Source organism: Nipponia nippon, unplaced genomic scaffold (assembly GCF_047370975.1).
Source record: "Nipponia nippon isolate SJK-2023a ecotype South Korea unplaced genomic scaffold, ASM4737097v1 scaffold_1, whole genome shotgun sequence".
In the NCBI taxonomy this organism is placed as follows: Eukaryota; Metazoa; Chordata; class Aves; order Pelecaniformes; family Threskiornithidae; genus Nipponia; species Nipponia nippon.
The window spans coordinates 48,278,871-48,350,959 of NW_028262290.1; the positions used below are offsets into that span (position 1 = coordinate 48,278,871).

The window sequence follows — 72,089 nt, forward strand, 5'->3', positions numbered from 1 at the left end:
AACAAGTTCTAAGTTTTGCGCTGTGCATAACATCTCCAGTGACTTGGTTTACATTAACAGTAAAACTATTTGCTTAATTTACAATACTCAGATGATGTGACACTAGTTTTCTAAAATGAAAGCTCTTGCCTATCCAATAAGGCAGCTAGATTATTGATCAAATACGCGTCCCAGTATTACATTGCAAGTGTAACCACTTGCCTATTTTTGAATTGAAAATCTATTAACACTAATTACTTCTTGCCTGTAATCTCTAATTTACAAGTGACTTTTGCATGGCAGATACCCATAAACTTCTTCATATATTCACATTTCTTTAACAGTGAAAAAAGAAATACAAGGAACGAGACAGAGCCTAGAGTTGTATGTGCCTAATTTCAAGGCACTTTAGAATATTTCTCATTCCTTAACTTTTGTTTCACCACTCATATGAATGTGAAATACAATTATTTTCAAAATTCCTCAGTCCCTCTGTGACTTCCAGGGACTCTGGTTGCATGTTCCAAAAAACCATTTATTTTTTCATCACTACCCATTTTTCAGGTCATGAGAAAGGCAGATATTACAGCATTGATTCTCTCTGTCCCTATGTACACATGTTCTGCTAATATCTTATGCAGCTTTGTATGTTATGTTGTATGTTATGTTGTATGTTATGCAATATAGGAATATTTGTTAAGCATATGTAAATAATCTTTTTGAATTCCCTAAGCAAAAAGTTGTCCTAATCTTGAAAACATTTAATGATGTGCATAACAACTACTGGTAATCTCAATGACAGTTCAGCATGTGAAGAAATGCTTTCAAAGCTAGAGGACAAGAGTGTGCTTGAATTTAAATGACATTAATATTCATGGCATATAATATACAAAAAGTATAAATTATAAAATGGACTATGTATGAGCTTGCATGTGTGCAGGCCTGCAGCCTATGTGAAACATCAATAACAAACTTATTTCCATACCATAGGGCTGGTTCCTTGCAAGAAAACAGTTTCAACTTACTGTGATTCTTCTAACTGTTCACCTGACACTGGAACAAACTTTCAAAGCAAGAAGGCAGTATGTACAAGCATGTAATTATAGAATGTAGCTTCTTATTAGCCAATAAAAAGCATAATTTTTCACATTAGGTCTTTTACATAAAGTCTTCACTCCTGCCCCTCAACAATAAACCCACAGAATACTAAAGAAATATCAGTTCTCCAAAACTTTAATGAACTTCTTTTATACTTTATCAGAAAAAAATCCAACCTCTTATAAGATTTTTTGTACTCTATCAAGTCTTTAAGGACATAAATTTTAGCTAAAAATGTCTTGCAATGATAGATTTGCTATGCAAACCCAGTTGCTGTGCACATTTCATTCAAAAAAGAAATATATTAGAAATGGGGCTTTGCTGACTACAGGAAAAATTTTCTAAAACTCCTTTGCAATTTCAGTTTATTTACATTGGAATTTAAACCCCCAAATAAATAGGAAGAAAGCAGCAATTGATCTTTGATCGCAGACCCACTTAAATCAAGTACAGTCCCAGCAACATGGGTTGTTAGATTAAAACGTGAATTATTACACCACATTTTCATCTTGTTTAAAAAAAAAAAGTTTTAGGAATTTAGGGGTATGACTCTCATTCAAAGGCATCAACCTATCATAGATTTTAAGGTCAGAAGGGACCATTATTTCACAAAGGTAAAGCTTTGTAATCCACATCAAGCCCGTAACTACTATTTGAAATATGTTAGTATCGAATAATCCGTAAATTAAGAGCACAGAAGGTGCTAGCTATTGGGACTAGGGCACCCTGTCCTAACCAACCACCAAGATCCTTCTTGATTCCTTATATTGCCCATTCCTGTCCAAGTAGGGCTCAGCCTCAATAGGAAAGGTGGCTCCACCCCAGTTAACCTGATATTTGGGGCAGTTGCAGAGGAAATAAAAAAAAAAATGTGTCCTTCCTTCTGCTAAGGCTGGGCAAGGCATTGATTTAGGATTCCTTACTACTATTTTAAAGTACATGCCTGCTTGCCTTGGTCTTCTGCTGTGGGCACTGTGTGTGGTCAGCCCTGCTCAGGTCTTGCATGGAGCAGTTAATGTGCCTGCTGCCAAGTTCAGCTTGGCGTGATGGGCTTGGGCACCTCTGGGAAAGAACAAGCTCAATGTTCATCTACCAAATTCGGACTGGCAAAAATTGATACTTTTGAAATCTTTTGTCTTTAGATACGTTATAGGTCAACATTAATGGTTCAAACACTCCATGGCAAATTGGTTTAATATCTTTGATACAAGAGTGAAAAACATTGTCTTGTAAAAATTAAAGTTGTATATCACCTTTGAAAGCTAGAGTGTGACTTCAGAAGGTGTATACTTCTTGAAATTTATTACATATAGTCACCAACTTTAGCTATGGCTTGTTAAGAATGTTTTGAACTGGTGACTGAGTGTCCAGTAATAATAATAATGCATCATTTTGTTTTCAGAAAATACTGAATATAAGAAACAGTATTCTTTTTTATTTTTTTTATTTTATTCGGTATAAATAGAAAACTCTCCTAAGGGCATACAAAAGTAATAACTTAGTACTCATATAAATCATTTTCAAGACACTAATATTTTCAGAATATTAAAGGTAAGTCACTTAATTTACAGACATAAACAAAAGGTATTTGGAGAAAGCTGATACTGAATTACTTATTAATGTAATAAAATATAAATTAGAAGTTTGCATTATGTGTTGAAATAATATTGAGAAACTTATGTACTTTTTCTCATCACCCCCTTAATCATGAAATATTATATATATTATATTTGTGTAGAGTTATTTTTTGGAGAAAGTAAAGTTTATATATTTTGTCCATTAGGAGAAATTTTTTTGAAACTTTTGTTGCAATGGAAAGCTATTCAGTGCTGAAGAGTTGAGTGGAAGGAAGCTGATGAAGAGATGGTGGTTGAAAGGCAAGTGGTTGTGGTATAACTGATGTGAATATGCAATCAGTATATTTTCTATTCAGTGTCACATTTTAACTATTCCCTTTCTATACATATGCTAACATGGATATGCAATTTTTCCTTTCACTGAAAGGTAATTTATAATTTAATACAAGAAGAAACCATATATATTTTCTGCCAAGAAAGACTTGGAGGGTACTGGTGGATGAAAAGCTGGACATGAGCCGGCAATGTGCTCTCGCAGCCCAGAAGGCCAACCACATCCTGGGCTGCATCAAAAGAAGCGTGGCCAGCAGGTTGAGGGAGGCGATTCTGCCCCTTTACTCTGCTCTGGTGAGACCCCACCCTTAGTACTGCATCCACCTCTGGGGTCCTCAGCACAGGAAATACATGGACCTGTTGGAGCAGGTCCAGAGCAGGGCCACAAAAATGCTCAGAGGGATGGAGCACCTCTGCTATGAGGAAAGGCTGAAAGAGCTGGGGTTGTTCAGCCTGGAGAGGAGAAGGCTGCGGGGAGACCTTTTTGCAGCCTTTCAATACTTAAAGGGGACCTACAAGAAAGATGAGGACAGACATTTTAGTAGGGCCTGTTGCGATAGAACAAGGGGTAATGGTTTTAAACTACAAGAGGGTAGATTCAATCTAGATATAAGGAAGAAATGTTTTACAATGAAGGTGGTGAAACACTGGAACAGGTTGCCGAGAGAGGTGGTAGATGCCCCATCCCTGGAAACTTTCAAGGTTAGGTTGGACGGGGCTCGGAGCAACCTCATCTAGTAGATGTCCCTGCTCATTGCATTGTTGGACTAGATGACCTTTAAAGGTCCCTTCCAACCCAAACTATTCTATGATTCTACATTTAAGCCAAAGTGTCAAAAGATGCATGAATACTATAATGATTCCTAAAGGAACATATATACATACTAAACATAGAAGATTTCATCCAAAAATCTGTACTGGGAAGTCTAGCTTTTGCACTGAAGCATATTACTGCCAAGTAATACTGCATAGCAGCAGTATTTTAAAATAATGGTGCTGGTGGAAAAAAGAAATAAATAATGAAACAAAAAATGAGTTGTTTTCAAATGGGGCTTTTGTTATAATTCTGATCTTTAAGCATTTGCATTCACCTTCTTCCTGCAACTAACACCATGGAAATAGTCTATTATTTTGAAGTGACATTTGAGACTTTTTATGTATAACTGGAGTCTACCAGTTGTGATTTTATCTTGTTTGTGATAATACTATGATAGTTAATATTGCTCATGTTAGTAAGGCATTGAAATGAACCTACACTGAGCAGTTCCACATTTCACAGGAGTTCGATTTACTTCAAGTCTTAATGAATGCTTCTTATTAGAAATATATGGAGTTTATTTTCAGACAGATATGTCTGAATATTAGTTTTTGACACAGAAAACAAGAAAGAAAAGATGATGACCCAAAGATGTGAAAGATGACCCAAAGAAGTGAAAGTTAGGAGAGTTTTGTAAATGAAGTACACATTGAGCCAGGTTTTTTAGTTCTGTCCACTCTTCATTACTACAGAAGACAAAATCATAACTACTTTGCTCTTATTTTTCTTATTACCATTACTTGATTACTTTGTTGATCCTGACCTGTAAACATTTCTCTTATGTACCTGCATGATTGCCCTGACAGGGAGCCAAGTATATCACAGGTGTTTGGGAATTTCCCACAAATATTCTAGCTGCACCTTGAAGGAAGGACTTAACTGGTCATGGTAGGTAATCATTCAATTGAAATCATTAATCACTGGAAATGTGGCAGCCCTCAAAGATCTGCTTCTGTCACATTACTCTCCATTTGCAGGAAGTCTCTTCTAAACATTACTTCTAAGTGCTGTAAAGAACAGCACTGAAAGTTTCATCTTTTTTCTGGAGGACTACTTTACCACCAGATCGCATCAAAGTCAGCCTTGAAAACAGGAAACTTGGTGGCTCTGCCTTCTTACTGCTCTTGTAGAAGGCTAGCTCTTAGAACTGTTAGTGGTGTAGACTGTGTTTACATGCAAGCAGGATCTCTTGAAAGCAGTTGGTGCTGTTCTTGCACCACAGTTGTGTTTGCCTCCATCGCTGCAAGCTGTGCTGGCCCTCCACTGCCTCCCCAGGCAGGGCCAGCCCGTGTGGCTCTGAAGTGGGAGAGCAACCCCCATCCCCTCTTGTATACCCGTGCAAAGACTGGGCATGTTTCATGCACACAGAAATTACTCACTCGGGTAAAAAAAAAACAAACCTCAACGACAACACTTAAGTTAACTTTACATAGATTGTCTTTCACCCATACCAAGTATTTTGCTGTTTTAGCTGTAATCATTGCCCACATTCAAACATAATTGCTCATGATGCTTTGAGGTTCCAGTGCAAAATCTCATAGCTGGGTGAGGTTCAGTTCCTCACCAAGCTGGCATGACTGAGCTTGCCTTGCTGAGCTCATCAAAAACGATATCACTTGCTGCAGCTTTCTTAAATTGGTTCAAAACATGTCTTCACCAATTGAATGTATTTGTACACAATATATCCTGGAGTTTTAAAATTGTCTATTTTAGAATTCATTTGAATAAATGATACTGTACACTTATAAAATTTTCTCAAGGTGTTCTGCAGTTAAAGAGTGGAATATTCAGATGTGGTATAGCACATTCAAAAAGAAGGTAAAGCTCATGGCAACCACCAATATATATTTGCCCAGTTCTATAAGTGTGAGATGAGAGTTTCGCTTGCATCCATATGCCTGAGGTACACGGGCAGTTTGGTGCTGTCATGTGACTAAACATGTTCACATGAAGATCAAGAGAAAAACATGAGAAAACCCATCCAGTATTGTGTCTTCTTTTTTTGTGTGTGTGTGTATTTTTGTTTTGTTTTTTACCTAGCGAAATTCATAAGAAGATCTGCACGTACCAGCTCAGGGTACAGACCCTTGAACTTGCCTTCTGTAGACAAGCCAACAAGTCTAACCTGAACTTTGTTTTCCTCAGGGTCTACTTACCTGCTTACAGACTGGAAACTACTTAAATTTAAATCAGTCAGACTGCTGAATAATGCACAACCACTGTGTTGGCCTAATTCCGTGGTGCCCCGTTAGCCAACAGAGGACTTCGATTCACTTGTAATTTCCAATGAGGCAAAAAGGCAGTCGCTGCCACGAGGCCAGTAGTTTTATACCAGCTGAAAACAGCACAGCTGATGAAGAAAACTGGGCCTTCCCATTCCAGTTATAACAAAGCTCCAGGAGCCTATATTAAACACACACAGGAGAGAAGTGCTGAGAGCTTTTGAGCTGTGCCACCAACACTAAGCCACCTTTTTTTTTCTTGTTTGGAAGAGGAAAGGGGTATGAGTTTTAGTATGGAGTTGTCCACCCCTTCTCCTTGCTGGACGAGCACTGGGATTCTCCTGAAGCCTCTTTCCAGCCTGTGAATACCACTCCTGAAATGGGGAGAGGTGCTGGCTACTGGGTGAGGTGAGGCACTCCTGTCTGCCCTGGGGCTGAGACTCCATTACCCAAACACACCCTGCTCAGGGAGCAACAGCCTATTAGTAAGGAAAGGAGGTGAGAAAAAACATTAAAAAGGCCGAAGCTACTCCTCCTCTACCTTCCATTTTACTTTTTTTTTGGGGGGGTACCCTTTGCAACTTTCCTTCTTGTTTTCATATCTGTTTTTGTGAATCATGCCCCTAGCTTATGCTGTGACATTTTTCAAAGTAGTATTTATTTCTTCTCCAGCACTGGAAAGAAAACAATTTTTTCAAAGTAGCTTTATTTTTCTTTGGTTCATTTTTCCCACTTCCTAATTATTTGCATATTTCCATATTCTTTGCTGTATTCTTTTTTTATTACATTATTTTCTTTTACTTCTTGCCCAATCTTGTTACCTTATTTCATCTATGCATTCATTCCTTTCTCTCTCCTTTCTGACTTTCTTTCCCATCTGTCCATTCAGGTCTTCCGTCATGTTCCTCTTTTATTCTTGTTATCCCTTCTCTAATTCCTCTGTAGTAATTTTTTTCATAATTTTCAGGCGGTGTCCTGTATGGCTTGCTCAGCCTTTCAAGCCCTGGGGATGGGAAGGGAGAGGACTGGGAGGAGACAAGATGAGGAAGGAAGCTGACTTGAACACACTGTTGTCCTACAGGAAAAAAAATGCTATCTTTGCAAAGTCCGTAAACACAGTTTGACTGACTCACTGTACGCCATACTGAGTAGCAACCTCCTTTTCTAGGATAATGAGAGCCTCAGAGGGATGGTGATTCCCTCAAGAATGAAAACATGAAAGAGGACTTCCCCAAAGCCATTGGGTGGAGCACAAAGGATGTGGAAAGACTGGAGGGCTGGAGAGTAAAGATGATAGATAAAAGCAAGGAATTCAAGCACCATGAATATCAACAATTGAATAAGTTGACATTATAAACGTTTTGGCCTCCATTGACCATCAGCTGGTGAGGCTGGTGGAATCCACTGTTTTGTTTCTGTGAGTCTGAATAAGTCCAATGCTATGAATTCTATAATGAATGCCAGTTTCAAGGTATTTAATGACATTTTAAATTATTCATGAATTAATTTAACTGAGAGGTTAGAAAGAATTTCTACTCTTTTTAAAGGTATTGACAATGAGATTTTAATTTCAGCGTCAGTACAGGTGCCTCAGCAGGTTTTACTGAGGCTACTTTCATACAGAATACGTAAACCAGCATACAATAGCCAATCAAAACATGTATATTAGAAACACAGTTCATGTAAACTTAACTGGAAACAGGACTTTTTTATTGTCTGAGATATAAACTTCTTTACTGCAGATACAGGCTTAGTTTTACAGGTGGATATGTGATGAAATGTATTTTCTATATACTGTATAAAATACCTTAGTAATGGTGGTAAGTCACTTCAGGGATCTCTACTTGTGTGTTTGAACTCCACCATCTGTGCCAATAATGTCCGACTTCTGTATTTGTCATTTTTCTTTCTTTTTCCCTTTTCTAATACCAGTCGTTTGGGTGGTTTAATAAATCCAACTGGATATTATTGATTATTCAGCCATATTTTCTTTCCTTTCTTCCTCCATGAATTCTGATTAGCATATTTTCATTGCAGCTCCCTAAATGGAAAATTATGAAAAATGTGTCTTGCTGTAAGCCATTTTCTCATTTTATCATGAGACAGAAACATGTATGACAGGATTGTACTCTTCTGCAACCGTCTTCATCTTTGTGTTTTTATTTAGTCTTCTAAAAGGTGAGCACAAAGTTATAAAACAAGATCAAAGGCTAATTTGCATTTACCTTGTAAAGATTTAAATTTCCACAAAAAGCTCAAAGAAGCAGAGTCAGGCCCATAAGTGGGACTGTCATGACCATATTTCTAGTTCTGAGTTGCACCAAAAATTATGTTTTATGATATAGCTTGAAATCTGAAGGACCAACTCTTTGTTCTAATGTGTAGTTTAATTCTTCACACAAGAACTCAAGAACAAGTTTAAAGGTGGTGGAAAACCCAGGAAGGTTTGCCCTGTCATGGACAGCTCATGCCGTCTATACAGTTGTGCATAATGCAGGTCTCTGCTGGATCTGTGTATGTTAATCTGAGATATATATGCTGGTAATATTATAGATAGTATATGATATTCTGATATAATGTGAACTCAGGTCTGCTTAATCTTCACATAATTAGCTAAAGCTCTGTTTTATTCTGTGGTAGTCAACAATGCAATAATGTACCAAAGATTAAAGCTTCTTAATGCCATTTGCTTATAGCAACACAATGAAGAAGGAAATTAAAACTGTTTTATTTTATTTTTTTAAATAAGCTGTTCATTCTTTTGAATATCAGACAAAAGTAGAGATCAAATGAAAGACAGAAAAGAAAAGATACATAAACCAAACTGATTACAAGAAAGGGTATAAATTAATTAGACTGGAAAGTATTTTGGTTTTGCAGCCATCTTCCTTTATAATCTCAAAAACCATCTAAACTAATAAATGTTAAACGTGTGCCGAAACTAACGTACGTGTATCAACTTGTCTATGCTTACAAATGGAATAATTTAAACAGAACATGGCAAGGGAATTAGAAAAATAAAGAAAACAACCACACCTATACTTGTAAAGCATGTAAAACTGAATAACATGCAAAAGCATGAGTGAGTGAAAGAATATTGTATGTGCGTGTGTGTGTATAGGCTACTTAAGGTGGTGATATTAAATGAATGCATCACTAACGCAGGGTGGATGAGGTGGACCTGGTCAGCTTCCTCTTCCCATGACAGAATAAGATCTGATCAACGCAATAATTAAACAAGCATTTCATCTGTTAATTGCTCTGTTATTGTCAGAGTTTTAACATTTCTTGTGAATGCAAGCCATAATGCTGAGAGTTTACAGGAAAAATCCTTATGGTATTAAACTGCTAAAATTTCAAGATTTTAATGCAGGGTGCGGTCAGGATGAAGACATGCTAAATGAATACTTCTGGGATTATAATTTTATCCAAAATGTACTCTACACATTGTAGAAATCACGAAGGGTCTTCTTTTGTGATTTCTGTAGCCATCAAACCAGAACATTGTAACAAAATGCTATGGAACTTGAAATTGATCTCAGCAGGAACAGTGTGTCTTCACAAATGTAAAAACATCAACTAGGGACTGAGATACCTAATTCCAAATTCAAAGTTTTGCCCTAGTAATGCAAGGCAATTTTTAATTTTTTTTTCAAGCTGGGCACATATTTGCAGATTTTTTTTGAGCATTTTAAAGTAAATGGAAAAAAATGACCAAATATGAGCAATCTGGAAGTAATATGCAAAGTGAAATATGTGAAATTATTTAAAATATCATTCTACTCTCTATCAATAAGTAAATACTTATTTTGTAATTTCAAAACAGCTTTTGGTAGTATATTCTAGCACATATAGTGAGACTTGGAAGTGCTCCAACATCAAGCAGAGAACCCTGATCACATCCTGACAGAAATCAAAATCATCCCACCTTCCCACTGTCTCTTATCCTCTGTGTCCTGATTTCTACTGGATGGGAACTTGGGCATGCGGACAGTCCTTTGTATGCCAATATGCTGCTACATACCTCTCTTTTTGGCAAGCACAGTGCCAAGACTGCAGGAAGCACTTCAGGCACCCAAGCTCACCAGTTAAATGCCCATAAGTCTTATCGATGCCTGTAGAATTGCATGAGGAGTTTTATCCAACAACATAGAGAATGTGCTGTTATATATTATTAAAATTATGCTGAGCATAAAAATGTTTCTTCCTTCTTCAATTGACATTAAAAGTTTCAGTTGGGGTTAGTTTCTTTTGTGTCATATGGTATACAGAAAGTAACAGTCAATCTCCGTTCAATATTCCGAGAACTTAAACAGAACAAACTGTTACAGTATCTGATATTTTGACCTTTTTTACACCAAAGGTCAACTCCTCTACCAGTAGACCCAGTAATTTGTGCTTGATTAAAATTTAAGCATCCTTTTGGTCTTACAAAGTAATTCTGAGAAGTCTCTGGTCATGGTTTAAGATCTTCAGGAGCATGAGTCTCCAACTCCCCCACCCCTTTTTTTAACATGCTGAGCTTTTAAAATCTCTCATAGTGTAGAGTATCTACCAATTTTCAAATAATAATTTCAGCTTTTTATCTTTTGCCTTTGAATTCTTTACCATAAGAATCAGTATTTTGTTCTAGTACTCTTCTCACCAGTATTGGATACAGGTGTAAATCTTCCGTTTTTTTCCCCAATCCCTGTATATCTCAGGGTCATATTAACTCTATTTTGTTGACTCCTTGCATTGGAAACTTGTGTTCACTTGCTGCTTCTGTTATAATTCCTCCACTACAATATGAAACAGACCAAGGTACTCAACACCTTCTTTGCCATCATCTTTATTGCTAAGACCTGCCTTCAGCAATCCCACATCCATGAGACCAAAGGGAAGGCTTACCCTCAGTGGAGGAGGATCAGGTCAGGGAACATTTAAACACACTGAACATACACAGCCCCATGGGACCGAGTGCTGGGGGAGCTAGCTGATGACATTGCAAAGCCACTCTTGATTATCTTTGAAAAGTGGTGGCCATTGTAGAAGGTTCCTGACACTTGGCAGAAAGTAAATGTCACTCCTATCTTCAAGAAGGCCAAGAAGGAGGATCCAGGGAACTACAGGCTGGTCAGAGTCGCCTCAATCCCAGGGAAGGTGATTGACCGTGTAATCCTGGAAGCTATTTCCAAACATATTAAGGATAAGGTGACTGGGAATAATCAGCACGGATTTATGAGAGACATCCTGTCTGACCAACCTGATGAAGTGACTAGCTCGCTGGACAAGGAAAAAAAACAGTGGCTATTGTTTGCTTTGACTTTAGCAAGGCTTTTGACACTGTTTCCCGTAACATCCTAAGATAAAATATTGACGTATGGGCTAGATGAGTGGACAGTGAGGTAGACCAAAAACTGGCTCAACTGCTGGGCTCAAAGGGTTGCAATCAGATGCACAAAGTCCAGCTGGAGGCCAGGCACTGCTGGAGTACCTCAGGGGACAAGAATGAGTCTGATACTGCTAAGCATCTTCATTACTGACGTGGATGGTAGGACAGAGTGTGTACCCTCAGAAAGTTTGCAGACGACACAAAACTGGGAGGAGTAGCTGATACACAAGAGGGTCATGCCGCCATCCAGAGGGACCTTGACAGGCTGGAGAAATGGGTCAAGGGGCAAAGAGTTGGGCAAAGAGTCCAGCAAAGGGACGCAAAGATGATCAATGGCTAGGAGCATCTGACATGCAATCAGAGGGTGAGAGAGCTGTGACTTTTGAGCCTGGAGAAGTCTCAGGTGGGATCCTGTCAATGTGTATAAATACCTGATGGCAGGAAGAAAGAAAGTGGAGCCAGGCTGTTCTCAGAGATATGACAAGGGGCAACGAGAAACTGAAACACAGGAAATTTCACTTAAACAAAAGAAAAAACTTTTTTACTATAAGAGTAGTCAAGCACTGGCACGGGTTGCCCGGAGTCTGTGGAGTTTCCATTCTTGGAGATATTCAAAATCCAGCTGGACACGGTCCTGAGCAACCTGCTCTAGCTGACCCTGCTCAGAATAGAGGGCTTGGATAAAATGGTCTCCAGAGGTGCCTTCCAACCTCAGTCATTCTGTGATTTTGTGTTTCTGTAAATCATCACTTGACAGGATATATTATTACATTGTTAGGTACAGTTTAGGCATGTTCTTTCAACAAATAGGCATTTTTATTTTAATGTAATTTATTTTCTTATAATGAAGATATGATACAAGTTGAAGAAAACTTTAAAAGTCTCCAGGGGTAATTACCCTAGCCTTTATTAATTGTCAATTCCCTTCAGATATCACAACTAATTTTATAATGGTATTCCAACCCTGGAAGAAATTGTTACAGAAATGCACAGATGAGTGCAAAAAGATCATATTAGGGCCAGGACAAACAATAGGACAGCAATAAAGACAGAAGTAGAAGTTTGAAAGAGTTTTAAAGCTGGGTACAAGATGCTTCCATGTAAAGCAACAGGGAAAGGAAGAGTAATGTTACTAAAAAACAAAACCAGAAGTCAGAATATCATTTTATGCACTATTTCCCCCCCCCCCCCCCCAAATAAGCAAAGACAGAATTGCCTGGTTTTATAATATAGGACAATAAGCTGAGTCCCCTAGGCAAGGCCAGTAGTGACTGAGAGCAAAGAGGAGCATCTCCCAGAGGTGAATCCCTTCACCAGCAAACTTTTTTGCAAGGGGCCCATCTCACCCTACAGAGTAGTGAGAGAACTTGGGAGACTGTGTTCACGACTTAATGTGACTTTAGTATCTAAAGTACAGAAGAAAGACTCTTGGCCAGTCTTTCAAACCAACATGCACCAGAGTTAAAAGCTTCTAGTAACTTCAGGTGACTGGGAACAAAATGAATGATTCATAGTTCTATGAATGCTGTTTTGAGATAATGATTTGTCTGAATTATGGTAGGATAAAGACTGGGTATTAACATGTTTCAGGGCACTCAAAACTAATCTCAGAACTGGCTTGAGGCACCCCAACAATGTAGTCAAAACTAGGTGGTAGCAAAGGGCATTTCACATGCGGGTGTGTTAGGATAGAGGAAACTGGGAGTTTGGTCAGACACTGGATATCTGGCATGATAGGAAGGCGCAGAGGGCTTCAAGAGACACCTGTGTGTGATGAGGTAGGGTTGAGATACATGGGTTACTTGGGGAGCTGTGTTGGAGGGAACAGGAAAGGCCTGTGTGAATTCTGGGGGCTGGAAGAGCTCAGCGACTTTCCAGGCTATGAAGCTGGGGAGAGGCCTGGGACAGGACATGGAGGTTTCAGGAGGCTGTAGGAAGTGTCAGAGAGGTCCAGAAACTTCTTTTTCTCTTCCCAATTTTGTCCTTGAAAAATCCCTCATTTACCAGCTGATTGGATTTAAAAAATCTGGAACACCTGCCTCACAGACAGAAGCCAACTCAGCCTCTCTTATGGAGTTATATGGGAGGGTTATATGCGTTATCCTCCGATATGGGGTGCTGCGGTGTGTACAGGAGGGGGCTGCTCCTGCCATGGGAAAGAGGAAAGGGTGAGGCTGGGTGGGGGGGTCAGGGGCAGAACTGGGATGCTGACCTTTGAGCAACGCCTGAGAGATGAGCGGAGCAAGATGCAACTGCTCTTGCAAGAAGGAAACAAAACCAGCTGCCGACCATGGATTTGGATTAGTTCTTTGGAGGCAACTGTGTGGCCAACAAGGTCAGTGTGGGTACATAGGGCTGTGCAGTCATCCGTTTCCTCTGCCTCTTACAAAGGCTGTTTCACACTGTCCCAGAAGTTTGCCACCCTACGTACATGCTTATTTTGCTCTTTCCTAAAGCCAGCTGTGCAATAAGCATTTGTAAAACTTAGGAATAGATGCAATTTAAAAAGAAAATCAATCGAATAAGAAATATCCTACATCTGTTCCTGTGTGTAGCAAAACTTGGTACGAGATCCATATACCCTAAACATCAATGAAGTACCCAATTTTATGTATGTCAGGTTATTACATGGTCTTCAATGTAAGCTACACAACATACTACCTCTTTACATACACCTCTAAGAACGTATGCAGGTTTCAAGACTGTTTGATTGACTATGAATACCTATGCCAGTATTGGCTTAGATTCTGAATTATTTCTGCATTTCCTTAAATAATGTTTCAGAGATACACATAAGAATAAAGAATTACACATTTCAATACAATTCAACTAAGCAGCTTTAATTTCCTCTGTGTTCCTGTAGGATGATTCTTTAATGGTTTTGATCAAGGTCATAGCTGGCCTTGGAGAATGGATGGTATATAGAAGGACTCCATCTTATATTTTCAGACTGCACCCCTTTTTGGACTAGTGTTGATCACATATATATGACTAGTATCAATTCTGGCAAACCCTACTTTATAGTGCTGAAGCCAGCTAAAGAGTCAGGTAAACATGTAGAGAAATAATCTTAAAGACTTGTTCTAGTTCTAGAAGTACAGATTTTACTGGTTATACACAACATTGAACCATTCAAGTCAAGATTAAGAACCCCAAAAGGATATATTATCTGCTTGGTTTTCTTAAATCAACAATGTAAACAGTTTCTTTTGTTTGAAATGAAGCAATCTCTCTAAATATTTTAATTGCTTTTATTCTTTACTGGCCACAGAAAACTGAGAAGAATCCAAATGCAAACAATCTAAGTAGGAAGTTTTCATTTAGAAACATCAGCTGACCAGGTATACAATTTCTGCATATGTTGTGGATAGTGTACTAGCCCTAGCGAGATCACAGAGAATAGACTTTATCTTAAAATGTTCATTTCAGAACACAGAATGAAACTTTACATAGTACAGATTAAAGAAAGTTGGTTTTGGTTTTTTTTTTTTTTTTTAATTTCATGGAATTAAATCTAGAAGGTACAAAAATAAAAACTTTCTGAAACACTTTCCTCTAAAACTTGTCACACTGATACATAAGAGTTTGGTTGATCACGAATGTATACTTTTGAAAGGAGATAAACAGAGTGCTCATCTCAGTCATCATCTAATCAATAATCTAAGAAAGCCCTAATCATTTCATCCTATATTTACTGAAACAGTGGCTCTTTGGCAAACCTTTTCCATATTTTTTGGTAGCAATTCTAGATGTGTACAGAATAGTAATAGTAAGACAGCCAAAGTATTGGCAGTATTTCAAGCTGCCACCTGCATTGGTACCATTGTGTCATTTAATTGTACTCACAGAAGCTCTAGTTGCCATTTGATTAAAACAAATTGGCCACTGGCCTTTCACCTACATTCCTATTTACACTAACTGAATAGGCCTAATGACAGTAACAGTAACACATTTACGGAAGTTCATACGAGCTAAAAGAAAAAATGGTTAGAAAGCAAGGAACACTTTGTAATATGTCAAAACTGTATTTGTGAAATGAAAGTTGTATGTACAACTTTATTTTGGATTTCAGTAGCACAACATTGGAATTTGGGTTTCAAAATTTTCTGTTCCCTCCTTTTTCTTCTCCTTGAGCTCAACAGTTATCTGTTTCCTCACTCACAAGAAATACTACTGCCCTTTCACAATTCCCAGTCCCCTGCACAGAGACCTTTCCAAATGTTTTACTTCTCAGAAATCCTTCATAGCTGCATATTCTACTACTCTTTACGGTAAAGAAAGAAGTAAGACCTTGCGGTTTATGTTGTTCCCAACAGGAGGGTATATTCAAGAACACTTTGGAGACATGTCCTAGGAAACTGCTTAAAATGCAAATATTTATGTGAAAGGACAATGAATAAGTATGTTAGAGTTGTACAGATTTCCAAGGACCAGTCAAGAGAAGCCACAGGAACCTTGGGACTTACTCCTTTTCTTCTAACAAAAGATGAAATGCTGTAAAACAATTCACTGCCAACCTCTCCATTTGCTACCTTCACTCATAGATGAGAAAGCAAGACTCATCAATGAATGAAATAGAAACAAAATAGAATGAAAATGTCTATGCACAGATGCCAAAGGAAAAGACTTTTTTGGTTACTGATGCAAATAACTATTTTTAGATTCTCAAGGCTAGTTTAATGCATGTCATTCATTAGCTGAAGCATTACACTTCTGTAACACATTTTTCATTTTCTTTACACTATTTGCATACCTCTCTCTAACACACCTATAGATACCCTTTCCTAGGATATTTGTATCCAGCAAAGCAAGGAAATAGACGAGATGTAGCAGTACAAGATGTAGTAATAGAATTACAAAACAATATAACTACAAAACTAGTACCAGATGTAGTAATATTTTCAAAACCTGTTTAGTCATTCTACTTTCTTCCCTGTGTCTGTAATACTATTTTATTTTTTCTGACATGCCACAGTATATAAATGCCGACAAATGACTATTTTCTCTACAGTATTAAATAGTTTTTCTTCTGGATTATAAGAAAACCAAGGCTTGAAGACACACTTGCATTTGTTAAATTCACACTTCCATTTGTTAAATTAACTCTGTGATTTTGTTTAAATAATCAGATGACCTAAATAATCAATTTACACAGAAAAAGAAAGGAGAGAAAGACATTCTTGGGCAATTCTGTGTTTGCACATAGAATCCCAAATGGCTGTGACTCATTTTCATTCTGGCTTTCGTTCTCATTGGCAATTGCTGAGTTTTCCATTATATTACTGACATATATAAAAATACTGAAATTTCTCTTAAAGACTTCCCTTTCCAGGAAGGTTCAGCTTCCAGAAAGTTTTCCTCTGATGCTGTAGGGAAGAGAAGGGGGGAACATGCCTACAGTTCAATGATATGCACATAGATTATAGCTCAGTCTTCAACAGAAACCAGTTTGAACGATAGACTAATGTATTAGGAACTGAGCCAAATCTTTTACCAGAAAAATAACAACATGCAACTTTGAACTAGAGTCTCTCATTTGCCTGAACAAATTGTGTTTGATTCATTAATTGGAGCTAAACAATAGTTGTTCTGGCAAGCTTTCAATGTCAGACTGCCACTTTCGCCTTTTGCTGTGTTCTAGCAAGGTTCTTTCATTACTTTTACAATAGTTGTCTCACATATTCTTATCAGAACTCCGTATCATTAAAATAGATGTTTAGATTTAGGTCTTTGATATTAAATCCTCTTACCCTTTGTTCTACCCTGTCCACATCACAATATTGCTATTCTATTATCTTCCTTTTATCGCTACTGCGTCAGTTACTACATTGCCACATAGAGAATAATCAAACCAAAAGCATTATAAAAGAAGTTTGTTAGTGAATCAATATTTTCTGTTAAAAATTATGCCCTATCCATGGGATAAACTGAATTCAATAAAAGACACTGCAACAAATATTGCTCGCATATTAAAAGCAAGTATGAGTCTGTAAAACACTTCATAAACTTCACGAGCATCATATTTAAACAATGAGGGGTTATTGCCTGTTTTACTTCATTTGAAAAGCACCTACAGAGTTTCACTCTTTTAATAGTTACAGACCTTATACATCTGATGCCTTTTGTAAGATTATTATGCCTAAAAATCTCTCCAGCTCTGATGATTATCCAGATGAATTTTAAAGAATAATCATCTCTCCTCTAAAACTTCCACTTTGATAGCTTAAACAGACTTTTAAACTTTCTAAAATATCTTCTCCTATTATTACATTAGACTTTCTCTATCTCTGTTCAAATTTATATTATTTTATAAGTGTGGATGATAAAAACTTGGAGTGACATTTTAAAGAATATCTTGCAAATACTATGCACTGTAACACTAAAATTCCTGAGTCTTTACTGAAAATTATTTTTATGATCTTAAAATGACTCCCTGTCATTCTAGACAGGATACTCCTGTGATCTGCCAGTAAATCCAGTTCCCTCTCTTGGAGTGCCAAATCCAGTTTATAAGCTTTCAATTTAGAGTAAAAATTCTGGCTTCAGTCCCTATGTGCATTACTTTCTACTATGCTATTTTATCCTACTTCTGTAATTCCAGTTCACAATGTGTGACCCACCTGTTCCTATCAACACTGGCAGGATTTTTCATGTGTTGCATCATCCATACTGTGGATTATTAATGCAAACATTAATCTACATTTTTTAAAGCAGTATCATGAATAATGATACTAAGCAGAACTTGTTCCAAGACTGGTTCTTGGAAAATATAATTTCTAGCCTCCATCCACCTGGACAACTCTCTTATCAATGTATATCACTGTAGTCTTCCCTTCAGCTATCATGTTAATCATTCCATAGTCCTTGTTTTAATTCCCACTTTCATTTCATTTCCTTTGATATTCATTTTAATTCCTTTGAATCAATGCTTTACTTAAATCTAGATTATTAAATTGACTGCACTGATCCCATCTAAAGGATATCAAAGAAAGATATACTATAACATGACACAAACTACTTTTGCCAAAATCATATTGAATTTATCTTATTTAAACTCCACATTCTTGGTTACTCTTCCTTTTAAAATCTGCAATAGCAAATTGTATTAAGGATAAATGAAGAATTGTTTTGGATATCCCACTTCTCCTTTTCAGATACATCTATCACACTGACTATTCTCTAATGGGAATAAATAAAGTACCACTCCCAAAATTGCAGGTTGTTTTAAAGTCACTGTTACTGGACAATATCCAGGCTGTTCAGATTTGACACAATACATGCTTATTTTTGTATCCACTAGGGACATGATCATTTCCATTTCCTATCCTTGCTGGATAATCTTTCCTTAATCGTATACATAATTTCTTCTATTAAAACTGGGTCAAAGTATTAAGGTCTGTGACATCTGATGTCCTTTAATCCCCACCTGATCCTCAGGATATGGCCCCACTTGTCCCCTTCATATTATCTCTATAGTACTGTGGTTATAAACCTTCTTATAATTTCCTTTAGTTTCTTTGAAGGATCTAGCTCAGATAGATATTTTGCCATTCTCACTGTATTTTTGTACTTTCCGACCTACAAATCGATAACCTTCTCATTTCAGTAAACTCCCCAATTACCTACAATGTCCTGTGCTAGGTGTTTAGTGGTCCAGGCAGGCCCATAGTTCTTCCCTGTCTACACACTTCTGCTTGAAACTCAAGCCCAGACTATTGAAATTTTCTCTTCACGGGATTCCATGTCTCTTTCATATGGCAGTCCATGGCTGCCTCTTAGTTGCTTTACAGCCTCAAAATTTGATCTCCTGAAATCTGAAGCTTTAATTATTACCAGCCTCTTTGTCTATCCTGCACTTGAACCTACTGTGGCAGTTTTGAATCTATCTGTGCTCACTCATTCCAAGATTACTTTTTCAAAGAACTTTTCTCACTGCTCAGTTCCTGCGCTTAAATTAAGATTCATGGCTTTTAAAGTAAACGTAACATGGCAGTTACATTCTTTTACTTAGTAAAGACATCTGTCTGGTATTGTCTCCAAGAATACTTGAGCTGCTATCATGGTATGATTGATTACTACTGTAACCTGTTAGCATTTTCTTGTCAAAACTGTGTCTAGGAAATATAAAATTTCCCATAACTCAGACTACTATGTATCTTTCTCATAGTTTCAGAGAGTTTTCTAACCCATACCCAACTCTGCTTAAATACTTCCTGTTTAAAAATATTCAACAAGCTATTTTCATTCTGTTACAATCTTATTATTTTTTCCATTTAGATATACGACTTTCTTAAATAATTTTTTTAATATGTAACTAGGAAAATAGAGAAGAAAGCATGATACAGAACTAAATCCAGACGTTAAATGTGCTGTATGTACTTTTTAAAAAGCAAGAAATCACATTTGTGTCATATTAACTTAACACTTTCACCTCTGCTAGATCTCCAGGAAAATTCAACAGACAGACTTTACGAGAGGAGAATAAAATCAAACTGCTTTACCATGTCCTGTTGAAGGTCCGTTAAATTAATCCTATTTCTCACAGCAGACAGTAATTGATGTTTAGGGGAAAAGTATAAGCAGCAAAGCATGTGTGGCATGATCTTTTCCCTGTGTACTCTCCAACTCTGCCAATCAGTATTTGGGGACTTCCAAAGTCAAGGGTTCAGACCTGTGTTTCTAGCAACCACTGATGAGCACACCCTGTGTTATCTTTTTCTTATCCTCTTTCTGACGTATTTATGCCTCTGTCCTCAGTAATATGACAGCACTGAGTGGCACCATTTGACTATTTACTGTACAAATAAAAGTGCTTGCTTGTTATTGTTTTATCTCTATTGCCTGATCATTTCCTTTGATACATTCTGAATTCTCAGCTTGCAAGAAACTGTGACTAAACATTTTCTGCTTTTCTCTATATGTCACTTGTTACATTGCAAATCTCTGTCATAGTCCTTTTCCTCACACATCTGACCTTCTACCCACTGTCTTCCATTGCTGATATTATTTAATTTCATTATATGAAAACTACTCATTTTTATTTCCATTCTTGATAGCTTCTCTGACTCCTGTAGGTGTTTTCTGAGATGACTGGACCAGCATGCAGTATTGAAAGTGTAAATCTGTGGATTTACAGAGTGGCATGATTGTGTTTTCTCTTTTGCATCCTCTCTTCCTTTCCTAATAATTTTTAAGATTCCACTTGCTTTTCAAATGCCCCTGAGTAATGACTTAAGATTTTCTGAGAAACAACAGTAACCTTTACTGTGAGGGGTTTCCGCACTGAAAGCTGTTTATGCTTTTTCCTGTAATTCAGGACTGAGTGTGTACACTGTGAGAAAACAAATACTTATACTTTGTTAATTGTGAAGATTAGTTGGTTATAAATACCATTAGTTCTTATCATAATTACCACTTGACTGCCTAGATCGTATTGCCTATGGTAGATCTTTCTCCGTCATTTCTCACATCAAAAGAAAAGAGGAAACAGCAGCATTTAGAGGACCTTGTTAAACAACCAAAAAATCTGCACTGAATTTCTTATTTACAAGATATAGTTTGACTCCTACTGCTGAATTTTCTGCATTAGGTTAGTTTATGACACTTCATCACCAACCACCTCCTCTTAAATTCTTTTGTTTTGAACCAAGTTTTTGATCTAATTTTGAAGAAGCTACTTTTAACATGAGCTCCTTGCTTCCTTCTGTTCTTGGTTTTGGCCTGAACATGGCAAGAAAAACTTTAATATTTCCTTCATTGTCACTTAGAGTTACAATATTCTGGTTCCTCACTTCCAAATAAACTGACTGAATAAACTGACATGGCAGCCACTATCTTCCTGGAATTTCACCTGAAGAGACTTTTTTTTTATCCAGGTGTTGAATATACCCATGTAATATTAAATAAATTATTTCAATTTAATTTAAACATTCATTATCTCTATTTAAACTGATTTTATTAAAACAAAAACTATTTAATACAATGTATCAATTGCTAAAAAGATCTTTTTATATAAAGATCTGGAGGTATATATATTTAAATGGCAAAGAGAGAAATTATCTAGCATTTGTCTGAAACAGCACAATGAAATATCTGATTATTTCCCAGTTTCAAAAAAGCACACAAAAATCAAGATCTGCTGTGATGACAACAGGTACATTCAGATCATGAAAAGTGCACCTTTTGCTAGGCAAATAGTGGTTATTCATATAAGAATAATAATGATAATTACTAAGCACAAACAAGAAAAGCTAGCTTAGGTAGAGAAGGTGCATTTTATTATTCTGTAAAATGAAAAGATGTAAAACTGATCTAACTTAAAATTTAGGCAAATGTTTAAATGAAAGCAATTTCAAAATCAGAGATTTCATCCTAAATTTCAGAGTATGCTTGCATTTTGTTATGAGAAAAAGAGAAGTGCAAAAGCATGAGGCTATAGGCTCTAGAGTCTTAGTCAATCCAACCCTCCTGTGGGAATGAGTAATGTGTAAAGCTTCAGACCACTGATAATAATTATCCTCTAAATTAAAGATGCGCTTTATCCTATCTTCTTTGATGATTAAGAAAGCCAAATTTTCAAAGCTAATTAGTTTCTCAGTTAGGGTCATTGTTGTTTATTGTTCAGGCACCCTTAAGGTAATCAGTATGCCTGACCTAAATTAAGAACATTTAGCACATTTTATTAACAATGCACAGTAACAGAAACCCCTGACCAAAGTATGTGCTGGGCCTCTGTCTTCTGAGGTGGCCTACCAAGGAGGGAAATTTCACATCCAAGGACGCTTCCAACATAAACATCTGTCTGCAGGTTCTTGGTTACTCGACTAGCAAAGGTTGCACCATCCCGCTGCACAGGGAAAAGTGGCCTCCATGTTTTCCCAATCCTTTGTTGGTGTTATATTGCTCCACATGTTGTGAGGAGTTGAGCACAGTCAGCCAGGAAAGTACTCTGAACTACCTAAGGAAGCAGTAAGAACTAGTTTGCTCTTCTAGCTCAATAGTCTGCTGCCCTCAGCAGTAGAAACTAGCTGATTTTTAGAGAACAAGAGTAGAAATCAGAAAATAGTGAATGTTCCTTCCTGTCATATAGCCTGCCAGCTTCCAACAATAAGCTTTTTACAACTTTCTGCACCAAAGGTGGCACTGCTTTTAATATCCGTGGTCTAATTATTCTGGTACTTGGATTATGAGAAACAGTAAGCAGTCCTTCCCAACTCATCTTCTCTTTATCATTACCAATTGTGTAGACCTCTACCATACCACTCCTTTTTTCCAAGCTCAAGAATCCTGCTCCACTTAGTCTTCATAACTACAATCTTTTCTTGTTGCTTTTTTGTACCATTTTTGTTTCTACTACTCCTTCTATGAAATGGGTTAACAGAATTGCAAACTGGTTTTAATACATGAAGGTACCTGTGGTTACAGAGAATATGTAAAATTAAACATAAAGAGGTTTATGTTGTTTCTTTCCAAATAATTAGTGCTGTTTTATTTCCCTTTCATTGACATTGGTCACTGAGCTTATGATATTCCCAGAGAACTATGCCACATCTATTCTCAGTGAGGTAACAGCAAGGCTAGAGCCTGTCATTCTGTTCTTATCACTTTAGTTAATCTTTCCATTATTATATTAATTTAAAATTTCAGTTGTCAATTTATCACCCATTCACTCAATACAGTAATATTCTTTTGTAACTTTGGGTAGTCAGCCTTAGATTTGGCTGTCATGAATATGCCTAATTCTCCACTGTTATTGTGTTACTATTAATCTCCTTTCACACATCTTTTATGAATATAAGGACAGGTTCCAGCTGCCAACCTCCCCTAGAGCAGAACTTCCATAATTCTTCTTTCCCCCATTCTAAACCACCTATGCTCCTGGTAAAATCTCTCCTCCTATTGCAATTTTCAGTAGGATTTCTTTGGTCATGGGCTGTATCAAACTTTTTGAACTCTCCTGCACTGATTAGGTGAAACTTAACAATATGCTTATTGAGGACAGCATAACACTGCAGTTGATTTGTGAGATACAACTTCCTGCTACAAAATTCACACTAATTCTTCTCCAGTATTTCATATGTATTCATGTGCTCACTGAGCCTACGCTTTAATAATCCCACATAGTAAGTGGGCTCCAAGCTAACCAAACTTCAACTAACTTTTAATTTTTTTTTTCCACACCTATGATGCATAATGCTGTCGTTTTGACTTAACACTGTTGGAGGATTCTTTCTGCAATAACGTGACTCCGTTGTGGACATTTGTAGGGTCTTTGTGCCCAAAGTAGCATGAAACAAAGGATTGCTTTTCCCCTGACATTTCTGTTCCTTGATTCTAGCCCTAAGAATGCACTCACAGGAACTTTAAATATAAGCATATCCATGCACGCCCATGGTCAAAAGCACTGCAAAGGAAGAAAGTTAATTCGGAGCTCCAGCTAGGAGAGATTCCTCACGTTCAAACAAAAGCCTTGAAATGTGTCCATAAACTCACGGATACATAGCAAATAGGGCAGGGATTTACTGCAGTTACACAACATAACTCTTCTGATGGGCAGGCCAGCCCATTTTCAAATACCTCACTGCTGCACAAATGCTTCCTGCTGATGAAGGCGGCGTGAATGACTAAAAAGTGCTGCGACAAAAAGGCATTTACTCACTCAGGTGGAATTTCCAACTGGGTTTTTGAACAGCAGAGCAACTTTGATGTTACTGACACTAAGGAAGGCTCCAGATTTTCTGGGAGAAGCTCACAGAAGCACAGGAGCACATGAGCAGCCAACTATGTTGGGTCAGAACCAACGGCCTATCCAGCCCAGTGTGCTTTCTCCAGCTGTGGCCATAAGCCGATGCACAGGAAAAGTAAGAACAAGGCTGCCAGCTATGACACTTCCAACAGCCTTGGGCTGAGGGTACCATGACCCCATTGCTATTCCTGCCTATATCTCTCCTGCCAGTATTTGCCCAGTCTCCCCTTGAGCCCCTGTAGACTTTTCACAACCACAGAAGGAGCTTCACGTTCAGTGTAGGGGTCCAGTGTGTTACTGCAAGCACTGAATGGCATGTAGGAGGAGGAAAACATGAGTGGTACGAAGCCAGGCCAGAGTTTTAAGATTGTTAATTAGGGCTTTGGAATAGACAGTCTGGATCAACCGACTCTAGGCACCTATTCTGACAGATGTGGGTTTGTCCCACACTGACACTAAACAAACAATTAAAAAGCTCAAAAAATGAAGTTCTGACCACAAGGTTAGTATTCCGGGTTATTACATTTGGAAATGATTGCAGGTCCAGACAAATTCATTCGCTTTTTATGTCCACAGTTACTTGAACGGAGCATAATGAATTAAAATATTTAGAAATTAGGCCCTGTGCTTTCTCACCTAGCTGCGAAACCCACTATAGAAAAGTGAAGGGCCAGGTACAGCTGCAGGGGACTGCAGGGGGCTGTGGGCTCTCGCCACGTGCTCATGTGAACACCTGAGGTGGGACACGCCAGGTGAAGCTAACTGAAAGCCAGGGGTACGAGGTTGCTCCTTAAGACAAATCGGGCCTTACTAGTTGAAACAAAAAACCAAAACACTGCAGCCATTTTTCCTCTGCTCCTATCAAGTCTGTACGATGGAGCCTAGTGCAATGTAGTATGTGAATGGTGCAACCATCAGCAGAGCCAGCCTGCTACACCAACGTGCCATGGGGTACTGCAGCGCACAGCTGTGAATGTTATCACAGGTTATCACAGGTTATTGCAGGTTATCACAGTGCCCTGTGCCCAAGGAACTCCTGCAATCCACCTCTCGCTTTCCCAGCACACTGGGCCTTAATTAGCGTGTGCCCTATGGATTGCCCATACAACTATATGTCCGCTGTTTCAGTCGTTCCAGCATCTCTCATGCCCAAACGTGCAAGCATCCCACCGCAACTGTTTCATGGTTACTCCCCTTCTATCTTCTTGCCACTGACAACATTGGTGACCTCAAGGAGTAAGTGAATGCCACGCAACCAGGTCATTGATCCTTCTTATTATTCCAAAAGAGTGAGAAACCGTAAGGTGCAAAGGCTGTGTAAGAGTTTTTAGAATTTTTGCTTCTTAATGGTGTATTTGAATGTAAAAAAACATTGAAATTATCTACCAATCCACTCCTTTTTGACGTGCTTTATGATTGGCAGATTAAAAAAAGTTACACATCAGTAATAACTGTTTTTGAAGCAAAGAGTGAAAAAAATTCCTGTATCTACTAGCTTGTAACAGAAACACCGTTCCCCGCTCAGGCCGAAGTCTTCAATTGCAAGATGTTTCCTTGGAAAGCCCACCTCCTGCGTGTGCAACCACATTTCTGGGTTTATTATTATTATTTCTGCTTTTGAAGCCACTCTGAAACCCGCAAGGCGAGGAGACACAGGTGAGCACATGCTGCCTGAAACAAAAAAGAACACACCCCACCCCCCCCCCACCCCCCCCCCGCCAAAAAAAGAAATCCGGCCGAAAAGCCGAAGCTTTCGCTCCCGGTAGCCACCCGCCCTCCTCCAGCCGCCCTGGCGCATTCTCTTCTCTCCTCCCGACCCGACCCGACCCGAGCGGGCGTGCGCGACGGCGGCCGGCGGCTCACACCACCCCACCGGGACGGGACCCGCGTACGCGGAGCCTGTGCGCTCCCTGCGCGCCTTGCGCCCCGCGGGAGGGCGGGCGGGAGGGCGGCCGCGGCGGGGCAGGCCGGGCCGAGCCGAGGGGGGCTGTGCCTCCCCGGGCGTCTCCCCGCACCGCTCCACGCACAGCCGGCGCCGCGGCGGGGCGGGGCGGGGCAGCGCAGGGAGGGGACGGCCAGCGCCTCAGCCGCGGAGGTGGGCGGGCAGGGCCGGGCCGGGCCGGGCCAGGCGGGCGGGGTGTCCCAGCGCCGTGCCCGGGACAGGCATTACTCAAAAGGGGGGGGGGAGAAAAAAAAAAAAAGTAATTAAAGTCGCCGCTGCTGCGCGCGGTCCCACCCTCCCCATCGGCCGGCTCCGCTGGCAGACAGGAGGGGACAGAAGGAGACGGCCTGCCGCGGAGACACGCCGCCTCCTCCGCCACCGCGCACTCGCTCGCTCGTCGCGGCAGCACCGGCGGCGGCGGCTCCCCTCTTCCCGCGTACCCCCGCGCACCATGGCCCCCGCAGCCCCCCGCCTCGTCCTCGGCCTCCTGGTGAGTAAGGGGGGTGAGTGGGTGGGCGCGGGGGGGAGCGGAGCGGGCCGGCGGCGGTGCGCGGCCGCGCAGCCCGCTCACGCACCTGGACGTGCCGCGGAACTTTCCCTCCGCGCTGTTACTTGCTTCACCGCGGGTGCGCAGCGCAGAGGAGAAACTTTGGAGAGGTTGATCGGCGTCTCTTTATTCCCAATAAGCTTTCCCTTCGGCGGGGCGCTTGCGAGGGCGCGGGCGCAAGGAGCGGCCGGCAGTCCGCGCCCCGCGCAGGGGAGCGCGGTGGCTGCGCGGCCCGGGGGCGCATCTCGGGGTGCCGCAGCTGGCGGGAGGGGGCTTGGGCGAAGGGAGGAAACCGGTTAGTCGGTCGGTTAGCTTTCGGACTAGTGGTCGGGTGGCTTTTGGAGTGTGAAGTTATGCGGTGGACGCATGCGCTCGTCGTTAATGCTACTTCTGATTATTCATAGTAAAAGTTAAACGGCAGTTCATTTTATCTAAATATCCCCCCTCTGCCCCCCTCCCCCCCCCCCCCCCGCCCCGGTTGTCGCTTTTCCATGGGAAGGGTTGTGCGTGTAGAGCGTGTTAAGCTCCTCTGGAAGAGTTAGCTGTGCATTGAACAATTGCAGCGATTTCCTTTACCTTCAATTTACTGTATTTGTGTATAATTATCAGCCACAGAAAGGCCATGGTCGGGGAGAGCGGGGGAGTTATCTCTCTTTTTTTTTTTTTTTTTTTCCTTCTTTCTTTCCTTAGTGGATGAGTGAAAATAATTTGTCTTTTCTTTCTTACCTTCTTTCTTACCCTCTTTCTTCCCTATTATCGTTGCGTTCACAAAGAGGGCAGATGATCGTTTGAGCTTGGAAGAAAAATACTCGGTAGTGCCGAAGCGCTGAATTTATGATTTTCACATTCATTAGATATGTACATTTTAATAGAAGTGTTACTATTCCAGACATTATGTGTGTCTGCCTTTGCTAGGATATTCATAATAAAACCCAAAGAAACTCAAGCGAGTTTACTCATACACCTAATTAAAAAAAGTAAAAGGAATTACCCTGTCAAGTAGAAAAAAAACAACACCTAAACTCAAAAAACACTGAAGTGTCTTCTTTGTGTAAAGTGGAAGGACATCACAGCTTATTTTTACCCAGTGTTTCCTTGTATCTTGATATCCATGAATAACTGCCAGACTTACATTTTTTACCTCTTCAATAGTTATTTGTGCTGACATCAGATTAGCTTGGCATTACTATTTCAAAATTAGATGTCATTGATTCTTAAAATATCTTAGAACAATGTAGAAAGATGGTGTGATTTTAATAACTTAAAAATTAATACGTCAGGAGAGAGTGTTTTATTAAGTATCTGTTAATAAGGAAAGTGCCTACTAATACATAAGTAGGGGTGTTTAAATTGTTTTATACATACATATTTTTATATCTGTATATATATAACAAACAGTATGAAGAACCCTTATGATGCTGACACAGCATTTAAATTGCTTTAATGCAATGATTAAATTCCACATTTCAACTTTTTTTTTTAGCTAATCATAGTTTTTCTAAAAGTTTTTAATGTCTTAAAGATTTTAAAGTATTTTTATTTAAATATTTTCTTAAGAATCACAAGTCATTTTCAGAATTTCCATTAGCTATTTACTGTTTTATACCTTTAATCCTAAAGGTATGTGCAAAATAAAGATGACTTTCCTTTTCGCTATACTTTCATCCTGAAAGAATAAATGTACTTAGAAGGTTGGATACATTTATTTACATTTCTCTATTTCTTTGTTTAATTGTCTGTGTGATTTTTGGATTACAATTTTAAACATCTTGGTAAAAACTGGGCGAGAGAGAGAGAGGTACACGCACATATATATATAATCTGAGGTCAGGACTAAATTGTTCTGTGCTGAGGAAAATCATTGTACCCCCATAGGATGCTTTTCATAAAAAGGTCTTGTTATCTACTGCTCACTTGAATTTCGAGGAGGACCCCATTTTGTAACTGGTTGTATGGGAGTGGACTGCTGTGATACACAACGTTTTATTTATGTCATATCTAATTGCTGAAGCTAAATTTAATTAGTTTGTTGAGAATGCACTTTGAAGATGCAAAGTGATATGTTAAGTGCAAGTGTCGTCATGTGGTTTTAATGAGACACTTGTCCCTTTAATGTTAAGCATCACCGCAGTTCTACCGAACTGAGTTTTGACGGGTTGAACCTTATTACTTAGAGACCTTGGATCTGTATTGGCCAAGAATGCTGTTGGAGGGAGTGCACTGTGAAGCTCTATTTTGTCTTTCTACTACTAAACGATAGTGTAGGTGAAATCTTCTAGTCAAAGGGAACTCTCGCTGTAGATGTCAGTGCTGCCGTGGTTTTAGAAAAAAAACACAAGGCATGGACAGATCCAGGAGCAGCAGTCAGATCTTGTTTCCAGTTTGAAACTTTACATGCTATGCTGCATATTACTTGTCTGAAGAGTGCTTTCTGTATGTTTTCACTGGCTTGTCTTAAAAAACAAACAAACCAAAGGCAGCTTCAGTAACTGTAGTTATTATTCAAAATAGCATGTAATTATTTTTTTTCCTGATTTCTTAATTTGTTTTCTAGGTACTGAGTTTGTGCTGTGAAGCTTGCAAGAAAGTAATTTTTCATGTTCCTTCTGAACTAGAGGCTGACACGTTAGTTGGCAGAGGTGAGAAACTGCGAGATGCCTATTTTAACAATGCAACATTGCACCTTTGCTGGAGATGCTGTTAACAGTGAAGGAAACTTTTTAAATGGAATGAATGGATGACTGAACAGCCAGTTAAACAGCTGGATCAGCCTTTTTGTGAAGGATACGCCCTATGTTTGTTATGGATTTGAACGCTGGCTCCGTGCATCCATTTGACTTTGGCATAAACACCTATTGTCAGCTTTTAGTATTTATTTTAAAACGAGAGTGGCAGAGTTTAATGGTTTCAAAATTTGGAGTCCAGGGCTTAGTATTTAAATAAGTGGCTTAATATTACAAAGTGCACCCATAACCCACAGACTCATATGAAGACAACAGTCATTTGGATAATGGAAAAGAAAAAAAAAAAAGACGACAAAACCCACACAAGCAAAGCACCCAGAAGCTGCTGCTCTGCGTACCAGGGATGCGACTTCTCAGCAGTGCTGGGGCATTCAGGGCATGCAAGGAGAGGAGTTGCAAAGGTGTCCTGCATGCACATTTGTTTGGGAGAGTGCTCCTGTCTGCCTGGACAGTCTGTCCTGGTTTAGGGCAGTGTTCAGGTGACTGAGAGGAACAGGGGAGACCAGAAAACACCCCACTCCTTTTTTTTCAGGCTGGTCTTCGAAAGGCAGCTTTTCAAGGTGTGGCATAGGAGCTGCTACAGGGTTCTGTGCTGCCTGAGACTGATTTTGAGGGTTCAGAGGTGCCCTGTCTGAGTCCTAGGACAACAGAGGAGTATGCTCCCAATCTGCAGTCCTAATCCACATTACTACAGAAGGAACAAATAAAGTGGATTGGTAGTTCATCACAATACAAGTCCTCAGAAAATCTCGCTTTAAAAATGAAAGTTCATTGACCTTACTGTTAAATTTTAAAATGAAAGGTTGCTACAGCTTTTTAAGTATTTAGCATGTTCACAGAGACTTTAGCATTTCTGTGTAAATAAATGATTCCTACGAAAACAAAACTTCATGGTATTACAGTGCTATGAAAGAAATTGCATAACATTGAACTTAAACTCTTTTTTTCCTAAACGTTTAACAAAACCTCTATAGCTTGAATGACATTACTTAAACATTTATTGAGAAAGTGTAATATATTTTGCATACATACAAGGACCATACAATGACAATAAAATGAGTCAGGATTTTCCTGGTTGTTGTAAGATTTTTTTTTTTTTTATATTTCTGACTTAAGCAACGTATACAAGAGGCTGTAAAGCAAAAAGATCCCACAAAGCTATGGCTAACTGAATGTCATGTTGACTCACGTAACCATCAGAAACAAAATCTCCAGTCTTATTTCTGGAAATGCAGTGCTGTAATATGCAGCAGTATGAGACACCTTTAAGTGAGGCAATGGTATTCTCTTTAATACTAAATTTTCATTGTACAGATTGACAAGGGAAAGGGGTCACTGCTGCAGTGCTATAGAAAGTCTAGGAAATGTTTAATTGAGCAGTTAAAAGAAAGACTTAAGAAGAGGAAGGAAGAAATCATGTCATATTTTAAATTATGGTTCCCATCTGTTCTTGTATTCTTGAAAGAGAAATGAAATTTAGTTTATGGAAAAATATTATCTACATATATGGGGTGAAATTCTGAATCTACTCTACCCTGGGAATTTTGCAATCAGCTTTCATAGAGCAAGGTCCCATCCACTATGGTATCACTGAAGGAGTATTGAAAAGTTTTGATTTTGAGGACATGACAACTGACACGTCTTGTACTTTGCAAGGGTCATTTGTCTAGAATTTAGGTCTCTGGCCTTCATCTTTTTCAGGGTGCCAGATTGTTCTTGCTTAGTGCTGTGGTCCTACTGCAGTTCATTATGATTATCCTGATTTTGCTTTTTTTCCAGCTGTAGTGCTGAATTACTCACAGATGAACCAAGTTTATTGAAGTGTATTAAAGTTTATTTTAGCCACATGTGATAGCAAATGCAGTAAAAAATACCTGAGAAGTACACTCAACTTACCTGGTACTTCCTATAAACTGTGTGGGATTCTATCATGTACATAATAAAAAATTGGCAATCATTTGTTCTAGAGTTAGTCTTTATCTCTCCTGTCTGTCTGCCTCATAATTTAAAGGCCTTTGTCCTCCCAAGACTGTTAAATCACATAGTACCAGTCAGTGCTTTCCTCCTGAGGGCAAAACTCCCAAGATGTAATATCTCCCTTGGGCATTTGCGTTAATTAATCATCTTCACTGATTTTGTGGGGCATGGAGCACAAGGCAAATGTAATAGCTACTGATCCAATAATGAGCATGTCTACAATGTTTCTTGCATTTAAATATGTTAGTTCATCTCCAATGCTTCAATAATTTTACCAGTGCAACAGTGTCTTGTTGAAAGATATCCATGAAACACCCATGTCCTTTAGGAAACACTTATGAACACAAGAGTGGGAATTCATGTAAACTTGGTCAAATCTGAGTGCATAAATGGGTTCTAGAATCTATATTGGTGAGGCTTAAATACTGAATAACCAAATTTTTGAAGACTCGATGTGTCAGTAAATTTTATTTTTACTTAGGGGATGTTTTCTTGTTTTGTGAGGGATGTTACTGTTTTGCTGTTTCAGTTATTGTCTGAAAATCTTTTCTTACAGTTGATTTGAAAGAATGCCTTCAGTCTGCAGAGATTATCAGTTCCAGTGATGGAAACTTCAAAATTCTAGAGGATGGTTCTGTATACACAACATCTGCTGTTTCTTTGTCTGCTGAGAAAAAGACTTTTACCATATTACTTAAAGACATTCAAGAACATGTACAAAAGAAAATACATGTTAGCTTGGTGGAAGAAGAAAAAAAGGTGAGCTTCTAATTTCAAGATACCATACTTATTTGAAATACTGTTTTACAGAGTACAGCTTCATGCTGGATAACTGTAGTTGAATTTTGGAATTCAAATAATCAGGCAAAGCACTCTGGTGTAGAGTGTATTTTTATTTAGCAGTTGTTGATTACTGTGTAGTAAGCTAGTCAGCAGACTTCCTTTCTGAAATGGGAGATGCTAGCAAGGAGCTTCATCAGGAATGTTGAGAATCTTAAAAGCCACGTCTGAGGAATCAAAGCAGATTTTATTTGTGGAAAGTATTACAATGAATGAAAAAACTCTTGGAATACTATCACAGGTGTAATCAGAAACAGACCTTGGAAAAACAAATGGTCAGTGGGAAAACTGGAGCAGAGTGAAAGAAGATGGAAACACAGGATAGCAGTTAAGCAAAAGTATACACAGTTAAGAATATATGAGTATATGCTTACCTCTCTTTATCTCTAGACCCAGACACAGAAGACCAGGCATGCTAGAGATACAGTTCTCAAGCGAACCAAAAGAAGGTGGGGCCCTATTCCATCTGTTATGATAGAGAACTCACTGGGACCTTTTCCACTACAAATTCAGCAGGTATATTTTATACAGATCCTAATTTTATGACACAGGCTAGTTTTGTATGTGACTTTTATCATAAAAGAACAAAAGTGAGCTCTCTTGTATTCCCTGCTGATGCCATTCCTGCTGTTATTCCTCTGTCTTGTTCTGTCCTGTTCATTGTGTAACTTGTGATCTTGTAGGTGAAATAACTTGTGATCATAGTTGTTGGGATGAACTGGAAATGTGCAAAGGTTGTAAAAAGGAGAGAGGCATGCTATCAGAAGAGAGCTCTTTGGCCTGGAAATCACTGAAGTGTGTAATTAAAAAAACAACAAACCAACCCCCACAAAACATTGCCTACAAAAAGATTTTGTAGACACAGAGTGGGGGAAATCTTACGTGCTTGTCTACATCCTTTCTGGAGCTCGAGGTGTTTACTTGTAGCATTGAAGACAGAGTATGGCCTATATTATTAGGAAAAGTACTTACTGTAAGAAAACAGGTAGGCGTGAAAGAGAAATGCAAGAACTAAAGTTATCATAGATCCATCTAGCCTTCACTAGATTACAGAGTGGCTGGTAGCAGATGTGTAGAGACAAGTGTAATAACAGAGTCTGTGCAGAGCAATCATTCTACTGATCTTACCTTCCTAACTTCTGGTGTTCAGTAGGTAGGGAAGGTATTTGGGGAGGAGAGTGTTTATAAATAGATAACTGCTAATGTTACCTCCTTGGTGCTTGTAATGAGATGCAGAGAGGCTATCTGAATTGGCATATCTCTGGACTATAGGTGGTCTTTCCTCCCTCCCTTCCTCCCTTCCTTCCTCCTTTTTTTTTTTTTTTCTTCTCTAGTTGCAAACCGCATTCTCAATGAGTGCACTAAAACCAAAATCCCTTGAACAGGGACAGAAATAATAAGCTGTCTGTATCTGAATGTGCCTTGTATGTTCAGTATTCTAGAGAGATTAGATTTCAAAATAATTTTTTTCTATGCACACTGTCATTTCTTTAATTGTTCGATAGTCCTAAATATTTCTGAGTTTGAATTAACTACCCCTTCTCATGTACACAAATTCTAAAGGAAGGCAGTTACGTGGCAAGCTGTTCTCCTATTCTGTGAAGTTTAAGCTGCTAAAGAAGTAGATCAAGTTTTGGTTTTGTTTTTGTTTTTTTAAAGTTCCTGCTTGTGCTAAATATGATCATGAAAAGGGGGAAAATGTATTAGAATGATGCTGCTGTTTTTCCTTGGGCTTAAAAACATGTTCGTTATAGGTCCAGTCAGACACAGCTCAGAACTACACCATTTATTATTCTGCAAGTGGACCGGGAATTGATCAAGATCCAAAGGGTTTGTTTTACATAGAAAGAGAAACTGGAAATATCTTTGCTACTCGTGCAGTAGACCGTGAACAATATCCAAGCTTTCAGGTACAGGCCTAAATTGTGTAAATATAATTAAATCTTTTTTTTGTCATGCATATATTTGAAAGCTGGGTTACAGGGGAAATGGGGAGCAGACATAGCAGAAATAGCTGGTCATCTAGATCTTGAGAGTAGTTTTGCTTTTCACTGCTTAGACTCTAATTACAGCATAAATGTAGTGAGCTATTGGATTTGCATCACTTTTGGGAAGAGTTTGAAGTTATCCCAGAGTTTTTCAGGGAGGGTTGAAAAGGTCTGCATAAAAACAAAATCATGGGAAACTCTGGCTGTGTTTTTTTTGAGCCTCTCTTTCTCAAGCTGTTCAGTTTCGGTATTTTGTTAACAAGGTAGACTGCTCTCTCTACTGGCTAAGAAGTGTAAGAAGGCAGTTAGTAGAAACAAACAGCTTCTAAATAGTTAGGTAATTCGCAGTACCTATTACTGCATTTTATTAGGTCATGTTGTAATGGGCAAATAGTTTTGCTGTCGTTCTTGATTTTGTTCTAAACAGCAATGTTTACATCTAAATTTTTGGTAAGGCTGAGATTGCCTATAGGCACCTGGAAAAAATGTGTTTAAGAGACTTGGCAAAAGTGTTTGACGGAGTTGGGGGGGGGGGGAAGTGATTCAAATACTCACAGTGCGAGGAATGGAAAGGGGAAAGACTAGAAAGCATTTAAAGGTTTTGTGTTGCTGTTATCATAAGATACCAGTCATTTCCCCTTCCATGTGGCTGAAGAGCGTGGTCTTGAGAAGAGTATGCTTGGCATGCTGTATTTCATTTTATTGACTCCTCCATTGAACCAGAAGTGTAATAATTCTTCATGTTGCTTAAGCATGAAGCGATTTACTGACTTTGTCTTACAGATCATTTGCTTTGCAACCACTCCAGATGGTTATTCACCAGAGGTACCACTTGTGCATACAATCAGGATAGAGGATGACAACGATAATGCTCCATATTTTACACAGGACCTTTTTGAGTTTTCTGTCCTTGAAAATTCCAAACCTGGTAAGAATTGTTTTAAATCAATGAACACAGTTACCACTACTCAGCTCAGTTACGTACCAGTATGACTAGGTGTAATCCTGCCTTTTAATAAATTTCCGTGGGATTTCCTAAAGAGTATTTCTTTACAGCAAAGGCTGAATTTGCAAAGAGCAGCTAAAGATTTCTTAATGATTAGAAGTTCCAAAATGCCATCTCAATCACAGTGAAAAGTATTGCATAAAAAAGAAGTTTTTAAAAGCTGAGATGATTCAGTGTTCCTAAAATGGTGTAAGAACTTCAGAACATTATTCTTTTAATTTTATCCAAAATCACCTGTTTCCATAAAATGTTTTGATTGACAGAACAGCAGTTTTTAACAGATTAGTTTCCTAAACAACTAAATCAGTGGTGTTCTAAGGTGTAAAATGTCTTTGATTAAGCTTGCAGTGTTTGTCCGAGCTGATAAATTAAGGTAGGACTTTTCCTGGGGCGGGGACGAGGGGGAGAAAGTCTTGCTTCTGCCCATACCTGTAAAAGGCAGGGATTTTCCCATTACCGACTTCATGTATCTGTGTAACAGAGGACAAAAGCAGGGAGAAAGGTGGACCCCAGAGAATAAGGAATGCAAAAGCTGTGGTTTGCCATTCCTCTCTCATCTCCTAGGCTAGGGGTACAGAGTGGGGAAAGTCTAACTTGCTTCACAAAAAGGAAGCAAAGTGTCTTCCCCTTCACCCCAAAACACCAGTTGCATTTCATTCTCTGAGCTGTTCTGCTTCTTACTGGGTGAGTTACTGATTTAGAGTGAAGTTCCAAAACCACTTGGGCTATAGGAATGAAGTACAGCAGCGCTCCCTGAGAGGCAGTGCTGCAGTTTGAACCATGTCAGAAAGCACCGAACCTCCCCCTCGTCCCCCCTGGCAACTCCTCTTCAGCTGTGTTTGGGATGCTCAATTAGAAGTCACTGTCAAAACCACTAACTGAAATCTAAACTTTTAGTGTTTCTTTTGATTATACTTTGTGACAGCTGCAATAATTACAATTTTGTCTAAGAAGGAGAAAAAGTAGCCAGAGGATTAAAATACGTAATTTTACACTGTTACTGTATTTTCACTACTGTTTACTGTGTTTTCAATATTATTTTCATTTAGAGCTAAATGACCAAATAGCTATTTTCATGTATCTAAAATAGAAATACCTGTTCAAATAATTTTTGATTATTTACAGATTTTTCTGGAACTAAAAATTGTTTTACTGTGTTCACAGGTGTACTTGTTGGAAAAATGATTGCAGAGGACAGAGATGAGCCTTTCACTCTGCATACTAAATTGAAATACCGCATTGTGTCACAAGATCCACCAGGACCCCCAGTATTTTCTTTACATGGTGACACAGGTGTCATTACTGTATCGTCACCGCAGCTGGATAGAGAGGTGATCTTTCCTGAAGCATCTTTAGCTGTCATCTAGGGCACACAGATACCTTCTTAACTCTGAATTGCTGGCACAGGAATGGCCAGATAAATAATTTCTGTTACCCTTTTTTTGTTTCCCTGTGTAAGGAGCTTCCAAAGCTTTCCAGAGACCTGTAATTGGTCCAAAGAGTTTATGCATAGATCTACCATATTCTAGCTAATCTTTGCAGGGGATGTTCTGCTGCTCTCTTATTTGACCTATGGATTGAAAATCCTATGGATTTTTATTCTCTCTCTGTTCTTGAGTCCCATGAGCCACTGTTTACTCCTAATCAAGCTCCACTTGAGGTGCTTCTTGTTTCTTTACAGGGAAGATGAACCACTGTTTCTGGAAGTAGTCAGTCATCCTCTACTCAACAGAAATATCTCCAATACCTGAAACCTAAACAGTAGTAGAACATTTCCTAAATTTAAAGTGCAAACCATTTATTCTTATCAGCTAGCTTTCAAGTAAATAAGACACAGGAGGTTTTAGTTTTTATTGTATTTGGTTTGGGTTTTTTTTGATAAAATGTCATGTGAGAGAGATTGTTTATGCTAGAAAAACTGACAGGCATGCATATTTCAAAATAATAATTCTAGCATAAGACACTGCTATGGGCACATCTTTTTTGAGGATAACAGAGTCATATTCTGGCATACTTATATTGCTTCATGGCTGAAAATCTACCTTATCAGTGTGTTGCAAAATTGTGCGCTTGCAGGTACGCTGCTCAGCTTCTTTAGCAAGAGAAAAATGCAGTGACTGTGAGCATCACTGTGCCTACTAAGGAAACAATTGCAGTAACTACCGAGGGAAGGAAAGCTTGAAAAATGAGTCTGCCACCTGTCTTTTTAAAGAAACTTATGAAGTTGAACAGGAGATTTCTTTCCTCCACTTGAGAAACCTGATGCTACTTCCAGGCATTCAGAACTGGACTTACTGTCTTGATTTACGAATGCCCTGGGTTTGTACCCAGTCCCGTGTACCGCGCCCCTGGTCCCCCTTCCCTGGGTTGTTCAGGTATTAATAAGGCTAAAAAGAGCATTCTGCTGTTGTGACTCAAGGCAGGGATTTAAGTGGGCTGCTTATCAGTGATCCCCTTGGAACTGATAAGGGCACTGACTCCTTCCCAGATTGTGCCAAATGGCAGGCATTGCCTTGTTATGTATAGCCCAAACAAAGGCTAATTGCAGCACCATTTCTGGTCATCCTCACTGAAATGAGACATGCACTGAAACACTTTACCGGCTGGAAACCTAAAGGAATACTCTGCTGCTCCAAAGGGGAGACATAGGTAGCAGATGAAAATGCATCATTTGCATCTTCCAAAACTTCAGGAATTGGAAAATAAAGCTGACGTTGTGAGAAGCTTTATTTGATATGGGATATAGCGTACACATTACTAACAGATGCTGAACTCAGTGCTGCTTAGCCACTGAAAAATATTTTACTTGTTTTCCTCTTGGAACTATAGGGAAAAAGCCCCAAAGCTAATTGCCTCATTTTATAGGGGAGCACTGAATTTAGAGCAGAGTTGGGGAATGGGAGTAAAGTACTCTAGTTCTACTCTCAAGCTCTACTCAAGTTCTACTCTTGTGTATAACTATGTGATTAAAAAAATGAGAAGCAAACTTCTTTATGTTTTTATTCATCTTTTCAGATGGTACCCAGTTACACTTTGTTAACTGAAGTGAGAGATATGGCAGGTCAGCCTTTTGGTTTGTGCAGTACAGGAACAGTTATCATTCACATCAGAGATACAAATGACAACGCACCATCCTTTAAACAGATGCAAGTGAGTATTCATAAATGAAATGTCTGTAAAAAGGTAAAAAAAAAAAAACCTATCCCCTTTCTAATTTCCTGATGGGCAGTCCCTCAAATATGAAGCTTAATGCCCTAAGACAGTTAATGCCAATATAGACATTTGATAATGCCCTGTTGGTTGTTGTGCTGTTTGATAATTAGACCTATTGGTATATTAGTTGTTTTGAGTCATTTGCCTTATGTCCTTGGGAGAAAGCTGACATGACTCATTCATTCACTTCTGCTGCAATGGATAGTCTTAGAAATCCCTTAATTTAACCATTTTGAGGGAGGGGACAGATTCACTCCTAAGCATTGTCATGACCTCATTACTATTTGACCAGCTTTTGGCCACTTCTGTGTTGCAAATGAAAATGTTCGTGTCAGTGAAGTAGGTGCAAGGATTTTCACTGAGATTTTCTATGCTTTTCCGACTTTTTCTTCTACAAAAGTATTATTTACTCGGTCACCAATAGCTATAAGTCAGCCTTAAGTCTTTGCTTATTGCAGCCATCTCAATTATTCAGGACAGAGAGTATGTCTCAATAGCCATGTATACTGCTCAAATACCACAGGAGATTTTGTAATACGAAATTTATGAAAAATAATTCATTATCCATGAGGAATACATGTACCTTATCCTTTCCACTCACTACTGTAGAACATCATCGGTAATATTAATTCAGAATCACTCTTATCTGTGCTTCTTGAGCTTGTACAGAATAACACAGCTCATAAAAAGATAAAAAAATAAGAAAAATAGGTAAAATCCTTTCATCCTTTGCCATCCAAGTAGAGATGTATTTCACCCTTCTTGGCTTTTCTTCAAATTCTTGTGGTTTGTTTATATCTATTTTTTTAATTTACTCCAATGCTTCTAATGCTCAGCTTGATCACAGGGGAACTGTGCTAATTTACCTGTCCTGGAAGGAAAATTCTAGACTTAATTATGTCAGTGATAGTTTGAGTGTATGAAGGAGTTGTGATTTCAACTGAGTGGGGGAAATATGCTAATGCATGAAAACAAAATAAATCATTACAGTGGCTTGGTAAATTGACCCCTTGCATTTAAGTAGTCTTATTTAAATATAGTGTTCTTCAGTCCTGCATCATGGAACAGTATTCTTTGATTTAAATTGATCTTTTTTTTTTTTTTTTTTTTTTTTTTTTTGGATGCTCCAAGTATGAAACGCGAGTGGAGGAAAACAGAGTGAATGTAGAAATACTGAGAATTTCTGTTATTGACCTTGATGAACCTGGTTCACCTGGCTCAGGAGCAGTGTATGAAATTATAAAAGGAAATGATGATCGGTCCTTTGAAATTACAACAGACAAAAACACAAATGAAGGAATACTGTGTGTTGTTAAGGTAAGTAAAAATGGAACTGCTAGAGGAAAATTTTTGTGTCTTCAGGTGTTGCTTTTAAAACCAATAATCTAGAACTCATTTTTATTCAAAGAATATCTGTAACTATCAGGCAAATCATGTTTTCTTTCCGATCTGAACTCTCTTCTAGAGCAGATTGCATAATGCACTGCAAATGAGGCTCATGTGTGGTACCTAACCTACAAAACTCATCTTTCAGACTACTCCTCCATTTTGTGCGCACAGAATTCAAGGAATTCCCTTTGGTTTGTCATTCCAGAAGAGCTTGGTGCTTTTGCCTGGTTCCACAGTTGGAGTTGTTTAGATGTAACTGAGGAATGCTTCATGGCTAGGTTTTTAACAGAAATGGGAGTGTGGCAAAGGAGGGGAGGGATGAGCACCTCCTCCAATTTTGTTCTCTCTGGGTGTTGATTAAACTTCCTAACTCAGCATAAAACTCCCCAGGTTTTATTTTGCAGGATAGTGACTTCAGGTTTGCTTTTCTGGGGTGCGAGGGAGTCCATATACACATAAGACTATGTGTTAGTTTTGTTACTTGTTATACCCAGTACTTTACAGATGTGAGGTAGAAGGACCATTGTACCTGTACTCCAGCATGTCCCTTTGCCTCTTAATGCCTCTTTTTCATTATCTGTTAAAACTGCAATAACAGGTAACTTCTAAGGAGCAGAGAAGATTAATATTAAAATTTGAAGACGTAAATCGTATGCGTAGAGATGCCAGTTAAATTTGGTTTTTTATTTATTATGTTTTTTTTGTTGCTGGTAATCATTAGAGCCGTTTCTAAAGCTATGTCCCTGGTATACTAACCCAGTTGAAAATTCTTATGTTTAGGGTAATGCTGTAGTAGACTAGAGAGTATTATGATTTCAGGATATAAGTAGCTCTATTAAAGGCGTATGATGACCTTGGAGAAGGCGTCTGAAGAATAAATGGTAGATACTTACTGATCAGCCCCACAAATTCAGGTGTATTTGCAATGGGTGAAGTCTTACTAGGAAGTAAATGTAGGTGCTAGCGAGAAGCGTGATTGATTTGTCCTGGAAAGGAGATATACATAACCTAAAAAAATGGCCAACTAGATATGGGAGGAGAAATTCCACCACCACATTTAATTCTTATCTCAGTTCTACTAGTAATTGACTATCAGAGTATTAATGTAAAATTTTACAGTGGTGCTGCTTTCCTTATTGGGGGTAATTCCTCAGGTTCTTTTCTTTGACTAACTTAGAACTTAACTTTGTTTTTTTTTTTTTTTTTTTTTTAAATCGTGTCCCTTTACTGTGTCTCCAGCTGGATGTTCCACAAGGATAGCTGACTTCTTTTGTAAATAAATGTGGTACAGTTTTATCTATTTAATAATTGGGCAGTGAAAGCAATAATAAGTTTTGTATTGGTTCGAAGGAAAAAAAAAAAAACAACCACCCCACCTTTGTTACAGGGACTGGACTATGAAAGCGCCAAGCAAAGGATCCTTGTGATTGCAGTCAACAACGAGGCACCCTACATGCTAGCACCACATTCACAACAACTTTCCCAGAGCACCAGCTCTGTTACAGTGCATATCCTGGATGTGGATGAGGGGCCAGTGTTTAAACCATGTCACTTACGCATAGATGTTAAAGAATGCGAGGACATTGGGACGATTATTGGGAGATACCTAGCAGAAGATCCAGAAACTGGAAATAGTGAAGGCATATGGTATGAAACAATGATATCTAGTAGTTTATTTGGAGTGCAGCATGGGTGGGATACGGGAAGGGGGAAATAGTTGTTGACGCTGTATATATGTGTGTGTGTGTGCGCACACACATGAATGTATATGAATACATGTATCTATATATGTATGTGTATGTACGTACATATACATGTGTATGTATATTTGAGATCTTTAACTAAACAGACAAATGATTCTTGACAGCTACCGGATACCACCTGGCCAGTGTAATTGGATCAACATAGATGAAAAATCAGGTGAAGTCAGAACCATTAAAGTTTTGGACCGAGATGTAGGAGAAATGAGACGAGGTCAATGCAATATCACAGTCCTCGCAATAGACAGAAGTGAGTCCTAAATATTGTCAGTATTCTTTGTGGTCTATAACAGATGTTTGTGTGCAAATTTAGTGTGGGGACAGCTATACTGGTTCAGACCAGAGGCCCACCTAGTCCATTGTCTTGTCTGTGGGATAGCGCTATCAAATGCTTTGGGAATATTATACATCATTTAAGAAATTGGGGCAAATTCTCAATGTTTTCAGAAGTTATCTTCTCCCATTTAAAATCCTTTGTTAAGTTTAGCTTGAGAGATTTTCCTGTGGATTGTATTCCTTTTGTTTCCTGACTGTTTTTTTAAATGATAGCACCTGGCAGCCATGAAGTCGACCACAGAGAATGTAGAGAGAGAGAGAACTTTTTGGAAAAAAAAAGTTGTTGACCTTGCAACTCCTACTATTTCCTCCTCTGTGTGACTTCTTGGTGTCTTGCTTTTGGAAACCCTTAATTTAAAAAGACCTCTAAGAATAACCGTATTCATTGCTGTATGTTACTGTGCTCTTACTCTTATTCTCAGTCATCTAGGTTCTGTAACAGTGTTCATACTGTGTTGCTCAGGTGATGAGCTCTTACAAATTACTCTGATTGTAAAGCAAGGGTTGTACACTCATATTCTCACTCTAAAACAGGTTTTGGTTCTGATTTAATGTGAGTGATCATCTATTCTTTCTGATTTATTTGGGTATATGCATTTATTGTAGTAAAAGACATAGTTTTGCCTCAACACCATCTAGCCAAGAAGATTAAATACACCTTTTGCTTCCCAAATGCTAAAAGTAGCAAATGGATTATCAAAGAGAAATGTTAGGCTTATACGTCACGCTTTTAATTCTAAAATATGTATCTTACATTAAAAAGGAAAAATGGACTGCGTTTCTAAATCCAGTGGCAGGATTTAGTTTGAGCCCTTATGTGCTTGAACGTCAGTGGGAGTAAAGAGCAGACCTTTGAAAGCTGCTTTACAGCTAAAAATTCTAACTCTGTCCAAAGCTTGCATATTAAAATTAAATGTAAATAATATGAATTTAGATTGTTTAGAACTTCTGTTGCATATAAAGTAAGCATGATATATGCATCTGCAATCAGGTATTTCTAGAGAAAGTTTTAAAAAGTAGACTTGATGTAATTTCACTGGAATGCATATACAAGCATTGACCATTCCTGTATTGGAAAAAATGTAATTAGAAGGGAGAGCTCATTCACTTCTTGCATGTAGACTTCGGTGACATAGTGTGTGTCACTGCCGAATCCTGCTACCGCACGGTGACTTAAAACGAAGAAGACAGAAGTCTGCTGTTTCTGAAAGTGTTCATGTTCCCAGGGCAAGTGAGAGTAAGGAAGGTGTAATTTATTTTCTCCTTCCAGAAGTAAAAAAGCTGGAGAGTTTCACTTTCTGCTTTAGGCTCTCAGTTTGGCTTTGCATCCTTTACGCCTGATTTATGGGTTCTTTCTCCTCTCATCCTTCTGTTAGAACAGTATCTGCCCCCACACGACACACACGCTCAACAAAATATATTGCACGTGCAGAATATGGAGCTTTGGGAGCTGTTGATCCATTCTACATCTAGCCAAGCAAAGACAAGCAGCCAAGAGAGCTGTGAGAAGTCCCTCTCTCTTTTTGGCTAAATCAGCAGCTGCTTTCCACCTTACTTCTAAACTTGGATGTTACAGTTGATGATATTTTATTGTGAAAGTTTGGACTAGAAATAAATATGTAAATGTTAGAAGTAAGTTCTAAAAGTAGTTATTTTTATCTCGTAGATGGCAAAACAGGCACTGGAACAATTCAGGTTGTCATCCAGCCTGGGAACAAGAATTACCCACGAATCACTAAAACTGACTATATAATGTGCAGAGACAGAAAACCGATCTGCCTTACTGCAGAGGATGGTGATGAGTCTCCTTACAGCTCACCCTTCGTATATCGCATAACTGACCGTAGCTTGGCTTCCTTGTGGAAGATAACTCAACACAACGGTATGTTAAGACTTCCTCCTCCTCACTTAGCTGCAGGTTGCCAGAGGAGGCTTTGCTACCTCTCCCTTGAGTGGACTGTAAGAATAGATTGGATGAATGTATGTTTGGAATTGGTGTAGTCAGTGGGGCTAACAAGATAGCCCTGATGATCTCTAGCGGTTCCTCAGTTTTGTTTGCTGTACAGGAGAACAAGAGTATGATGGCAACAAGAGCAGCACATAGGTTTGCTACTATGTTGTCATGAATTAGCCTGAAACGGGTCTGATTCTGAAGTGTTTGGGCAAATATTCACTAATGAAAGGCAAAAGACCGCAAAGTCTGAGAGCAAAGGCATGTAAAAGTTTAAAGGTTTATATTAGGCAAATTGAAAAAAACCACTTTAGATGCTACATGTAGTTTCATATACCTCATCAAGCAACCATTATGTACATCAGTGTCTACTTGTACATATTTTTTACAAATGATTTCTTTTGCCCTTTAAAACCCATGGTCACTAATCATTGCCACTAATCAGGGCAGCAGACTAAATGAGTTTTCCCTCCCACTGGATATAGCTGTTCCCGCTGAATATAGCAATAAAGCTAAAGAGTAGAAAAGGTGTAAATTAAGTTTACGATTAATTATTCCAATCACACTACCAGAAGTCCTTTTAATAAATGTCAGTTCAGTTGACGGTTTTTACTAGTAAGCCCAAATAGCGTCATTTACTATAATGAACTGAATCAGCTTCAGAGTTTCAAATCATATGTTGTCAGAAGGCTGTATAAGGTTTGCTTTTTCAGTTCTAACATTTAAAAGGTACTGAAAGTATAAATCCTTCCAAGATGTAGTTTTGTATCAGCACATTTAAGCTAGCTTTAAGCTAGCTTTAAACTAGCTAATGTGGATCTAGTAGCAGTATAGCTGTAACAGAAGGGAAGATTGTGATTACGGTCACATATGTGACAACAGAGTTTCAGGTATTGTTAACACTAGATCTGGTTTTGTCTTTTTTTACAGATAATTCTGTGTACCTTTCACCGAAGGGTGATATTCCATTTGGAATATACAATATTCCTGTAAGTGTGATTGATAACGGAGGAAAGGCAGGAGAGAACCACATAACAGTTAACTTCTGTGACTGTGTTACTCCAACCGAATGTGGTAGCTCGGCCCGTGTTGGTCCTGCTGGAAATGTTACTCTTGGTGTATGGGCCATCCTTGCAATGATCTTAGGATCACTATTATTGCTGTGTAAGTACACTTGTTTTTTTAACCTGAAGTGCAAAATACTTAATTTGAAAATTAGCTGAGAGAACCTGATTCAAACTTGATTAAAACATTTCTTTTTTTATTTAGGCAGTTGTATAGCCCTCATCACTGACTTAATGTACTTGCTCTATTTGTATCGGTATCACAGGCTTCTTGTTCTCATCTTGTCCTGTAGTTACTGTGTGTGGATTTCTGTTCATTCTTTTAAGTACATTTTATGTAAGATGTTCTCTGTGTTCATGTTAGCAAGGCCAAAAAAACTGCATTCAGCACTTGAACCGAAAGAAGGTAGGATTTATAGTGCTTATCGGATCTTGTCTTGAGGTGAGTATAGCGTAGTTTGTTTGTGAGTTTAGTGCTGGTCTTGGGATGCACATTCCTGTTGGTAGAAATGCTGAAATCAATTTCCTAGAACTTTTCATGACGTTTCTTGTGTCATGGATTAATACATGGAGTATCTGAGACATTGGATTTCACAAAGAATTTTACAAGAGCCAGCGTAGTGTTGAAGGACAGGTTGGATACTTCTACAACAGACCAAACTGTTGAATACATGTTGTGTTACTGGAGTTGCCCAAAGACTAACAAACAGATTGATATTGCTGTTAACCAGCGAGGTGGTGACAGTGACACGTAATAGCAAAGCCAGGTAACTTTTTTTACCAGAATCAGACATAGTCTGACTAATAACATCTTTAAAAATAACCAGAGGACATGCTACAGTAACAAACACTTCAGAGTTTGGGCTTTTTTTCTTTCTTTTCCATTTTTTCTGGTAATGATCAATCTGTCTTGCCCCTGTTCAGTCTCAGCTAGCTGTTCTTACTCAGGTAGATAGAACACTGGGACCTGCACATGTTTTGAAGATTAGATAAAGCCATGTTTTATCTAAACAGGGCAGGTACCCAAATTCATGATATAGCCTAGAGGTGGAGCTTTCAGATGTGGGGATGCTCAGTAGGGGGACTGTGTGAAACATCAGCTAGCTTTTTGTCACTACCCCTTGACTGCATTCCTCCCAGATAGACCTATTATTTTATGGTGGCTAGGTTTTACCCTGTGTATCCTCTACTCAGTGCTGTCATGGATGTCTTCTTCCCATCTGTCAGCGTCAGGAGGCGACTCGCTGGAACCACTGACGCAGATCTTGCTGACAGCTGATAGCTGCAGAAGCTAAATGAACTTGAAAGTGGCTCTTGGCCAATTTCCACAGAAGTTTATATGTTCAGAGATCAGATTGCTCATGGGCAGTTAGGCAGAACTGCTCTATTTCTCATGGGCTTCTTGATTTTTAAGCTATCAACTTGAGAAGGAAAGGGTGGTTCTCAAATGAAATATTTAATCCTTTGTTTAGGAGAGGTATTAGTTGCTCATGATGCTTTTATACAAAGTAATTTCTGGCTGGGTCTCCATGACAACACTTATTATTATTATTATTATTATTATTATTATTATTATTATTATTATTAATTATAGGAGGAATAAGCCAAATACAAGGAATTAAATAAGATTGTTCTGTAACATAATGCTTGAAGCCCTCCAGGGTTTTGGTGACCTTTTCTGTGAAGCAGAATTTTCTGGTATTGGGACCTTTAGCTTGCATATTAGTTCCTTATGACATAATTTGACATCTGCATATTCATACATGAAAAATGTCTTATCTACAACTTGTTGTAGGCATAAGACATGGTTTTTCACCTGGATTTGGTCTTAATTTTTTATTACTGTGAAATTTTGCAGTCACAGTGTTTTCATAAGGGATGCTTGCATTTCTTTCTGGGAAACCAAGGTGCATTTTAGAAGAATGAAATAGTTCAACAGTGTAGTGAAAACTCCATGTACTGTTGGAAAAAATGTATATGTGTACAGTTTTGAGTATGGGCATTTTTAGAAAGAAATAATTTTTTTAAACCATAATTGATGTTTAGGTATTTAAAAAGACTAATACGACAAAATTCATTATCAAACAGAAGTAGATACCATTATGAGGTAAAGTTCATAGTATCTTCCTCACTTATTTTCTTTCAATAGTAATCCTGATCACAATTTGTGGCTGCTGTGGCTCTGGGGTAATGCACAGGCATGTGACTGATGATTGTGCCAATCACAACTTAATCATTTCAAATACAGAAGCTCCAGGAGAAGAAGTGATGGTAAGTTGTCTATTTACTTCAATGTAGAAACACGTAATTAATATATCCATAGCATTTCAGTTTGAGAACAGGATCACCTGCAGGTAAGTGATTTATTAAAGGAAATAAGCAATAAACGCAGGGATCATTAGATGTGCTTTGATATTTAACAAGAATTTGAAAATTCTTACTTTAGACAGAGTTGGTAGTACCATACATATTTAAACATATCCTGTGGTTGTTAGCCCAGCTGCTTATAATTCTTCCAGACTTTAACTGTTTGGTTGGGACTTACAGACGAACATTTTAATCACTTCATTCATTTTCAACAATGAGATTAGATGGAAATTTACTATTTTGCCTGTGTTCAATGTGTGTTTATGGCAAAACATTATTGCTTTTCCTTGGAGAAGGATTTTTAAATTTAATGGATAGTCATTGTAGATCGCAGGTGCAATTTCTTCCCCTCCACTGAAAAATGACCCGAAATATAGTTGATTTTTGAGCCAGTGGAAAAAATATAATTGAACAGTCCATGCTCATGAAATATGTTCTTGCTTTTGGCATCTAAACTTTTAAAAGATTCAGTCTACCATGAACTTAGTCCAGCCCAGGACTGTGTTCATACACAAGGACTTAGCTCTTCAGACTCTTCCCCTTCTCCTCTGTCCCTCACCCCCTTTCTTTGCCCTCCTCAAGAAAAGGAGATTACTTTAAAAACCATTGAGTTTACTTCACCTTAAAAACCAAGAAATCCTAATGTGACAAGTGTCAAATTTCTCGTTGCCTGTAAAGCATAATGTAGTGCTGTTATAAACTGATAATGTAGTTTTTAATTTGTGATCCTATACTATTTTTTCGATATTTCACTCAGTATACAGATTTAACGTGTGAAGAAACGGAATGAAACTTATGCATATGACTGTATATCTGGCTTAATGGATTACAGGTTGTTGACTTTGCAAACCAAATGTTTACATGATCATTTCAGAAACTAGCATATGGATTATAGTACAGCTTTCATTGGGATAAAGATTCAGTTTTTGGATCTCATATCATATTTAAATGCAGATTCCCGCCCCCGCCTTGTTGTAGTATCCTTTCCAAAAAACACTTATTGATCCTTATACCCTAAGTGCCAAGGGCAGCTTTTTGTTCAAAATGTCACAGTGTAAAGTTGGACACTTTTCAGTTTTCAGTATTGATACTTGCTGATTGCTGTTTCATCTTTTGAATTAAAAAAAAAAAAAAAAAGTAAGTAAGGGTATCCCCACTCCTGCGTCTCTTTTAGGATCACAATATAATTCCTCTACAAAATACAAGTGATCAAGGAGGATATGGAATAAAAACAGGAGATCAACAAACATTTGAAATGGTAAAAGGAAGAGGGCAGACCTTGGAATCAGTCAAGGGAGGCGGACATCAGACTCTGGGATCTGTCAAAGAAGGAGGAGGACAGGCCATGATGGATACATGTAGATACTCCTACTCAGAATGGCATAATTTCACACATCCTCGTTTAGGTGAAGTAAGTATTCTGAAACTGGTTTGTTTTTTTTTTGAGTGTAAGTTATGATCAATATATGCATACTTTCCAAGGAAGGCATGTATTTGTGCTAGAAAGGTGGCTTTCTGTTTTTGATTTTGTTTCGTTTGTCCTCTCCTTTGCTTCCCTGCCTCCCCTTTGGAATATTGCCTTTTCAAAAACTCATCCTTTACATATTTTAGACATAAGTGTAAATGGCTTTCTTTTCTTGGCTTAAACTACAGGCACTGTATGCTATTTTTCATTTAGAATATTTACTCATTTAGCATAATTACTTTACTCAAGCTTTTGTGAGTTTTTCTGACAATGTCTGTTTGCTTTAATTCTAACTGCTTGCTTTGTACTAATGTAAAACTGATACTTACCTTAGCAATGGTGCAGGAATGAATGTGCAGCAGTAGAAATGTAGTTACTCCATGCTTTGGAGATCAAAAACTCTCACTACTTGCCTAACTAGTTATGTGTAAATCAGTCTTTTAATTTTGAGTGGATTTTAGTTGTTTGACAGGTTATTTAAACAGGTTCTTCTTCTTTTATTGTTACATACATGATTAGTAGAAATGATTTCTTTATTAAATACTTATTTTTTGTAGTCTTAATGATATAGACCAATCATGTGCATTTTTTGTATGTAGGAATCCATTAGAGGACACACTCTGATTAAAAATTAATCAATGAAAGGTAAATCAAAAGAAATTATTTTTATGCAATATGTTTAGGATAACAATTTAAGAAAATAATAAGGTGTGTTCTCTTCCTATGCAGAAGGTGCACCTATGCAGACAGGATGAAGAACAGAAGCATTCTGAAGATTATCTCCTTTCATATAACTATGAAGGAAAAGGATCCTTGGCTGGCTCTGTAGGCTGCTGCAGTGATCAGCATGAAGAAGAGGCACTTGACTTCTTAGATCAGCTGGAACCCAAGTTTAGGACATTAGCAGAAACATGTGTAAAAAGATAAATGTGCCTTTCACTGTGCTGAAAAAAACTGTAAATAAGTGGCTGTCGTACTTTTGTGATATTAGGTATTTTGGAATTGAGGGGGGGAGAGGTTTATCAAAATTAATGTAGACTGGTAAGAGTGTAAGTAACTCTTACTTCAAATATGCAACAATTTTTTTTTATCTCTGCTAGACACATTCCATCAAAAATAAGGGATTAAAATACTTTTTCTTTAGATTATGTTAATATAGTAATGCTAGTTTCTACTTAGATTACATTTCCTATTCTTTGTGGTTACTTCAAATGCAAAGCTTGGTGTTGTCCTTTTAATTAATTATTCAGCTTCAAAATTTTATTGTATTTGGCTTTGGAGACGGAAAGCTTTTTAACTCACTGTTTCTTTGTTTTCTTTTAATTCTGTAGAAATAAAAAAACATTACTGGTGGATATCGAATACCTTGTTAATTTTTAACTTATACAAACTGAGATACAAAACACTTTTTCATTTTTCACATAAAAAATACTGATGAATACATTAGAAAACTTTATATTTTTGATTGAAAATTAAATATATATATATATATTGTATATATGTAAAATAATATTCAAAAATATATTTTTCTCCTAATGGGTTACCACCCATCAAACTTGCTATCCTAAGGGATTTATGGCATCACCACATAGGGTATCAGCATTGTATGCGAGTATATATTTTTCTTTTAAGGAAATAAAAGATTAAAAAAAAAATCAGGAAATAGGGTTAACTATCATACTTCAAAGGAATGCAAGACAAATCTCATGACATAAGTTTGTACCTCAGTTTCTTGTGAGTTTTAACATAGTATCATTGCAGAAATGATAAACATTGCCAAGAGTTTTTGTCCAGCGTAGCTACCACTACCTTTTTTATTTGCCTTGTTATGGACTTCATTAAACTGTTTCTTTCTGTAAGTAGAACTTGACAGAAGATACAGATCAAATGGATTGAGCATACACTGCATTAATAATGTGTTTTAAAAATGGCTTTATTTGAGATGCAAAATTACACTGGGATAAACTGTCTGTTTTGAGTGTTATTACGTGGTGGTTGTAGAGGTAAGCATTTACACAGATCTCTGGCAGAAATCATCTGAATCCCATTTGTTATTTTACTGGATTAAGCATACATATACACTTTATACAGTGTATATATACACTGTATGTGTGTGTGTATGTGTGTATATATATATATATATATATATATACATACACAACAGTCTGAAATACCTTTGGCAGGTGACAGTAGTGAGACCTGAATGCTGCCATAAGCTATTTCTGCAATTCAGCCTCTGCTTCCCAGGTTTTATATGCTTTTAATATTTGCACTCCTGGTTAAGTAACGTCCTCTGCACTCTGGGAATTCTCTTGTGTCTTAAAAGAATGTCTTCCTGCCTATGAGAAAAAGAAACTTGTGCAATTACTTATTTCTGTTGCTATAATTCTGCTTTTAGGACTTGCTCTGTAAACATATGCCTTAGGGGAGATATTTTTAAAAATTTACCGTAGCTAATGATCTGTAAAAGGAATTATTAGTAACAAGAGAGTCATGCTGCTCTAAATTTCAGTGCACAACTGCTGCTGACTTCCAGTGGTTGCAGTTCATTCCACACAGATTATGGTCAGTGAAAACCCATAACAGTATAAAAACGTACTGAAGTTATAAAATAGTACTTTTAAAACCTTCTGTTTTACACTGTAAATGGGCTTCAGAATATTTCTGATAAAAACTAGCTCTGGTTAATAACTTCATAGACCAGTGTTAAATGTATTTTAGTCTGTCATTTGAAAGTGGTGATGAATTCATCCTGAACTAGATACACTGCCAGTGCTAAGAGCAACAGTCACCAGCAGCAAAATACTAGATGAGAACCAAGGTGTTAGGAACTTACTTTATTTAAAAAATGCATGCTAACACTAATCTTCTGAACACTGCTCTTCTTTGTCACTAACATAAATGAGTTCTGGTGTACCTGGATAGGCAGATCTGTGGCTGATGTAAGGCAGGATAGCTCTGCTGATGCCAGTGGAGCTATGCCAACTTTATGCCAGGTGAAGATCTGTCCCACAGTGATTTCCTTGCTTCTTTGTGTCTTCCATCTTTATCTTTAGTTATTGGATATACACTTTTTAAGACTGTTAATGTCTTCTCCCTCCACCCCCTTTTAATGCTTGTTTGGGGTTGTTTGTTTTTTTTTTTTTAAATTATATAAAAATTCTATAGTTCAGAAGGACCTAGGATAAATAACAGAATGCACTCTTTTGAAAATTACTTGGGGGGTGGCATAGAGAAACCTCTGGAAATATGGTTGCTTTCCTCATGAAATATAACAGTAGTACTGCTCTCAAAGAATAGACCAAATTTGGATGAGCTTTAATTGAATTAGCGTTCGCTATTTTAAGTAGATGGTTGCCAACTTTCCACTCTGGAGCTAAAATAATAACTTATTGAAATCAAAATAATGTTTTCTAGTCTAATTTACCTTAAAAATGTTTTAATTTTTTTCTTTTACATTTCAACAAACATAGATAATTAGTTACTTGCATTTTTTGTCCGTTTTTAAACAAAGCACAGACTTGGAATCACTACTTGTTTGTCTCTTTTAAAAATTAAAGTTCTGAACTGAACCAGCTATTTCTGTAAAACCAAGAGTAAAAAGGTAATTGAGATGCTTTAAAAAATGAACTGTAAAACATTATTTTCATTGTATCTTCTAATCATGTAGATGAAAACGTTATACAAAGCATTAAGGTTTACAGATACTAAGTACCAAATAACATTTGTGTAAAGCTTACAAATGAAATATTTCAAAATGTATAATTCACTCATTGTTACTGTCTTGAATCACCTTAAAAATTGTGAAATTTGCTCTCTTCAACTAGGTAATTTGCAAACTATCTAGTTGTGTCAACATTATCTTAACATCATGCTTTAGGTATATTTTGTACAACAGTGAGTAATAAATTTTTTGAAAAATAAAAGGAACTACAAAAACTTTATTTCTTGTACATGAAGTAGTTTATGAAGATAAGCATGCCTATTTCTGAAGGGGATTGGGTTTTTAAATTTTAATTGAAGTGTTTTTGTGATGTTATACTGCTGTAACGCTAGTAGTACTTGTCCTTGCAGCATGAACAGTGGTGAGTTCTAGCTGAAGTTTTACAGCACAAGCTGGCCAGTTGTCTGTGGGGCTTCCTTAGTGCTTCTAAAACGATCACAGAACACTTGATGAATTCAAGAGCTTAAAAGTACAAAGCATTACTCTGTCATCTCCCTGATAAATTGTAAAAAAACCACAGCGCCTATTTTCAAAACCTCTTAAGGAAAACCAATGACAGCAAGTAACACAAACTTTGACACATTTGACAGTTATAAAGCTGCAGGATATTAGTATTGTATGAATTGTATTATCCCTGCGATACTATGATTGGGGGACCAGTGGAATATCAGTTTCGGTTATCTGGCTTCAAGGGAAGAGGTAAAATCGCGGAATGGCTGAGGTTGGAAGGGACCTCTGGAGGTCATCTAGTCCAACCTCTCGGCTCAAGCAGGACCATCTACAGCTGGTTGTCCAGGACCAGATGGCTTTTGAGTATCTCCAAGGATGGAGACTCTACAATCTCTCTGAGAAGCCTATTCCACTGCTCAGTCACCTTCACAGTAAAAATGTGTTTCTTGGTCTTCAGATGGTGCCTCCTGTGTTTCAGTTTGTGCCTATTGGCTTTTGTCCTGTCACTGGGCACCACTGAAAAGAGGTTGGCTCTGTCCTCTATACCCTTTAGGTATTTATATATATTATTAAGATCCCCCTTGAGCCTTCTCCAGGCTAAACAGTCCCACGTGCCTCAGCCTTTCCTCACAGGATGGATGCTCCAGTCCTTTCATCATTTTCATGGCCCTTCATTGATGTCTCTCCAGTATGTCCGTGTCTGTCTTGTACTGAGGAGCCCAGAACTGGACACAGTACTCCAGGTGTGGCCTCACCAGTGCTGAGTAGAAGGGAAGGATGACCTCCCTCGACTTGGTGACAACACTCCTCCTAATGCAGCCTAGGATGCCATTAGCCTCCTTTGAGGCAAAGGCACATTGCTGGTTCATGTTCAACCTGGTGTCCACCAGGACCCCCAGGTCCTTTTCTGCCAAGCTGCTTTCCAGCTGGGTGGCTCTCAGCATATACTGGTGCATGGGGTTGTTCTTCCCCAGGTGCAGGACTTTGGACTTCCCCTTGTTGAACTTCATGAGGTTCCTGTTGGCCCAGCCTGTTTCTCCTTCCTGTTTCTCCAGCCTGTTGAGGTCCCTCTGGAGGGCAGCACAACCCTCTGGCATATCAGCTACTTATTCTGGTTTTGTGTCATCAGCAGACTTGCTGAGGGTACACTGTACCCCATCATCCAGATCATTAATGAAGATGTTAAACAGGACTGGACCCAATATGGACCCCTGAGGTATACCACTACTTACTGTCCTCCAACTAGACTTTGTGCTGCTGGTCACCACCCTCTTGGCCTGGCCTTTCAGCCAGTTTTCAATCCACCTCACTGTTTGCTCATCCAGCCTGTACATCAACCGCTTGTCTCTGAGGATCTTATGGGAGACAGCGTCAAAGGCCTTACTGAATTCCAGCTATAATATATCCATTGCTCTCTCCTCACCCACCAGGCCAGTTATTTCATTGTAGATGTTTATCAAGTTTGTCAAGCATGACTTCCCCTTGGTGAAGCCATGCTTGACTACTCCCAATGATTTTCTTGTTGTTCATGTATCTGAAAAATGGTTTCCAGGATTAGCTGATCCATCGCTTTCCCAGGGATTGAGGCGAGGCTGACAGGCCTGTAGTTCTCTGGGTCCTCCTTCTTGCCCTTCTTGAAGACAGGAGTGACATTTGCTTTCCTCCAGTCCTTGGGCACTTCTCCCAGTTGCCACGATCGATTAAAGATTGTTGAGAGTGGCCTTGCAATGACATCTGCCAGCTCCCTCAGCACTTGTGGTGCATCCCATCAGGGCCCATGGACTTACGTATGTCCTGTTTGCTTAAGTATTCCCTGACCTGATCCTCTTCCACCAAGGGTACATCTTCCTTGCTCCAGCCTTTCCCCCTGGTCTCTGGGACCTGGGATCTGGGATTCCTGAAGAACAGTCTTGCTAGTAAAGACTGAGGCAAAGGTGGCATTCAGTACTGCAGCCTTTTCCATGTCCTGTGTAACTAGGTCCCCATCTCATTGAGCAATGGGCCCACGTTTTCCCTACTCTTTCTTTCGTCATCTATGTACTTATAGAAACCCTTCTTGTTGTCTTTGACAGCCCTGGCCAGATTAATTTCCATTTGGGCTTTGGTTTTCCTAACTGCATCCCTGGATGCTCAGACATTGTTTCTGTATTCCTCCTACATTACCTGTCCTTGCCTCCACCTTCTGTATGCTTTTTGTGCTTGATTTGTTCCCAGGAGTTCCTTGTTCACCCATGCAGGCCTCCTGGCATTTTTGCCTGATGTCACATTCATTGAGATGGAACTCTCTTGAGCTTGGAGGAGGAGATCCTTGAATATCATCCAGCTTTCTAGGACCCTCTTCCCTTCAGGTCCTTATCCCATGGGACTCCACCAAGCAGATATTTGAAGAGGCCAAAGTCTGCTCTCCGGAAGTGCAGCATTGTGGTCTCGCTTTTTGCCCTGCTCTGTGCACTCAGGATCCCGAGCTCCACTATTTTATGGTCACGGCAGCCAAGGCTGCCTTTGACTTTCACATCCCTGATAAGCCCCTCTTTGTTGCTGAGTATGAAGTCCAGCAGAGCATGTCCCTCGCTCCTCTATCACTTGTGTCAGGAAGTTGTCATTGATGGTCTCCAGGAACCTCCTGGATTGCTTATGCCCTTCTCTGTTGCCCCTCCAGCAGATATCAGGGTGGTTAAAGTGCCCCATGAGGACGAGTGCCCATAAACAGGAGGCTGCTTCTAGCTGTCCATAAGAAGGCCTCATCCACTTGTTCTTCCTGGTCAGGGGGCCCATAAGCAGGCACTTCCTACCTTGTCACCCATATCAGTCTTTATTCACCCATGCTCTTTAATCCTTACCCATAAGCTCTCAGTTGGCAAGCAGCAAACTTCTCTAGACGACAGGTCAGGTGGGCAGATGGGTGTGTCCGTCCCTTGCAGCAGGGAATTGCCCACTGCTGTCACTCACTGCTTCCTCCTGGTGCTTCTGCATGGCTCAGGGTCAGGTGGCCCACATGCTTCTCCTGACAGCACACCATGTTCCTCCTCAGCTTTGAGGGCAGTGAACCTGTCTCAATATTCACCTGCCATCAATATTCAGGCAATTGATGTGTTTCAGCTATAGCTCATGCAAAGGGTGCCACTCCTTCCAGCCCTGCGTTATCTGATGCTCTGAGGCCTGCAAGGGGAGGAGGAGTGCGGGCACACAGGCAGCATGGAGGGGGTCCGTGTGCCCTGGCACTCCATGCTGCCTCATCGAGCAGCAGGTGTCAGAGGGCCGAGCTCAGCATTTGTGTGCTGGCCATATCCATGAGGTGGAGGGCTGTTACATCCCCAGTGCTGAGTGCTGTGGCAGCTGAGCTGGGAAGAAACTGGTGGGAGGGGAGAGAAAAAAGGACTGAAAATGAGTTGAGTCACCTCAACCTCTGTCAACTTCAAGTTGAGGCTGTACTTAAGCATCATATTGAAAATGGGGATTCAAAGCCTCCCCTTGATCTTGCTTTTTTCCTGGTTTTAGGTGTTTTCCCAGGGGGAGGGTAAGGGGGCAAAGCGTTCTTTTATCAGAAGGCTATTACACAAGGCACTGTTCTTGCTCTTTTAATCCCACTCAGTGCCTTCTGAATGCATCTAAGGCAAGCTTTTTAGATTAAAAGGACTGTGTTAGTAGAACAGAAATGTACCTGAGATGAGAAGGGCACCAACTTGTCTAACAGTTACTTATACTGAATATAGACTACCATGAAATCTGTCATTGTTTGCCATGGTTTTTGTTTTGGCCTTACAACATTAGTAGATTTATCTTTCTTAGAGGACAGTGTGTGTTTTCCCATGAAATATTGTTAAGTCCCACCCAAATATTCACCAATTATTACCCTTAAGTATATATCCACTTCAAGTGGAATGATACAAATATTCATTCAAACCTCTGTAATGTCTTCCAGATAAATCTGAGACAGTAAAAAAAAAGTTATGTATAAAAATCAGATTTGCTAGATCAAAAGTTGCCCAGGTAATACTGATGATCAGCAAATCTAAGCAAGGAGATCTACAGAAGTGATACATTGTTTTGCACAGTTTTCAAACATCTAGAGTCTTCTTTTGGCTGAAGCACGTTGAAAACTCTGTATGCAATACTTTCCATCAGCAAGTACCTTGAAGAAATCTTCAGCCCCAAAGTACTAGCTTCATATGTTTTGGAGGAGCCTAGAGAACCAACATCCTTTATGTTCAAGCAACTCCAGAGCAATTTGTTCTGTTTTCTGAGCCCAGCCTCTTCATACTACTTCAGGACTTGTCCTCTTTAGCTCTAAGCCTACAGATCCCTCTCTTACCCTAGTTCTCTCTTCCCCTTTTCTTTCTCTGTTCTCAGCCCCGGCCCCAGGACATGTCCCTGGGTAAATACTGGTATCATCTCTTACCTCCCAAAAGGTCTATTTTTCTTTTCTTTTTTTACATGACAAACATCTCTGTTGCAATTTACCCTCTCTTCTTCCACTTCAGCTCCTGTGTCATCTGCATCTGAGTGGGCTGTCTGCACACCAGGAGAGGCAGTACAGAGTATGTAAGGAAAAAGCAAGTAACTTGGCATAAGCATCTAAAAATGTAGACATCTACAAATGAGGTAATCATCCTGCAGTGAATTTATAGTTAGCAATGATTTAGACAATGGAGTTTTAGGTAATTATTCATTTAATCTGAAGATAAAGGTCTCTATTTGGTCAAACAAATCTCACCCATGTATCTAATTTCAGTTATGAGGCCCATGGTTACAGTGACAACTGAAAGGACAGCCTTGGTCAACCTCAAAGATTCTTAGATGAAACACACTTCAGAAAGGTCATCCTTTGCATATGAGCCAACAAACACTAAGGAGTTATCTGCAAAGTGCAAATCAGACTTGTGATTTGATCAAGTGTGACAGTCATGACCATGTTTTTCCCAAGAATATCAATACACATATACCTGACAGTAGAGTAATCCCTGGGAAATAGTCAAGCTTTTATTTAAAAAGCTAGAGACAGCGGAACTCTTGAACAGGTAGTTTGTGTGTGGGTGTGTGTGGGTTTTATTTTATTTTTTTTGCCTTCTAAGAAAGCATTATATTTTTGAGCTAAAGGTAAATATGATGTCAAGAAAAAAATCAGCCTCCACCTGATGCCCAACAACTTCGATTTTCAATGCTATCTTCATCTTTTGAAATAATTATGAGTAGATTGAAAGTAGTCTTGGGCAAACAAGGAAGCGTTGTGCAACTCTTTAAATACAGGTAGCTTTGCTGGATCAAACTGTAATTAAGCCATCCCATAACTACAACCAAACCACTACAGACTTATCACATAAAAGTTTAAACAGATCAAATAGGCCCATAAAGACCCATCTCTTTCCTCCCACTTTAAGGCTATAATTTGACCAGATCAAAGAGTATATGATGAGATTTTATGCTCCACCTGTGCTCTAGAACACAAAGGCAGTTGGCACCTTTTCCTTGCCATCCTAACACATGGTTTTAAGATCATCTTATAACTTGGGTTTTGTTTTGTACATAGGTGAAGCAGTCACTACATCAAAACTAAAGGGGAGAAGTTAAACAAATAACACTAACATAAAGCAAATACAGGAAGCCTTTAGATAATAATGAAAGGATACAAGGTTTTCTCACGCTACTGCTGAATTCTGTAGTAACACAAAAGAGCCTTCGCTGACTATCCATGTCTGTATATGTTACCGATAGTAAAATTTTAGTTGTTTCCTCGCAACTTGAATTAAGCAGATGATAGCTAGAACTCCAGATTCACCATGCTTTTAACAGCCAGCAAGCACTTACACAACTTATAATCTTTTACACTTAAAAATTATGAAGGAAATAACAATATCAAAATGAAAATTCAAAGCTCATACCATTATGTGAGGTAGCGCTGCAGACAATCATAACCTCTGTGGTGTTAGCTTTATTAATTTTTATCTATCTTACAGAAATTGTATGGGAGAAAAAAATTGTTCGACAAAATATTAAGCCTAGTGTACAGTATAGATTCAGGACAAAAACCCCAAAGCTTTTTCTCTAACTAGCAATGGTTTAGATAATGATTTTTTTTCCTAGGATAGCTGTCTCATTTGTGTGTGTACTGGTGACAGTATAGCATGGATCACACTGGTCTGTAATGTGATTACCAGGAAAAAAGAAAGCCTGGTTCGCTCTTACCAGAAAAATGGTGATAGGAATATGTTAGAAATAATTGTTAGAAATGTTAGAAATAGTTGTGCCCTTTTTGTTCACTGTAAGGCTCACTTTGAATGAAGTCAGGTGTAAACACTGACTGATGAAAGTCTATCTCCCTCACCAGTCTTATCAAAATTATTTCATTTTGCCAAAGACTATTCTGGTTTCTGTTAGATGTTTGCATGGACACCCTCTTTTGCTGCCACATTTTCATGTATCAGAATAAGGTATAATACATGATGTGAAAGATCTCTGAGCCACTGCTTTTGGAAGAATACGCATTTCTTTCTAAGTACCCCACTTAAAAAAACTGACTTTTGCTCTCAGTGCTCCTTTTGTAGTATTCACCCATTCAAATAGGAAGCGTGTGAGAGGACAGGCCAACTGAAACTTTTACTCAAGTGCAACCTGTTGGCAGGAATGAGAGTTTCTGGCAGCAATATCTGTCTCATTTCTTGCATCCTTCTCTGTAGCAAGGGTGCAGGTCTCTACACTGTTCTCAGCTCTGCACCCTGGCGAGGCAGGCCTTGCTGCTGAGCCACGGGCAGGTGTCATGGGAGGTACCAAGCCTGGGAGAATGTGCCAGGTCTGCTCTGCTCTGCATCGTATTTCTGGAAGTGGGTTTGCAGAGAAGAGGAGAGTCCAGCCAGCGATGCAATACATGCCTGCCAGAAATGCAGCGCTACAAATTTTCTGAAATTTGGTACAGTTGAAGAAAGGCTGGAACTCACTTCTGAATACCATTTCACCCTAACTTCTTCTGTGACAGTTTGCTGGAGTAAACTGCAATGCCACACTTCTAACAAATACAAATTTTGGAACTCATTTTCTAGACCTTTAAACACCTTCTTTTTTGGGGGAGATATACATGCACACAAGAATATATATGTAAAAAAAGAGGAAAATATGTAGATGGAATGAAGAATCTGTTTGATGTGATTTTACCAGTGAGGATGAACCTTGTAAGCTGTCAGACAGTTAAGCACTTCCAGGGCAGTTACTTCTGCTTGAACGATAAGAGGTGGTTTAATTGGTCAAAGCAGGGTAGGTGGTGTAATAAAATAAACTACAATTTGATTAGTTGTTATTGCAGCTGAAAAGCATGGTTTGATTTAAGCAGGAGATAACCTGTGTAATCAGCTGATCCTGGAAGCAGCAGTTATGTTTTTGACTGCAGACCTGTGGCAAGGTGTCAGAGAGTGGCTATCAGTTTCACACGCAGTTATATACATAAAGATTTGTGGGTACAGACTGACAGACCTGACTGACAGAATACTCCCTTCCTTGCTATTTGTGCATGAAGCTATTAGTGCTGCACAGTTGCTGTTAACAAGGTCCACAGCTACAACTGAAAGCTGGTTTCATTAATGATAGGAACATGAATAGGGTAGAAAGAGAAACTGCAAAAAGCAGTCAACAAGAACAGGGCTATTATTTAGCCGTCGGTATAATGATAGAGTGTAAATGTACTATGATGTAGGTAAATTCAGATAAAAAAAGGAAGTATTAGTTGACTCTTTTCGACATTAGAATAACAGACCCATGGTCAGCACATCCATCCCAGGCTATGTAGAGTATTTCCTCTCTATGGCCTGCGCTGTGATGGACACTGCAACAAAAAAATGGGCAAATCATTCAACATTTATGCCTTAATAAGCATCTGCATACAAACCATGGTTGGATGGGCCTTTGAGCAACCTGGTCTAGTGAAAGGTGTCTCTGGCCATGGCAGGGGAGTTGGAACTAGATGATCTTTAAGATCCCTTCCAACCTAAACCATTCTATGATTCTATGAATCTGTTTTAGAGAGAACATTAATCAATAAGTATCATGAGAACAGACCTAACTTTGAAACCATGGTTTACTCTTTTACTGAAAGTAAACTGAAACATTCTTGCACAAGTAAAATGTGGAATAAGTTAATTACTGCAATACAAGACTGAAGTGGAGTAAAAACTGAGTTTGGAAATTACTTGTCATCTGCATAGATCTGTTTTTGGTTACAAGGGAACAATCACTCCCTTTTTAAATGTTGTTTAAAATCCAGCAGCTGGGCCATTACAAGGCAGTGCTGGAAATTGGTAGCACAAGGTGGGTTTTCCAGAATCTCCCTGCACACTCCATGAAAGGGCAACCAGAGCCCCAAAGACTAATCCAACAGGGGCTATAGGAGTCTTGGGCTACTTTTATATTAGCAAACAATCTGGCACACCAACACTGGATCAGTACGTTAAAGCACTTGGTGCCAAGGCCTCTACTTACACACCAAAGATGGTTAGGGCAATGTCAGGTGGCCTCAGTCAAGATTTAGCTTGGTTCTCTGACCTGAATGTCCCTTTCCTGTGATTAGAGGCTATTCAAAGGGCTGTTCACTGGCTGAAGCTTTACGTCTTCATTAGGGGTAATGAGTGTGTTTGTCTGATGAACACACAGAGCAGAGCTTTTGATTGAGTTTCCTCCTAAACAAATACAGTTTGCTGGTACCAAAACTGGTCTGAGAACTGCACTGGCGTGCAGTAAGTGAGGATGACTGGGGCATTCACTTCAAAATGCTCTAGAGCAAAATGTCAATGTAGACACTGCTCCGATGACTGGGACATTTTTGCCCAATGCAGGGATTGTATGACCCAGCAGCTTGTCAAAGGAATGTGAGATCTGGGATCTGCTATAAACCTCTCTTCTGTCTGACACAGTAAGAAGCCATCCCTAAATTAATATTGCATGAAGTTCTTCATGGACTTATCAAATTTCACTAAATTTAGAGATACATAGGGATATAATGTTTTCCTAGTTGCCTTCAGCAACAGCTACCATATTTATCTGTGGTACTCCACATGGAAAGGCAAGTTCATTGCAATAAAAGCAGAATGAAGATAGGTTTAATATTATGAAAACACCAAGTAACAAATTTGTTGATATTATTTAATTCAAGGTCATATGCACCCCAGGCTGTGAAACTCAAATGCACAAGGAAAACAGGATTTGTTTGTCTGCATCAACTAGTAAGTCTATAGCTGTGCAGGAACTGGTGAACATCCTGCTAGTGAAGCACAGAAAACTTTTGATGACATAGAAGGTGCAGAATCTGGGACAACTGATAGCATCATACTAAGAATGAAGAGAATATTAAAAGTAGTTAAGATCAAGGCAGAAGGCACATATCAAAACTAGTTAGCTTAAATGTGGATAATGGCTGTGTGAATATGAGTTGTTCAAAACAATTTTCAAGCCAAGTTTAAAAAAAAAATGTTGAAGTATTGCATCAACCACATCTTTGAGCTTATATAAAAAATCATTACAATTTTAATGCACTGAGAAAGTAATTCTTCACATTTACAGAAAGAATACCATTTTCATCTCCTGATGTTCTGAAATGAACATTTTCCATTTCTCAAAATGGTATTTCTGATTTGTTTGTCTTTGAGATTTGCATCAAATTCTCCTTTCCCTTCCAGGCAAACACAAGAAAGAGAAAGGCTATGAGAGGAAATGAGCAGAGACAACATGAATTCCAGCAACCCCTTCAAAATGCTAAAATTCCTAGTCACTCAATGAATAAAATTTCTGAGAGGAGAGAAGAGAAAGAGGAGACAAATATTGTTAAAAGTATTGCTTCCACCTATACGTCCATCGGCAGATGTACAAATATATGATTTACATCAACTTCCTTCTTAGTGTCTATTTTGATCATACAACCTGCTTTAAAAAAGTAAGCTGAAATTCATATATCTGTTCATGAGGTTTACTATTTGATGTGATTTGACACTTACTGAGTATTGCTCTGCTGCTACAAGGCAGTCTCCTCTTACTGTCCAAACATGTCTTACCAACATGATTTAATTGGCTCTCAACAAAATTACTATGATAATAAAAATTCTCAAAGAACAAGGATTGCAAAATTTCCCGCAACAATGACTCAGTCACGGACAAGATCAAACATAAATGCAATAGAAGAAGAGAGATGTTGAGCAACTAAAGCTGACTCCTGCCACAAGACACTCAGTAAAGCTAATTTTGCCAAAAGACATAAGACTCTTTAGTTTACTCTCCTGGAAAGCAACATTAAAATACAATGCCCTGTGAGGCAACTGGGCCAACACAACCGTCAGAAAATTGTATTTGAAGGGAAGATTAAACTATAAGCATGATTAAACTCTTCAAAGTGAATAACCTATTACAGAACACCAAACTACAAACATGATCAGGGAACGCCTGGAAGCAGGAGTTCAGAAGCCAGGGGGTGGATCTTTATTTTAGGTTACTTAGGTACACGTCATCAACATAATCTCTATTTCTTGCTTGTGAAAGTTCTTTGTTCTTCCATTGTATCTTCTTTTTCATTATCCTGTTTTTGCCCCTCACCTTGAAGAGTGAAACACACAGGAACTAATAGCCCATGGGATCAGCTATAGCCATAGTTGAGTATAAATTCCTCTGAAACACATGAAGTGTGGACACTGTTCCTCAACATCAATTGGTTTGCTCTACAGATCTGTTCCTATTTGTCTGCACAGTGCTATGCAGATGGAACTGCCATACCACTTTTTTTCCACTGCTGTTCATATCAAGTGTGTTCCCAAATGTTTTATGATGCTCCTATGTGAAATAATAATATTGTAGTATAGTAACTGTCAGAGGAAATGCAGACTAGAAGCAAAAGAAATGGTGGCAAAAATGCCTCTTGGGGATAAGTAGTAACCCTTGAGGTTCACAGAAAAAGTGAACCAGGATAGAGTGCATAGACTGCACTGCTATCTAAGATACAAATGCAGGGATGAGCAAGCTGACAGTACTTCTTTAAGTTTTGTGCCCTTTCAGACTTGCAGTGTTCATCTCTTGGGCTAATTCCCAATGAATCTGCACCAGTGAAAACAGGAGGGTAAAGCACCAGGAGCTACTTTGCTGGGTGCAGAGCACATATCCTGTCACAAACCAGGCAGGTGTCAGTCCCTCTCTTGGCTGTGGGTGAAGACCTTTTTGCAGAGCGTCCTGGTTTCAGCTGGGATAGAGTTAATTTTCTTCCTAGTAGCTAGTATAGTGCTGTGGTTTGGATTTAGTATGGGAATAATGTTGATAACACACTGATGTTTTAGTTGTTTCTAAGTAGTGCTTACACTAGTCAAGGACTTTTCAGCTTCCCATGCTCTGCGTGGTGCACAAGAAGCTGGGAGGGGGCACAGCCAGGACACCTGACCCAGACCAGCCAAAGGTCTATTCCATACGGTATGGCGTCATGTTCAGTATGTAAGCCGGGGGAGTTGGCCGGGGGGCAGTGATCGCTGCTTGGGGACGAGCTGGGCATTGGTCGGCGGGTAGTGAGCAATTGTATAGTATAAAGCTTTTCTGTCCAGACAGAGAACTTACACAGAGAGAAACTTGGGGACTTAGAGTGGAGAAACACTGTCATAGTCATCTGGGTATAATCAGTCAGTAGTACCTCTGGGCAGATGGTTCTCCTTAGATGGTTTGGGATTTTGGAGTTCATTTCTTGTAATAATTTAGGTGACTCTTACCTCCTGCTCCTTACTTTTAAACCCGTTTGCTCAGCTGGCAACAAATGCTGATTTAGTTATATATTCCTTCAGCCACCTAAGTTGCTCACCTTTAGCTAAATACGTGGCTGATAACACAATGAAGTACTTTAAGACAGACAGAAGGAGTCCTTTGTCCAATTCCACATTTTAACTTAGTGTAACTTTTCTACAATCTATTCAATAACTGGATTTATTATTTTTTTCTGGCTGAGACAACCTCTTTTGACAAGGTATTAGTCTAAACTATTCCATTTGCATGAAAAACATTAGAAAGAAACTCACACCACTGAAAAGAAGGTTGGGAGTAAAAAAGTATAATGCTGCTATGTGCTGGAGAAACAGTGTTTGTGCTCTTTAGATTGCAGCAGATATTTTTCTTTACTTCAATCCTTTATTCCTGTAAGAGGGCTGGTATCAGCCTTGTAGCCAAAGATTTCAGTGTCTCAAGTTACACCAAGTAAGACTCATAAGTCAGAGGTTCACTGTGCCTAATCTATACAAGCAGATAGCAAACTAGAAGAGCCTACAGAGTGTGTATTCTAAAGAACTTGTACTGGGTTTGGCTGGGCTATGGTGCTTGTATGGTGCTGTGGTTAGGATTTGTGATGAAAACAGTGTTGACAAGATAGGGGTGTTTCAGTTATTGCTGAGCTTACACAGTGTCAAGGCCTTTTCTCCTTCTCACACTGCCCTGGCAGTGAGCAGGCTGGGGGCGCACAAAAAGATTGGAGGAGACACAGCTGGGACAGCTGATCCCAACTGACCAAAGGGATATTCCATACCATATGATGTCTGCTCAGCAATAAAAGCTGGAGGAAGAAGGAGGAAGGAGGGATGTTTGGAGTGAAGGCATTTGTCTTCCCAAGTAGCCATTACGCGTGATGGAGCCCTGCTTTCCTGGGAGATGGCTGAACACCTGCCTGCCAATGGGAAAGAGTGAATGAATTCCCTACTTTGCTTTGCTTGTGCATGCAGGTTTTGCATTCCTTATTAAACTGACCTTATCTCAAGCCATGAGTTTTCTCACTTTTACTCTTCCAATTCTCTCCCCCATCCCACCCGGAGGGGATTGAACGAGTGGCTGTGTTAGCTGCCTACTGGGGTTAAACCATGACAGAAGTGAACCAAAGAAGTGTTTGACTGAAAGGTGAAGGACAGCAGTATCAGATGTACAACACCGCCTAACACAGTTGGCTGCTTCTTCAGTCAACAGATGTAACAGCACCGCAGTATTCCACCTGACTGCTATCATATGGTGCTGTTTTTTTACACTGTTTCTCTTGTGTACTCATAGAAGTATAAATATTTGCTTTCATCTTACAATGGAGAACATGACTTTTTTTTTTCTCAAAATGATAATTATAGTTTTTGTAAAACACTTATTTATTTACAAACTTAATGTTTTTTAATTTATTTCATGTTACTTTAAAGAGACGGAATTTTTCTGTATTTCAGTTGAGTTAATCTGTACTTCTCGTCTTTTCCTAATATTCATATGTTATAACTGAGTGTCTTTACTGCATTGATTTTCATAATTATACAAGTTCCAACAAGCCATTAATATCTTAATTATAATATTCTCACAAATCTGTTACAAGCTGTTTTTCTCCAAGCTTACTTCTCAATTGATTACCTAAGAAATCTTCTATAGGCAAGAACTGGAACAAATCACAAATTTGCTTTAAAGAAAAAAAATTATTGATGCAAATCTAGCTGCATGTACTTACAGAGATAAAAAACACTCATACCAATTCATGCTTAAAGAGGATGTAGTATTTCCAGAACTGACTTCCACTGGGCCTAGCCCTTCAAGTTTTCCCAAAGAAACCCCTGCAGAAAACCATTAGCATTCCATATTTAATGTATTTGTGCCTGTAGAAGCACTAAAAAGAGCATCTAGCTACAGGCTGTATGTATTCTTCATTTAACTTAAAATCACAGCATAAAGATACTGAATCAATTTTACAGCTCAATGTACTTCACAGCAGTTAGTATGGAGAGCTTGAAAGTTTTCTTTCTCCTGTCCCACAACTTTCTACTCCTGCATTTCCCTCTCCTCAGCTGTCAAACCCCTGGGAACAAGTTTAGCTGAGCTTTTTGAGTGTTTCTTGAAGATCCTGACAGCAGCTATTTCAGATTGATTGAAAGAGAGCCTAGGAAACTTGGATCCTCCTGCAGAAAGTGCATGTCCTAAAGCTCCATTCTGTGCTTCTTTTCAGTAGAGCTCCATCCTAAACATATCCACTGATCTTAAATATTGCAGTAGGACACATGAAGACAGGCTAACTCTTATGCAAGGAATTCTAAAGCATTTAATGTTACACACAAAGAAGAAAACACTGCAGTTCCATTAGGGAGAATGGCAGAGACAACAGTTAAAGCTATCATGTTTCAAACTATAAGACCAACAGTAGTTGAAAACAAGTAATTTCGTTGCTAATAATGAGTTTTATGCTTCATCATTTAAAATGTTTGCAGTTGATTTTAGAAACATGATACAGGACTACACTAACTACTAGTCCAATCTATAATGTGACTCGGTTGACATTTTGACTTCCATTGTGCCTATCAGGCCAAAGCAGAGGGTCTCCCTGACACACAGGAATCCATGGTTGAACAGAGGAGCAAATCTCCTGCCAGGAGTTCCTGTATACAGTAATCAGGACAAACACAGAAGATGATAAACTAATGTTGAATCTTACAACCAGTCTTTCACCAGTTCTGCCATGGTGGGCTGTGGAAGAAAATTGTGAGACTCTCTTTCTACCCAGGGAAATTCTCAGCTGCCTTCCTTGAGAAACAGGGGGAAAAAAAAGGAGAGAAGGTGCAAGAATGAGTACCTTGGTGATCATTTCCATGAAAAAAAAAGTGATAAAATAGGTTCAGCACTCTCCATGACTCAATCAATGAAAGGACATGAGGAAGATAGATACTGCATGTAGATTCACAAAGGAAAGAACCTACAAAGGTTCTTACTGGTTCAGTTAAGTATTTAAGCTTTTTGAGTAATCATAAAAACATATCGTCCCGGTTTCCCTCCCTCCATATGTCATTGCTTAAGTTTAATCTTAAGTTTCATTTCAGGGCTTTTTTCTTATGACCAAAACATACATTGGGAATAGCGTGTAGCTATGAAGATAACATACTCATCCCTCGAATTCTAGGACAGCATTTAGGACTCAAAGATAACAGGTTATAGGTTATACACCACTTGCAGACAGATAACCTATGATCCACAAAAGGCAAAGAATAATTGTATCAGTGAGAATTATATGCATCTAGTGAAGGAGAACATCAAATTAGGCTTGAATTGTAAAATTCGTAATTAGCACAATTTCAAACCAAAAATACAAACTGAAAGTACAATAGAAACTTGTATGCTTATTAAAAATGAAATTTGATTTACCTACTTGGAATGAAAATAAAAAATTACCTTGAGCTATCTCTGAAATTGCAATGATTTTAAATAGTCTCAAAGGGTGATCTGGAGTTATATTTGACTAAGCAGTGAAGCACAGCGTTTGTGTAGCCCGACACAGCCAGGCGGTAGTTTGCACCGTTTAATATGCGCTGCGAGAATTGGCCTCACGATGGCAGCATACGATGGCAGTAAAGCGAGAGGTTAAAATAACTGTTCCAACCCAAAACTGCAGCCTGGGCTACTGCAAACAAGTTAAATGCAGACTAAACACTGCAGTAACTCTTAAACTGCAAAAATCTTCCACCAATCATTTTAGGATGAAACAGAATTAAAAGGCACCACTATCCCATATCCAGATAAAGTGTTTTATCTGTTTTTGTTTCTAGACTGCTACTGCAGTTTGCAAGCATTATGGTTTTCATATTTTCATTTACAGCATGTTTGTCTACTATACACTTCTTAATCATCGACAGATGAAAAAGGAGCATAACGTCAGATGGTCAGGATTAAGCTTGGACAGAAAGAAAGCCAAAAAAACAAAAGGGAGGTTAAAAAGGCAGCAGAGAAGGGCACCTTGCTCAGCTTTCAAAGTCAACCCTTCTCTACCGCAGCTCCCAAGCCCACCTTCAATCAGGTAGAGAAATTACAGCCTATTTTCCTTCCTGTGGTTCATTTTGCTTTTCCTTTTGAAACCTGAATTTTTTGAGATGATGCCAGAGACAGCTGTATGCGTAAAGCAAATATTTCTGCTAGAACCAGTTCCTGTCTTCAAGTATGCCCTGCCCTGCTAAGCCGTAACCTTAAGCTTGTGCAGGTGGAGCAGGTCCCAGAGTGCAGCAAGTGCAGCTTGAGCTTAAGGAATTACTGTTTAAAGAAAGCACGCAAAGAAATTTGGGGTGGTAGAAAGTAAAAGGAGGTCACTAGAGATGATAACTACTTATAATTCTGAGCAGAAATACCCCTAACAATCTCAAGAAGAGGGTCTCTATTGGAAAAGTGCTCTCAATAGACCCGAGTAGTGTACAGGAAAAGCTCAGGCTTGCGCTTTGCAACTGGTTGCGTTCAGCAGTACCTTACCCTTCAGAAGCCATTGCAAGACAGGAGATTCAATATTAGTTTATCTTCTCAGTCCCGGTTACTGTGTACGGCAACTCCTTTGCATTTTGCAGCCTGTGCTGCCATCATGTGGCATGTTAGGTGTTCATTCATTGAAAATGAAAAAAAAAATCGTCTGTTTTCCACCATTTATTTCTTCCCCTTCCATTTGCTGCTGGCCCAGCACTGCCTGTCAGGAGAGAGACTGAAGACCTGAATCCTCTGTAGTGCTTTGGAGTTTTCTTCAAATTCTTTCCTGGTTTTGTCCTTTGCTTGCAAAAGCAGCAGAATATCCAGCTTGTGATGCTGGTCAACCCTTGCCAACCGGTAAAAGTCACAGAAGCCACTGACCCTTTGATATTGTGGGTCATTCTCAGCCTCACTAGAAAGTGTCTTATATACTAGTGACAAGAAGGTAATGAAAAGAAAGTTTAAGTCTTCTACTAATCATGATTTTTTCACCTATGATGAAGGAAACTTCTCTCTTTACTAGGTAGTAGAGTTTCACTTTCTACCTCAGTTTATGTAAACAATATGTCTTTTTCACTGTTATCATAGGAGAAATTGGAAAAAAGTCCTCTCTTGGCCCCCCCAAACCACAAAAGAGAATTGCCGACAGTGGTTTGCCTCATGCCTCAGTAGTAAAATAAGAGGACTTCATATTTATAGAAAAACAGTCACCTAAGAAAACTATTTCTAGAGGATTTTAGCAATTCACTCCAACTGTGACCACCTAAACTAACACATCTCCAGTATCTGTTTTCTATCTTACTATGTTCCATGCATATTGCTAAGTAGAAAATTTAATGCAAATCCTACTAAATGCAAGTGAGAAGATCACATAAATTACAGTAAGCTTTGGGTCATATCTCCTGTGGTCAGGAAGTTTCTTTGCTGGTTAGGCAACAGGAGTTGCTAAAATTAATTTCTTATGTGGAAAAAAAGAAAACCAAAACTATACATGTTGTGTGGGCTGTGATCGAAATGCCAAAAGACGTATAAACAATAATTTGGTTTTCTATTAAAGCAATAATTAAATAGCCAAGCACTGTTCATTAAAACCCCCAAATTTCTAAGGAGCAATGAGAAGCCAACTACAGAACAAAACTCTGATTTATTTTGTACCGTTTTATCAATATGATGACATATGGTTCCACTTTACATCTAGAGCCTGCAGAGTCTTCCAAGTGCTCAATGAACCGGAACTTCTGGGAGTCTGGTTAGAAGTCTGTAATATTTTCACTCACACATTTCCCTTTCACCTAACACTGATAAAAGAACATTTCTTTTCCAGGGAAGGAAACAAAACAAAACAAAACAAAACAAAACAAAACAAAACAAAACAAAACAAAACAAAACAAAAATCCTACTGCCCTTGGGGAAACACTTACAGGAAGTGCTGTGTTGGTATTTTTTTTTTTCTTGACTGTCCATTATTAGGTAAGTGACACTTGGCTCCAGTCAACTGCACCCCTCCAGGCAAACTTTCTTTTGCTGTCAACAAGACTACTGAATGATACCAGCTGCTATTTAACATAAAATCACTTTCATGTCAGGTTTCAATTAAAAATGAATTTTATCAGCTAAGGGTTAGATCCAGTAAAGTAGCAAGACTCCTTTAAAAGTAGGAATTGCATACTGAGCTTCCATTTGCCTTGTTTACAGAATAGGGCCAGGATCCTGCGAGGAGCACTTATTGTCCCTGCATAAATGTCTGCCTTCTCCAAAGGCCTAGTTGTTGCATGAAGAAGTAGCACAGAATTCTCACCTGGGGAACAGGAGTGCCTTCATCGGCTCAGTCCACATCTCCCACTGACAAGTGCCCTACTGAAAGGTTTCTTGGCTCATGCTTTCCTTCCACTGAAACTGATCTGCCTTGAATATAAAGTAAAAGGAGCTGCATGCTTAACCAAGAACAAAAAGGAGAGAAAAAATTTCTGTGCAGCATTTTTGTTGGCTTGGTCTAGCTTACATTTTTGGACCCCGTTATGGGGTGTTTCGTTTACATACCACAATGGTTGGGATGGATGCTGGAACCATCCACAGATGGATGGATGGATACGGGAACCTCACAACACTTCCCTCTTCTGGGGTTTAGGGTAAGCCCCAGTACCCTTGACACACCAGTCTCCTCCTTCCCTTTCTTTCCATGATGATCTGATTTTCATGCTAAGGAAACTTTGACCCATGGCACATATGAAAGCTGCAGTGTACTTTGACAATATCCTCATGTGGGTAAGTAGCAGACCAAGACCTTGATTGGTCCATAGTTCTGGATGTTAGGAGCCAAAAAAAACCCAAACCACTACAATGTCTCACCTGTAAATACCTGCATTGGATTTGGTCTTCCATCAGACCCAACAAATCCACAGGATTAAAACATGTGTAAGGGAAAGGGGGTTGGACTGCAACTCTTACTACCTGACTTTTGTAGGGACTTCTGACTTAATTTACGTCTAGCTCTACCTAAAGTTTTAGGTCCATTGAAACAAAATTTCTGTTGGTAGCTGTCAAGTAATATGTGAACAAAAGCAAAAAAAAAAAAATGTTTCTAGAAGATGACTTCATTGTCTTAATATTAAGATCTTATGGGAAGTTCTCACATATTTCTTAATGGAACTTAGCAAAAAGAAAATATGGCCCCCGAAGTTATTTTCTACTTGTTAGAAAGCTACAGCTGAGCCAAAGTGACTATTTCTGTCATCCACTGGAACTGGTAAATTAACTCTTGCAAAGGTCTTTCCTGACTTCCTATATTATGTCTAGACAAATTTTCTTATCTTTCCAATAGATGCGGAACGTAGCAAACATCATGCTAACAGCCTGAGTGTGAAAATGCAGTCATCCTATCAATTGTAAATACTTAGCTACAGTCATCATTTCAAAGTGTGTTTAATTTCCTTCTGCAAGAAAAATATACTATCTGCATA

General features: G+C 38.8%; 1 protein-coding gene across 2 annotated transcripts; it reads left to right on the forward strand.

Moving 5' to 3' along the window:
• The first annotated feature begins 26,231 nt into the window (after positions 1 to 26,231).
• On the forward strand, positions 26,232 to 52,678 carry LOC104018163 (desmocollin-2). 2 transcript variants are annotated; one of them, XM_087735966.1, is made up of 16 exons: positions 26,232 to 26,577; positions 29,189 to 29,273; positions 31,912 to 32,114; positions 32,586 to 32,711; positions 33,950 to 34,105; positions 34,967 to 35,111; positions 36,354 to 36,520; positions 38,205 to 38,339; positions 39,534 to 39,719; positions 41,179 to 41,438; positions 41,659 to 41,801; positions 43,554 to 43,769; positions 44,769 to 45,002; positions 47,052 to 47,173; positions 48,444 to 48,680; positions 49,464 to 52,678. In XM_087735966.1, the coding sequence occupies exons 1-16, from the start codon at positions 26,539 to 26,541 to the stop codon at positions 49,659 to 49,661; spliced, it is 2,652 nt and encodes an 883-aa protein (XP_087592092.1). In that variant the 5' UTR covers positions 26,232 to 26,538; the 3' UTR covers positions 49,662 to 52,678. The 2 variants fall into 2 exon arrangements, with proteins under 2 accessions (XP_087592092.1, XP_087592099.1); XM_087735973.1 differs by lacking the exon at positions 49,464 to 52,678 and adding an exon at positions 49,334 to 49,379.
• Positions 52,679 to 72,089: the final 19,411 nt, after the last annotated feature.

Excerpts from the sequence above, each read along its gene's own strand:
- LOC104018163 (XM_087735966.1), top strand. The coding sequence starts at position 26,539 with ATGGCCCCCGCAGCCCCCCGCCTCGTCCTCGGCCTCCTG. Across the intron at positions 38,340-39,533 it reads CATCCTTTAAACAGATGCAA|TATGAAACGCGAGTGGAGGA; the intron begins GTGAGTATTCAT and ends GGATGCTCCAAG. Across the intron at positions 43,770-44,768 it reads GAAGATAACTCAACACAACG|ATAATTCTGTGTACCTTTCA; the intron begins GTATGTTAAGAC and ends CTTTTTTTACAG.